This window comes from Drosophila elegans, unplaced genomic scaffold (assembly GCF_018152505.1).
Source record: "Drosophila elegans isolate 14027-0461.03 unplaced genomic scaffold, ASM1815250v1 contig_538, whole genome shotgun sequence".
Lineage (NCBI taxonomy): Eukaryota > Metazoa > Arthropoda > Insecta > Diptera > Drosophilidae > Drosophila > Drosophila elegans.
The window spans coordinates 382,750-454,838 of NW_024545921.1; the positions used below are offsets into that span (position 1 = coordinate 382,750).

The 72,089-nt window shown below is 39.7% G+C and overlaps 4 protein-coding genes and 2 pseudogenes across 4 annotated transcripts; 5 read left to right on the forward strand and 1 right to left on the reverse strand.

The window, feature by feature from the left end:
• Window positions 1-34,740: 34,740 nt before the first annotated feature.
• LOC121467729 lies at window positions 34,741-36,187 on the forward strand. The gene is made up of 2 exons (XM_041709990.1): window positions 34,741-35,352; window positions 36,104-36,187. The coding sequence occupies exons 1-2, from the start codon at window positions 34,741-34,743 to the stop codon at window positions 36,185-36,187; spliced, it is 696 nt and encodes a 231-aa protein (XP_041565924.1).
• A 6,253-nt stretch (window positions 36,188-42,440) lies between these two features.
• LOC121467730 lies at window positions 42,441-43,079 on the forward strand. The gene has a single exon (XM_041709991.1). It carries the CDS (start codon window positions 42,441-42,443, stop codon window positions 43,077-43,079), a length of 639 nt encoding a protein of 212 aa, XP_041565925.1.
• A 7,056-nt stretch (window positions 43,080-50,135) lies between these two features.
• Window positions 50,136-51,584, forward strand: LOC121467731. Its single transcript, XM_041709992.1, has 2 exons — window positions 50,136-50,747; window positions 51,501-51,584. The coding sequence occupies exons 1-2, from the start codon at window positions 50,136-50,138 to the stop codon at window positions 51,582-51,584; spliced, it is 696 nt and encodes a 231-aa protein (XP_041565926.1).
• Window positions 51,585-56,205: 4,621 nt separating this feature from the next.
• On the reverse strand, window positions 56,206-56,898 carry LOC121467734. Its single transcript, XM_041709993.1, has 2 exons — window positions 56,657-56,898; window positions 56,206-56,590 (listed from the first exon to the last, which is right to left on the reverse strand). The coding sequence occupies exons 1-2, from the start codon at window positions 56,887-56,889 to the stop codon at window positions 56,515-56,517; spliced, it is 309 nt and encodes a 102-aa protein (XP_041565927.1). The 5' UTR covers window positions 56,890-56,898; the 3' UTR covers window positions 56,206-56,514.
• An 8,256-nt stretch (window positions 56,899-65,154) lies between these two features.
• Window positions 65,155-68,956, forward strand: LOC121467732 (annotated as a pseudogene).
• Window positions 68,957-69,106: 150 nt separating this feature from the next.
• Window positions 69,107-72,089, forward strand: part of LOC121467733 — a 5,143-nt pseudogene continuing 2,160 nt past the window's right edge.

A 72,089-nucleotide genomic window follows, 5' to 3' on the forward strand; every position in this document is an offset into this window, starting at 1 on the left:
GGTTCTTGAATATAGAAACCCGCCCAGACACCTGTCTAATGGATATCAGAGGTCAAATCAATACAAGGATGGATAACAAGTTATCGGGTGATGAACGTGGTGTAGGAGGGTTCAGGTTGTAGGTAAATATTGATGGTGTATCAACCTTGTCCTTAGGTTAGGGTCAACACTTGCTTAAGATGTTGCATTGCAACCATGGACATTTCCCAAAGCCTTAAGCTGAAAGGAGCTGGAATATACAGGAGCGGGTTTTTAACGGTTTTATAATCAGTTGAATTTTTTCCAAATGCATTCACATACAAATTTCATAATCAGTGTACATGATATCCGATGGAACTCACTCGTTTTATTTGGTTTCTAAATATTCTCGCCAAATGTTCGGACCGATCCTTATCGTTTGAGAAAATGTACGAGCAAGTAAACACGCATACCCACGAACCCTAATATCAACCCCAACCCTCTTGTGCGTCCTGATGACTGCTTGTGCGCGAAGGTGTGAAAGTAAGAAAGGGTACGAGAAAGTGAACCATGTTCCCCATGCAGATATCAGGGTCGTCAGTAAAATCTCAGCCGCAGGAAGTGGCGTCCGGCCTTTTGATTTGGTGTGAAAACACCACCTTTCAAAGGCTTCCGAGAGACTCGTGGCTAAATTAGCTCCAAATTTCATGGACCATATAAAGTCGTGGCCTTCATCTCTCTCAATATAGTTCGGATACGCATCCCCGGAAAGGGGCGGTTAGCCAATATTGCAGATTTAAAAGCGTTCCATTCTACATCCTCTACAGTGAGTCCGAGGACGATGACCGCGAAGACGCAGAAACCCATGGCTTCCCGTTTTAGCCGAAGGAGACAGCATGACGACGCAAAGTATCAACGAGGGGTGATTATAAGAATAAACTATTGTTAGCTTTTAAGACTTGATTCACCGTTAGAAGATTTGTTAGCTGTTTTCCAACTTAAAGAACGTTTTGCATATACATTTATATAATTAAATTTCCGAACCATAAGTTTAATTAAAAACAAGAAAGAAAGCCAACTTCGGCAAGCCGAAGTTCATATACCCTTGCAGCTATTGCAAGAATTCAATACGTTTGAGAACAATAAAATTATGATTTACTTGCGTATATGTTGAAGATCATTGAAGCTATGATGATTTGCAGCTCAATTATTAGATGGTTATATTATATATTTTTGTTATTTCTATGAGATCTATGTGATATAGTCGTCCGATTTTGATGAAATTTAAACCGTAAATCGGAAGTATTTAACCATTATTAAATGTCGAAGAACTAAACAAAAAATTAAAAAACAGCATAGTTATAATTTTTTTCTTCATTTTTTTCCGATTGTTTCTACTGGAGCTATATGATATAGTCGTCCGATTTTGATGAAATTTGAAACGTAATTCTAAAATAATTAACCAATACTATTTGTCGAAGAACTAAGAAAAAAATTAAAAAACAGCAAAGTTATAATTTTGTTCTTCATTTTTTTCCGATTGTTTCTATTGGAGCTATATGCTATAGTCGTCCGATTTTGATGAAATTTAAACCGTAACACTGAAATATTTAACCACTGCTATATGTCGAAGAACTAAAAAAAAAAAATAAGAAACAGCAAAGTTATAATTTTTTTAAACTTATTTTTCCGATTGTTTCTATGGGAGCTATATGCTATAGTCGTCCGATCCGGCTCGTTCCGACTTATAAACTACCTGCAATAGACAACTTTTGGGAAAGTTTCATGCAGATAGCTTTAAAACTGAGAGACTAGTTTGCATAGAAACGGACGGACAGACGGACGGACAGACGGACGGACAGACGGGCATGGCTAGATCGACTCGTCTAGTGATGCTGATCAAGAATATATATACTTTATAGGGTCGGAAATGTCTCCTTCACTGCTTTGCAAACTTCTGACTGAAATTATAATACCCTCTGCAAGGGTATAAAAAAATCACTAAATTGTACAGTCGACAACCAGCTATTATCTCGTCGATAGAGACTTTTGCTTCGATTCCTTTGATAACAGCTTGTCATCCTTGGCTACTTTGAACTTGAGAGATGAAGTAATTTTTTTTTGATGTCGTCATTTTTTTTTTTAACTTATCGATTCCTTTATCTGTGCATCTATCTATGCATCTTCATGCAAAAAAGTTAACATTTTTCAGATTGTAACTTTAGGTTATATTTCCTACATTTTTTAAAAACATCAGTTACGTTTTTGAGCATATGTTTTTCGGAACAACCAATGACTATGAAGTCATCCATATCAAGGAATGCTTGCGAAGGCTTAAGTCCAGAGAAAGCGTTAGTCATCATTCTCTGAAAGGAATGGTAATCGCGTGAAGCGATATGAACCATGTTTTAAGGAAATACAGAAATCGACCATGCCATTGAATCCCTTATGTGATAGTAAAGACTCAAATGAAGATTTTGAACCAGACCGCAGAAGATTGAGAACATCAGACTCATAACAGGGGAATCTAATTCAATAGATATTGACAATTAGCTTATTTTTATTTCGATTTCATACATACACAAAAACAATGAACTCATCATTCCATTTCATTTCATATTTCGTTTAATTTTAACTTTTCTTGTTTCATTCAAATTAAAGAAAACCAAAAACCACATATTTGTGCTTGTGTGGTGGAATTTTTAATTTGTAATTTGAAATTTATTAGCAAAGCGCGGCAAGTTAAAAAACCTATAATTATAGCGCTAGTCACAACAGGTCATTCATAAAATATTAATATTAATCTAATCCCTAATAACTAATTCATCATTTCATTAAGAAACTACAAGTTAAAACTGTGAATTTAGTTATTTAATGCATTATTAATTAATGAAAATGAATCAGAACAACTATTGAAAATTATTATTATTATTGTTATTATTAATATAAATTCTAATATTTTTTCTGCCTATATATGTCTTTTTAATTTTTGGTAGATTGTTCCACAGCAAACAAGCGGTTATAAAAATTGTCTGTCTGAATTTAAACCTTGGAGGCAAAAAATTATTTGTCCTTTGGGAAATGGCATAAGTAAACTTCTTGAATTAATATGGAGTTCCATAGTAGCACTAACCATACAACATATATACTGGTCATTTCACACGACGCATTTGGACACAAAAAAACGGACCGCGGAAGGTCCACCGTTCTCACAGCAGCAGGTCCATGCACTTCGTGTGCGTTCGGGTTTTTTACTCTCTCATTCTTATTCTCATTTTTATGCTCGCGCACTCATTGCACGAGTTCAGTCGTTCAGTCGCATAGAGGCGCTTTTTGAAGAAGGCTGTCCTGCGCTTGAATTCGTCTTTGTGTGTATGCGTGATCATGCATTCTTTTTTAATTGTCTTTAAACAAGTAATAAATAATAAAATACTTTTTATATTTTTGAAAATGTAAATGGAACAATTATAAAAATCCACATTTTTTTAATGATAATAATTTATTTTAATGATTATAATTTTAGATTTTAATTGTACCAATATCTTGAATTTTAACGAATTGTTTAAAGACAATTAAAATAACACTGCGAATCATTAAAAAATAAATCAACCAAAGATCACTAAACATAACATTTAAAACAAGTGTCCTAAAAGCCCGCTCCCCTTAAAAGCAATCGTCGGTAGGGTATGCAGGCACCAACCGCTCGCAAAACATCGACAAGAATTGATTTAGTTTGAAGTTTTCTCAACCACTGAAGAGCAGTCGGTGTTTCAAGTGACACGACTGCGATATGCCCTGCTCCCATCTCTGTGGACTGATTTCTATAAATTCGAATACATATATATATGTAAAACATTTTACTGCTACCACTGATTTGAATTTGTAAACAAAAATAAAATGTATGCTGAAATATTAAAAAATATATTATAACATATAATATTAATATTTATATCATAACCCAATAGTAAATACGCCCATATTCTTAGGGTACCAAGTTTGAAAAGTGGCAAAAGACAAAATATTCTTGATGCGCCGAAATGAAATTAACGCACACATGCTCCCGTGTATGAGAATGCATGATCACGCATACATACAAAGACGAATTCAAGCGCAGGACAGCCTTCTTCAAAAAGCGCCTCTCTGCGACTGAACGACTGAACTCGTGCAATGAGTGCGCGAGCATAAAAATGAGAATAAGAATGAGAGAGTAAAAAACCCGAACGCACACGAAGTGCATGGACCTGCTGCTGTGAGAACGGTGGACCTTCCGCGGTCCGTTTTTTTGTGTCCAAATGCGTCGTATGAAATGACCAGTCTATATGTTGTATGGTTAGTGATAGTAGTTATAATAGTAGTTATAATTTTGTGCATGTATACACGAGTACTGAGATCAATCCATTGACTTAAATTTATGCCGAGAATCTAATTACACAAATGTGATACATGGTCCAAGCGACTAAGGCTAAACTCATATCTGACGATATCATTACAACAACCACTATTTTTCGCATATCTTGTGAATCACAATGCCCAAACACTTCCACTCACATTGTCGGAACAAGGATAGTCTTATACTTTCAGGTAAAAATGATTCATGTTGACAGTTGGCGTAATAGACCATAAGTTCGACCTGTTGCCTTGAAGACATTTTTACTCAGACAGAGTTTTATTAAAAGGTAAAACCAAGATTCACTGCGTGTTCTTCATAACTTAGGGCAGTGTTATTTGAAACTAGACACTGCAACTGGTTTGCCTTAAAAGGCTTTTTTGCGATCACTATGTACTTTCAGACCATTGCCAGTGACCCAGATATTAATAACAGAAAGAACACTATTATTAACAGAGGTACAATCGTTCACTTGGGACAACGGTTTTCTAATATAAAATTGGACGTCATCAGCGTATACATCGACGGCACAGTTAGACAAAACACTTGGTAAATCGTTCACATACATGGAGAACAAAACTGGAAATATTAACCCCCAATACTACCGCTTGCTGTCTTTTAGAAATATAAGATTGAGGTAGTTTTACTGCAGAGCCTGTGAAATTAAAGATGTTTTTTAATTTTGTGGTCAAGATTTCATGGTTGAAACAAGTTCAAACAAGAAAGGAAGCAAACTTCGGAAATCCGAAAACTATAGATGGGTGACCAGTAGCACGTTCTAGTTCTAGTTCATCATATTTTATATTCTTAAAATCTCTAAGCGTATAGGACTCAACATTAAACACAATGGAAATATCATACGTCAGAAATATAAGGTCATGTTTAGAAAAGGCTGGTACAGGTAGTTGGTCGTATATCAAAGAGTTATTAAAGTCATTTACAAAAAAACATCAATATCACAGTTTCTACTAAAGTGTGTCGGTAAAGAATCGTATACTGGCATAAGCTCCAAGGCCTCCATTCTATCACTCAAATGCTTTTCTTTAATTAAATTGATGTTTAAATCCTCGGGAGGAATAATGTCCGTGTAGTTCCCAGTTACGTCAGATATGGCCACTAATAAGGATTCGTAGTCGGTTTCTGTTGACTGCAGCCCCAGTTTCAGTTTCGCTTGCAGGTTTCGGGAAGAGTGAAGTGAGAGTGGAAGAGTGAGGTGTCCGGCTTAAAGTTATTGAGGGAGCGCCAACAGTTTATCCATTCGCTCAAATTGAAAATAACTCCAACGGACGTGAGCCAAGATTCCGCGAGTAAAGACATCGTTCTATTACGAGCTTCTCATTCACTACGCCGCTGCAGTTGTGTCGGAGCCCAACATGCGAAAGTTTAGTTGCTGTTTTGTCTCGGCAGGTTTTCTCGGACATTATCAAACCTGAGAAAAATAATCGGCTCAACCGTAGATTTCTAAGTTTTCCGTGCTCGGTATATATCGCGGATTCTGGACGGCGGAGAAAGTTTATGTGAAAATCACATTTGATTGAACCGCGCTCGAAATACCAGAAAAATTTGCAGCTCAATTATTAGATAGTTATTTTATATATTTTTATTATTTCTATGGGAGCTATGTGATATAGTCGTCCGATTTTGATGACCATAACCATTACAAAATGTCGAAGAACTAAACAAAAAATTTAAAAACAGCAAAGTTATAATTTTTTTCTTCATTTTTTCCGATTGTTTCTATTGGAGCTATACGATATTGTCGTCCGATTTTGATGAAATTTAAACCAGAATTCAGAAATATTTAACCATTACTAAATGTCGAAGAACTAAACAAAAAATTATAAAACAGCAAAGTTATAATTTTTTTTCATTTATTTTTCCGATTGTTCCTATGGGAGCTATATGCTGTAGTCGTCCGATCCTGCGGGACAAAATTAACCAAAAACATTCCATCTTGTGCAACAATATCGCAAAAATTACCCCTTGCAGAGGATATTATAATTTCAGTTAGAAATTTGCAACGCAGTGAAGGATACATTTCCGACCCTATAAAGTATATATATTCTTGATCAGCATCACTAGGAGAGTCGATCTAGCCATGCCCGTCTGTCCGTCCGTCTGTCCGTCCGTTTCTACGCAAATTAGTCTCTCAGTTTTAAAGCTATCTGCATGAAACTTTCCCAAAAATTGTCTTCCTGTTGCACTCGATTCTAGCCGGATCGGACGACAATAGCATAGGAACAATCGAGAAAAAAAATGAAAAACATTTATAACTTTGATGTTTTTAAAATTATTTTTAGTGCATCAAAATGTATAAACGATTATATACTTCCCTGAAGGCTAAATTTCATGAAAATCGGACGACTATATCATATGGCTTCCATAATCGGAATACTAAAATAAATAAATTTAAAAAAATGTTAATTATGTATTATTTGAATTTTTAAAAAAAAATCTGTGGAAATAGGTATAATTTACGAGCTCATTGAAGCGCAGCTGAAGTGAGCGGACGTGTTTCGCGCGAGCTCCGGTAAAAGTTGAAAAAGGTGAATGTTTTTAAAGACAAATGGAAAAATGTACGACCAAAAAAAATATATATATATATATATATATATATATATAAAATAAGCGAAAAGACGCTAAAACAGAACTGAATAATTATTCAAATAAAAAATCTATTATTTGATTAAAACAAGTGCATAATTATTTTATAATAGTCCCCCTTTAAAAAAAACTTAATGAGCGACGAATCAAATAAAGAGCGTCGAAGCTCAACGATAGGAAGAGACGGGTATTTCGCGATATCGAAGTGCAAAAAGCATCTAACAAGAGCACGGTCTTGCTCCCCTTCTCTACTTACCTTTACACCTTCTTCTACGCCGTGGATTTCTCAGTGTTAAACCCCCACCATGGGCCTCGACCACTTGAGCACTAACAATATGCTGCAGTAAAACGTCTGCAATTGCACCAAAAGAAATTGCAGCAATTACAGCTACGGCAGCAAATTTAACAACAGAAACGTCTTGTACGAATTCAAATGAATTCAGAATGCTGAAATATATTTTTTGCGTGCCGCAAGTACAATACCAGTGGCAATAGTCGCCGCAATAAGTACAATACCATTTGGGCTGCGGAGAAGTAAATACGTTAAGAGATCTTTTCGTACTGATTTTATTGAGCATAACTTGGGGTTTGTATACATGTTCTTGGGTCAAAAAGGGTGTTTACATAGGTCTATTCTAGATTACAATTGTCAGTTACATGGTTTATCCTAATCAAACAATATAATTTATATAACGATATCGTAGGTAAAATAGTCTCAAATATTCTGCATGCAGATGGTGTAAAAACGTGACCGATCGTGGGTTATCTTTTATGATGGATCAGAATTGACACACATGTGGACACAGGCATACGTTGTCCGGTGTTGATTTAGGTAGGCCGATATCACTAATGACCCTTGTCTATTTAACCCATAAATATTAATCCAGCTGCGAAAAATTTTCTTCTTGGCGAAAATCGTACATTCTCCCGGCCGTTGAACGGATTGTTCAACAGTCATTAATGTTGATGGTAAACGGCTGAGTTGTAAATGTGGTCGCACTCGTAGGTATACTAGGTCCTTGTTGAAGTGGTAGAGGAGACGTAGATTTACGCCAGCTTTTGACCAGACCATCTTTTGACAGATCATTAAAAAAAATTAATCCAATATAAATGGCGATTTGATGATGCTCAATATTAGTTAAATTGTGTGGTAGCTTAAAGCTATTTTGTGGAAACAGTTCCATTTTTCTTTGAAGAAGCTTATTGAAATGTAGTTTTTGAGTGTCAATTACAACCGTCATATTTGAAGTTGACGGCAAACTTTCAGTTAAATCGCTATCTCCGAATCGAGCATATGATGCCAATAGTGTAGTTTCTGTTGACTCTTGAGTCGTTATCGTCATCAATGTATTTCGAATTGTGCACCCAGGACTTGCAGTCAAATAGCCGGAGCCTTGTAGTTCTATGTTAGATGTCCCATCTAAGCAAACAGCAGAAAGCTTTAAAGATTCGTTTGTTGCAAATATCCATTGATTCTTAGCATACATTCAAGACCAAAGAAATGATTTTCTAGTACTTACTATTTTACAGGATGAATCCGTTTTATTTTGAAATAATTTCATCTCACAACTAATTTCTGATGAAAACATTGTTTGCTTGTTGAAACAAATAAAATCGCTTTTAGTCTGCTTCAGACCTTTCAACAAATTCATCACGATGACTGTTGATTGCAAGAAACGGTGATTTTATTTCAATCGAATGAATTTCATGTTTACTCAGAAATGGAATTGGAGTCAATTTGTAGATGTCCAGAACTTGCGAGGATATTAAAGGAAAATTTACTTTAATAATGACATGATCCTTCACAATAGTTCCTTCACCCTTCATTAGCTGGTATGCCATAAGAATGTTACCCATTCACCCAGAAACTGGGAGCATTTGTCCAGGTCTCAAGTGACTATGTATTTGTTCCATTTGCTCCTTTAGTTGTCGTGGTGATATTAGCATTGGGCTAATTGTATTATGACGAATATCTGTTATTGAAGATCTGATGCCAGAATAGAAAGTTGACTTGACAGTGTTATATACCATGAAAGTTTATTAAATACACTCTTGGTACTTTCTGTGTCGGAGATATACAATAGTTTTCAATCAATTTTAATCGTTTTGAGTTGGAAATCTCATCTCTTTTTATGACATTAATTGTTGAATCAATCAATGATGTCTGATTTTTTAATAAATTCAATAGGTGTTTTTCGTTGCCTTTAACCTTTGTTATTGTCTTGCCCATTTCGTTAGCATATGTTAAGTCTAAAACGCCAAACAGACTACTTGCTATATTTCCAACGATATCCAGTGGTGCTCTTTGTCTACGCGATTTTGCTAGTAGGATATTTTCAGCCTGTAGATCTTCCTCTAAATGTTTGAAGTGATGATACAGACTTGTACATGCTTCTTTTTGTGAAAATTGTGTACATAAATGACCAATTTTGCTAACTCCCATTGATAATGTATTCATATCATTCCAATACGGCCTTAAATTGTAATAAACAATTATAGTCCAATCCGTTGTGGCAAATTGACCATTTTCAACCTTTTCAAAAAAAGATTCCTGGCCTTGAAACAAATTTTGTTACATTGATTGATTGTGCAATAGTTAATGGTAACAAAAGAAGCATTACTATCAATGTCATTGCCATTGACGACAGTCCTGAAGATTTTTTCCTTTTTGGTGTGTTTTCTTCAACAATTCTGTCCCCAGGGTTCTCTTATAGTGGATGCTTACATACCGGTTCTTCCTCTGCGAATAATGGAGCTATGTGCTGAATGTCCCTCTTGAAGAATCCTTTTGCTGTTTTGACTTCCACTACTCTGACGAAATTGTCTTTTCCGTGGAATACCTTGACAATTCTTCCCATTGGCCATTGCAGTACTGGTGTGTTATCTTCTTTTATTAACACCAGCACTCCTTCCTTAATGTTTGCTGATGATCGTCTCCACTTTTGCTTTTGCTGTAGTTGTTGTAGATAATCAGTTGACCATTGCTTCCAAAAGGCGTGCTTAAGTTTTGATACAGCTTGTCATCGTTGTCCCAATGTCTGTGGTTGCTGAGATGGTTCGCTGTCAGCCTGGGCGGTGAGTGGTTCTCCAATAAGAAAATGATCTGGAGTAATTGATCATTTGGATCAGTTGACATTGGAACCAAAGGTCGAGAGTTTAAAATTGCTTGAATCTCGACTATAACAGTTTCTAACTCCTCATAAGTTAGATTAGCTGTGATGACATTTTTTAACAGAAAATGCTTAGCTGATTTTACAGCAGCTTCCCACAATCCTCCAAAATGCGGTGTTCTTGGTAAAATAAACTTAAAATTTACTCCTTTATATTGGAAATACAATTGGCACGGTATCGCATACCGAACTATCGATAGTAAAGTCTAATGTAACTTCTCTAACGATCGTACTGTTCTTCCTTCTTCTGTCCACCGCTATCGCCAACGAATGTGTAAAGCTTAATCTGTATCAATTATCTCTGTAATAAAACTATTATACTCAAGCTAAATTACAACAGGTTATGGGCCCAGCACGCTTCCACTGCGTCAGAAAATAGTTAGCAGAAGATATTGAACAACGAGTGAGATTAACTGGCAAATTTTAATTTGTGGTGAAATTGCCAACGCGCACATACGCACACATACACATGTGCAAAAATTTGAGACTTCTGGGATTGAGACTGAAGGCGTCAAATTGGTGATAGAGAGAAGAAAAGTGTTCGTTGCTTGTGTAGCTTCGTGAACTAGTTGCTTGTGTAGCAAAAACCAAAAAGGAAGAGTATTCGTTGCTTGTGTAGCTTCGTGAACCAATTGCTTGTGTAGCAAAACTAAAAGGAAGAGTATTCGTTGCTTGTGTAGCTTCGTGAACCAGTTGCTTGTGTAGCTCCATGAACCAGTTGCTTGTGTTGCTTCGTGAACCAGTTGCTTGTGTAGCAAAACTAAACGGAAATTATAAAGAAAAATGAGTATTGCTAGTATACGCATAGAGCCCTTGGGCAAGGATAATTTCGACACATGGAAAATACAAATGCAGGCCCTGTTAGTCAAGAACGACTCGTGGAAATATGTGAACGGGACTCTTTTAAAACCCGAAACAAATTTCACGCAGTGGATAAACGAAGATGCAAAGGCTAAGTCCGATCTCATTTTGGCCATGTCAACATCGGAACTAAGGCATACAAGAAACTGTGAAACTTCAAACGATGTATGGAAGAAGCTGCATAGCACTTACCAGTCAACGGGACCAGCCCGTAAAGCCGCACTGTTGAAATCACTGATCCTATTAAAAATGAATGCAGGCGGAGACATGAGAAGCCACATAGATATGTTTTCCGATTTAGTAGACAAAATAAACGAAGTTGATCTCATGAATATTGACGATCTGTTAACAATTTTGCTACTGAACAGTATCCCTGAGGAATATGAACAGTTTCGAATCGCGATTGAAACGCAGGAAAACTTAATCTCAACGGAGGCACTTAAAATAAAGTTATTAGACGAATACGAGGCGAGAAACAGAAATCAAAGCGAGTCGACGCCCGGAGCATTATTGGCACACAAGAAGTATAATAACAGCAGTCCGCAAGAATCAGGCACTAATAAAAAGTTTAAGTTTAGATGTTACAACTGCGGAAAAGTCGGTCACCGTGCAGCTGAGTGCAGGTCGAAGCCAATAAAGAACCAGAATGATAACATGTACGTCAACGCAGCTCATCATACAAGCAGTGATTGCAGTAGCTGGTGTCTAGACTCTGGAGCAACGTCACACATGTGCTCACAACAAAATATGTTCGTAAATCTTGAGCCTGCAGAAGGCCCGAAACTCAAACTGGCAAATGATGAGGCTACAGACATAAAAGGATATGGATCCGTGCAGTTCTCGCCAAACAAAAAGTTCACCGCCAGCCTGAAGAACACGCTCTATGTGCCGGACTTAAGGACCAATCTCTTGTCGGTCTCGAAAATATGTGATCACGGCTTCAATATTATTTTCAAGAAGGAGAAAGCTGAAATAATTAGAGCTACAGGAGGAGAAATAGTGTTCACCGTTCCTCGCAAATTGGACTTATACCAGTTAGAAGAAAAACTCGAATGCAGCCAGATCACTGCAGGTAAGCAAAACAGCATCCAAGAATGGCATGAACGTTTCGGCCATCTTAATGAGCCGGACCTAAAAGAACTAATAAGAAAAGGTAAAGTACAAGGAGCCAAAGTCGACCTCAAGGAGACTCTTCCAATTTGCGAAGTATGTATCAAGGGGAAGCAGTCCCAAAAGCCGTTCCCAGTATCAGATTCAAGAGCAGGAGACGTACTAGAACTAATCCACAGCGACGTATGCGGTCCCATGCGTACCAATAGCCACGGCGGCAGCCGCTACTTTTTGACATTCATCGATGATTTCTCAAAATGGTGCGAGCTCTACACGATCAAAAGAAAGTCTGAGGTGTTCCAGAAATTTAAGGAATTCCAAAACTATGTCGAACGGCGAACTGGAAAGAAGATAAAAACTATCAGGTCAGATAACGGTACAGAATACACTAATAATGAGTTCAAAAGTTATCTTGCAGCCCAGGGAATAAAGCACGAGTATTCCGTAGAATATACTCCTCAACAAAATGGTACAGCCGAACGTAAGAACAGGACCCTTGTTGAAATGGCTCGCTGCCTGATGTTGCAGGCCGCACTTCCTCCGAGCTACTGGGCTGAAGCAGTAAACACGGTAAATTACATAAGAAACAGATGTCCTTCAAGGAGCCTATGTGGAGAAACGCCTTTTAAGCTGTGGAACAATCGCGTCCCAATTGTAAGGCATATGCAAAAATTTGGTCAAATTGCATATACACTGGACAAACGATCGAAAAGCAAGTTCAGCCCAAAATCCAAAAAATGCGTATTCGTTGGATACTGCACCGATGCCAAAGCTTATAGGCTGTACGATGTGAAAAATCAAATGTTAATCAAAAGCCGAAACGTCGTTTTCACAAATCTGTTTGGGCACGAGTACAAGTTCGAAGAGTTCATTGAACCTCAGATCGATGTCAACATTGAGCCGGTAGCAGAAAATCAACCAGAAAATGACCAAGATGACAACGAAAGCATCCAACCAGAAGATCCTGAGTCAGAGGAAAATGAGCCAGACGATAGACAGCCAGTAAAACGTGGTCGTGGAAGGCCAAGGAAGCAGTTAACAGGTAAACCAGGAAGACCCAGATTAATTTACAATCAAATACTTGCAGACCTGATCGACACACCTAATCAGCAGTTTGAGTCCGACCAGGAAGATGTTTTCTACGAAGTTACCTCACTTGCAACGAACCCAAAGGAACTAACTGCAAGCGCAGCACTCAAAGGTACAAACGCCATCGAATGGAAGGAGGCATTTATAAACGAGTACAAGTCATTAAAAATGAACAATACCTGGGAAGTTGTTGATCGCCAGGAAAACCAAAGGGTTTTCGAAACGAAATGGGTGCTTCGAACAAAATATTTACCTGACGGAAGGGTAAATTGCCGTAAAGCTCGCCTGGTTGCTAAAGGATTCACCCAACGCGAAGGCATTGACTACGATGAGACCTACTCCCCAGTGTCCAGAATGAGCTCGATTCGAATTGTAATAGCTCTAGCTGCAGAACTCGGACTGGATCTTCATCAATTTGACTTCAACAGCGCCTATTTGAATGGAGAAATTGAGGAAGAACTTTACATCAGCGTTCCACCTGAATTCCAAGAAATCTTGACTGCTAAAGAGAAAGAAATGTATGGACCTAAAAAGGTGTGCAAGCTGAAAAAGGCTCTATATGGCCTAAAGCAAAGTGGACGTCAGTGGTACAAAAAGCTAGATAGTAAGCTCAAAGAACTGAACCTTAAGCCACTCGCCGCCGACAAATGCGTGTACCTGAAGAACGAACAAAACGGAATCCTGATCGTATCGCTTTACGTAGATGACCTCATAATTGCGACCAATAACACCCAAATGCTTTTAAAGTTGAAGCGCGAATTATCCAGCAAGTTCCAGATGAAAGATTTGGGTAAACTAGCGTATTGCTTGGGCATCGAGTTTAAACAAAACAAAGACAAAACAGAGTTTACCATGGGTCAGCCAAAATATGTTGCAGATATTCTCAAACGGTTCAATATGGAGAATTGTAAGCCCGTAAATACACCGATCAACACGAATGAAAAATTGTCAACTGAAATGTGTCCAAAAACCGAAATCGAGAAAGAAGAAGTTTCCAGCGTGCCGTATCAGAGTTTAATAGGAGCCCTAATGTGGTTGGCAGTATCAACACGTCCTGATATTGCATTTGCAGTGAGTGCCTTGAGTCAATACAATACAAACTTTGGAAAACAACATTGGATTGCTGCGAAACGGGTATTACGTTACCTAAAAGGTACTCAGGACTATTGCCTGGTTTACAAACGAAGTGGCAAAGACCTTGTAGGCTACGCCGATGCTGACTGGGCCGCCAACATTGACGATCGCAGATCTTTTTCAGGTTTTGCTTTTAAGTTTGCAGATGCAGCAATATCCTTTATACTCAAGCTAAATTACAACACTTTATAAATACAGGTTTCCACAATGCATTGTTTTGCCTTTTCGGAAAATATTGCATCTTCCAGTTCTTGAAGCTTATTTCTTGCTCCAACAAAATTAGTCGCATTGTCGCTGTTCAGGCCACGAAGGAGCACCCGGTATTCTCCGCTCTCACGCAGCTTCCCTTTTCCCCACAACGAAATCTCCATGAAGTCTCCACTGCGCTCTGAAGAGCATTAGAATAAGTTAGAATAGTCAGTTCGATTTACATAGTGAATAAAAGTGTTTGCGCTCACCCCCTACCATCGAAACACCTACGACTCGTCCTGTGCACCTTTCAGGACCACCCCTCTACGTTCATTTTTTGATCCTTCAGCCGGATATTTTTCCTTTGGACCCCGCTTCGGTGGCTCGATCCTCTTCAACATACAACAGCAAGATAAGTACGAAACAAATTATTAATTGCCGGTCTCCAGTAAGTGTTTCGAATATACAATTTCGTCTTACTGTCTGGAGTAAATTCCGATTTCAATCCGACATTACGGCAATCAATAACTTCAAATTTTCACTTTTCCACTTGCAATTTGTGTGCGGCCATCTTAATCGTTCTCCCCTTTGTGCATATTAATGTACAAAAATTCTAAGTCCAGTTGGCCGTACATCATTCATACATCAACCTGCAATTTTTCGAAAAATTCCTACGAATAATTTTACAAACTCCTAAATTACAAAAAATGTTAATTTTTTGCGCGTGCCATAGTGAAAAACAATTTTCAATTAAAGTGTTCCGGCAATATTGGCCCCATTCGTTTTTGTTCTTTTTCACTGTGTAGAGCCTCCGCTGCACAAAGTTACATTTTACATTCACATTTACATACATTCTACAGTCCACTACAAATCACAATTACAAACAATACACATACCCGTCGGCAAGAAATATTAACTATTTTTCACCTCTCCTGGTAAAAAATTACATGCAACCATACATTTACATTTTTCCCGTCGGCGCTGCAAATAAAATACAAAATTGTCCAATCGCATTTTTTACTTACATATTACACTCTGATCTACTTACATTTTATTCTCTGAACGAAAATACATATTTACAGAGGCTTTATACTTACATACACACACATACTTACAGAAGCTTCATACTTACATATTTTTCTCTGAGCGAGTGTATATATTTACAGAGGCTTCATACTTACATATTTTACTCTGAGCGAAAATACACATTTACAGTGCAGCCTCTTACATATGGTTATTTGACCAAAATGCATATATGAACATTTGATTTCAGTTATTCTTGGGCGGAGGTGCAGAAAGAAAAAGGGGCTATGCACAAAATCAATATTTGTTTTTTTTTCTCGTCTTGTTAATTGAAAAATTCCAATTCCAACATTCCGAAAAAGCCCGAGTCCAAAAAAAAACTCCGAAATACTATTTTTCATGGGCGGAGGTGCAACAAGAAACAGGAGGCTTATGCACAAAATCAATATTTGTTTTTTTCTCGTCTTGTTAATTGAAAAATTCCAATTCCAACATTCCGGAAAAGCCCGAGTCCATAACAAACTCCGAAATACTATTTTTCATGGGCGGAGGTGCAAAAAGAAACAGGAGGCTTATGCACAAAAATCAATATTTGTTTTTCTTCTCGTCTGGGTAATTGAAATTCCAATTCCAACATTCCGGAAAAGTCCGGTCCACAAAATACTCAAAAACGCTATTTTCAAAAAAAGTGGAAAGTTGGAAAATTCCAATTCCAACATTCCGAAAAGGCCCTAATACATACACCATACACATACATATACAATTCCGCATATTTGTTTTTTTCTCGCCTGGTTAATTGAAAAATTCCAATTTCAACATTCCGAAAAAGTCCGAGTCCATAAAACTCAAAAATACCATTTTCAAGTAGTGTTTCCAATTCCAATCGTTCCACACACTTACAATTCCGCACATTTGTTTTTTTTCTCGCCGGGTTAATTGATAATGGATCATAATTGACACACATGTGGACACAGGCATACGTTGTCCGGTGTTGATTTAGGTAGGCCGATATCTCTAATGACCCTTGTCTATTTAACCCATAAATATTAATCCAGCTGCGAACAATTTTCTTCTTGGCGAAAATCGCACATTCTCCCGGCCGTTGAACGGATTGTTCAACAGTCATTAATGTTGATGGTAAACGTCTGAGTTGTAAATGTGGTCGCACTCGTAGGTTACTAGGTCCTTGTTGAAGTGGTAGAGGAGACGTAGATTTACGCCATCTTTTGACCAGACCATCTTTTGACAGATCATTAAAAAAAATTAATCCAATATAAATGGCGATTTGATGATGCTCAATATTAGTTAAATTGTGTGGTAGCTTAAAGCTATTTTGTGGAAACAGTTCCATTTTTCTTTGAAGAAGCTTATTGAAATGTAGTTTTTGAGTGTCAATTACAACCGTCATATTTGAAGTTGACGGCAAACTTTCAGTTAAATCGCTATCTCCGAATCGAGCATATGATGCCAATAGTGTAGTTTCTGTTGACTCTTGAGTCGTTATCGTCATCAATGTACTTCGAACTGTGCACCCAGGACTTGCAGTCAAATAGCCGGAGCCTTGTAGTTCTATGTTAGATGTCCCATCTAAGCAAACAGCAGAAAGCTTTAAAGATTCGTTTGTTGCAAATATCCATTGATTCTTGGCATACATTCAAGACCAAAGAAAGGATTTTCTAGTACTTACTATTTTACAGGATGAATCCGTTTTATTTTGAAATAATTTCATCTCACAACTAATTTCTGATGAAAACATTGTTTGCTTGTTGAAACAAATAAAATCGCTTTTAGTCTGCTTCAGACATTTCAACAAATTCATCACGATGACTGTTGATTGCTAGAAACGGTGATTTTATTTCAATCGAATGAATTTCATGTTTACTCAGAAATGGAATTGGAGTCAATTTGTAGATGTCCAGAACTTGCGAGGATATTAAAGGAAAATTTACTTTAATAATGACATGATCCTTCACAATAGTTCCTTCACCCTTCATTAGCTGGTATGCCATAAGAATGTTACCCATTCACCCAGAAACTGGGAGCATTTGTCCAGGTCTCAAGTGACTATGTATTTGTTCCATTTGCTCCTTTAGTTGTCGTGGTGATATTAGCATTGGGCTAATTGTATTATGACGAATATCTGTTATTGAAGATCTGATGCCAGAATAGAAAGTTGACTTGACAGTGTTATATACCATGAAAGTTTATTAAATACACTCTTGGTACTTTCTGTGTCGGAGATATACAATAGTTTTCAATCAATTTTAATCGTTTTGAGTTGGAAATCTCATCTCTTTTTATGACATTAATTGTTGAATCAATCAATGATGTCTGATTTTTTAATAAATTCAATAGGTGTTTTTCGTTGCCTTTAACCTTTGTTATTGTCTTGCCCATTTCGTTAGCATATGTTAAGTCTAAAACGCCAAACAGACTACTTGCTATATTTCCAACGATATCCAGTGGTGCTCTTTGTCTACGCGATTTTGCTAGTAGGATATTTTCAGCCTGTAGATCTTCCTCTAAATGTTTGAAGTGATGATACAGACTTGTACATGCTTCTTTTTGTGAAAATTGTGTACATAAATGACCAATTTTGCTAACTCCAGTTGAAAATGTATTCATATCATTCCAATACGGCCTTAAATTGTAATAAACAATTATAGACCAATCCGTTGTGGCAAATTGACCATTTTCAACCTTTTCAAAAAAAGATTCCTGGCCTTGAAACAAATTTTGTTACATTGATTGATTGTGCAATAGTTAATGGTAACAAAAGAAGCATTACTATCAATGTCATTGCCATTGACGACAGTCCTGAAGATTTTTTCCTTTTTGGTGTGTTTTCTTCAACAATTCTGTCCCCAGGGTTCTCTTATAGTGGATGCTTACATACCGGTTCTTCCTCTGCGAATAATGGAGCTATGTGCTGAATGTCCCTCTTGAAGAATCCATTTGCTGTTTTGACTTCCACTACTCTGACGAAATTGTCTTTTCCGTGGAATACCTTGAGAATTCTTCCCATTGGCCATTGCAGTACTGGTGTGTTATCTTCTTTTATTAACACCAGCACTCCTTCCTTAATGTTTGCTGATGATCGTCTCCACTTTTGCTTTTGCTGTAGTTGTTGTAGATAATCAGTTGACCATTGCTTCCAAAAGGCGTGCTTAAGTTTTGATACAGCTTGTCATCGTTGTCCCAATGTCTGTGGTTGCTGAGATGATTCGCTGTCAGCCTGGGCGGTGAGTGGTTCTCCAATAAGAAAATGATCTGGAGTAATTGATCATTTGGATCAGTTGACATTGGAACCAAAGGTCGAGAGTTTAAAATTGCTTGAATCTCGACTATAACAGTTTCTAACTCCTCATAAGTTAGATTAGCTGTGATGACATTTTTTAACAGAAAATGCTTAGCTGATTTTACAGCAGCTTCCCACAATCCTCCAAAATGCGGTGTTCTTGGTGGAATAAACTTAAAATTTACTCCTTTATATTGGAAATACAATTGGCACGGTATCGCATACCGAACTATCGATAGTAAAGTCTAATGTAACTTCTCTAACGATCGTACTGTTCTTCTTCTTCTTCGAGAACCAATTGCTTGTGTAGCAAAACTAAAAGGAAGAGTATTCGTTGCTTGTGTAGCTTCGTGAACCAGTTGCTTGTGTAGCTCCGTGAACCAGTTGCTTGTGTTGCTTCGTGAACCAGTTGCTTGTGTAGCAAAACTAAACGGAAATTATAAAGAAAAATGAGTATTGCTAGTATACGCATAGAGCCCTTGGGCAAGGATAATTTCGACACATGGAAAATACAAATTCAGGCCCTGTTAGTCAAGAACGACTCGTGGAAATATGTGAACGGGATTCTTTTAAAACCCGAAACAAATTTCACGCAGTGGATAAACGAAGATGCAAAGGCTAAGTCCGATCTCATTTTGGCCATGTCAACATCGGAACTAAGGCATACAAGAAACTGTGAAACTTCAAACGATGTATGGAAGAAGCTGCATAGCACTTACCAGTCAACGGGACCAGCCCGTAAAGCCGCACTGTTGAAATCACTGATCCTATTAAAAATGAATGCAGGCGGAGACATGAGAAGCCACATAGATATGTTTTCCGATTTAGTAGACAAAATAAACGAAGTTGATTTCATGAATATTGACGATCTGTTAACAATTTTGCTACTGTACGGTATCCCTGAGGAATATGAACAGTTTCGAATCGCGATTGAAACGCAGGAAAACTTAATCTCAACGGAGGCACTTAAAATAAAGTTATTAGACGAATACGAGGCGAGAAACAGAAATCAAAGCGAGTCGACGCCCGGAGCATTATTGGCACACAAGAAGTATAATAACAGCAATCCGCAAGAATCAGGCACTAATAAAAAGTTTAAGTTTAGATGTTACAACTGCGGAAAAGTCGGTCACCGTGCAGCTGAGTGCAGGTCGAAGCCAATAAAGAACCAGAATGATAACATGTACGTCAACGCAGCTCATCATACAAGCAGTGATTGCAGTAGCTGGTGTCTAGACTCTGGAGCAACATCACACATGTGCTCACAACAAAATATGTTCGTAAATCTTGAGCCTGCAGAAGGCCCGAAACTCAAACTGGCAAATGATGAGGCTACAGACATAAAAGGATATGGATCCGTGCAGTTCTCGCCAAACAAAAAAGTTCACCGCCAGCCTGAAGAACACGCTCTATGTGCCGGACTTAAGGACCAATCTCTTGTCGGTCTCGAAAATATGTGATCACGGCTTCAATATTATTTTCAAGAAGGAGAAAGCTGAAATAATTAGAGCTACAGGAGGAGAAATAGTGTTCACCGTTCCTCGCAAATTGGACTTATACCAGTTAGAAGAAAAACTCGAATGCAGCCAGATCACTGCAGGTAAGCAAAACAGCATCCAAGAATGGCATGAACGTTTCGGCCATCTTAATGAGCCGGACCTAAAAGAACTAATAAGAAAAGGTAAAGTACAAGGAGCCAAAGTCGACCTCAAGGAGACTCTTCCAATTTGCGAAGTATGTATCAAGGGGAAGCAGTCCCAAAAGCCGTTCCCAGTATCAGATTCAAGAGCAGGAGACGTACTAGAACTAATCCACAGCGACGTATGCGGTCCCATGCGTACCAATAGCCACGGCGGCAGCCGCTACTTTTTGACATTCATCGATGATTTCTCAAAATGGTGCGAGCTCTACACGATCAAAAGAAAGTCTGAGGTGTTCCAGAAATTTAAGGAATTCCAAAACTATGTCGAACGGCGAACTGGAAAGAAGATAAAAACTATCAGGTCAGATAACGGTACAGAATACACTAATAATGAGTTCAAAAGTTATCTTGCAGCCCAGGGAATAAAGCACGAGTATTCCGTAGAATATACTCCTCAACAAAATGGTACAGCCGAACGTAAGAACAGGACCCTTGTTGAAATGGCTCGCTGCCTGATGTTGCAGGCCGCACTTCCTCCGAGCTACTGGGCTGAAGCAGTAAACACGGTAAATTACATAAGAAACAGATGTCCTTCAAGGAGCCTATGTGGAGAAACGCCTTTTAAGCTGTGGAACAATCGCGTCCCAATTGTAAGGCATATGCAAAAATTTGGTCAAATTGCATATACACTGGACAAACGATCGAAAAGCAAGTTCAGCCCAAAATCCAAAAAATGCGTATTCGTTGGATACTGCACCGATGCCAAAGCTTATAGGCTGTACGATGTGAAAAATCAAATGTTAATCAAAAGCCGAAACGTCGTTTTCACAAATCTGTTTGGGCACGAGTACAAGTTCGAAGAGTTCATTGAACCTCAGATCGATGTCAACATTGAGCCGGTAGCAGAAAATCAACCAGAAATAGACCAAGATGACAACGAAAGCATCCAACCAGAAGATCCTGAGTCAGAGGAAAATGAGCCAGACGATAGACAGCCAGTAAAACGTGGTCGTGGAAGGCCAAGGAAGCAGTTAACAGGTAAACCAGGAAGACCCAGATTAATTTACAATCAAATACTTGCAGACCAGATCGACACACCTAATCAGCAGTTTGAGTCCGACCAGGAAGATGTTTTCTACGAAGTTACCTCACTTGCAACGAACCCAAAGGAACTAACTGCAAGCGCAGCACTCAAAGGTACAAACGCCATCGAATGGAAGGAGGCATTTATAAACGAGTACAAGTCATTAAAAATGAACAATACCTGGGAAGTTGTTGATCGCCAGGAAAACCAAAGGGTTTTCGAAACGAAATGGGTGCTTCGAACAAAATATTTACCTGACGGAAGGGTAAATTGCCGTAAAGCTCGCCTGGTTGCTAAAGGATTCACCCAACGCGAAGGCATTGACTACGATGAGACCTACTCCCCAGTGTCCAGAATGAGCTCGATTCGAATTGTAATAGCTCTAGCTGCAGAACTCGGACTGGATCTTCATCAATTTGACTTCAACAGCGCCTATTTGAATGGAGAAATTGAGGAAGAACTTTACATCAGCGTTCCACCTGAATTCCAAGAAATCTTGACTGCTAAAGAGAAAGAAATGTATGGACCTAAAAAGGTGTGCAAGCTGAAAAAGGCTCTATATGGCCTAAAGCAAAGTGGACGTCAGTGGTACAAAAAGCTAGATAGTAAGCTCAAAGAACTGAACCTTAAGCCACTCGCCGCCGACAAATGCGTGTACCTGAAGAACGAACAAAACGGAATCCTGATCGTATCGCTTTACGTAGATGACCTCATAATTGCGACCAATAACACCCAAATGCTTTTAAAGTTGAAGCGCGAATTATCCAGCAAGTTCCAGATGAAAGATTTGGGTAAACTAGCGTATTGCTTGGGCATCGAGTTTAAACAAAACAAAGACAAAACAGAGTTTACCATGGGTCAGCCAAAATATGTTGCAGATATTCTCAAACGGTTCAATATGGAGAATTGTAAGCCCGTAAATACACCGATCAACACGAATGAAAAATTGTCAACTGAAATGTGTCCAAAAACCGAAAACGAGAAAGAAGAAGTTTCCAGCGTGCCGTATCAGAGTTTAATAGGAGCCCTAATGTGGTTGGCAGTATCAACACGTCCTGATATTGCATTTGCAGTGAGTGCCTTGAGTCAATACAATACAAACTTTGGAAAACAACATTGGATTGCTGCGAAACGGGTATTACGTTACCTAAAAGGTACTCAGGACTATTGCCTGGTTTACAAACGAAGTGGCAAAGACCTTGTAGGCTACGCCGATGCTGACTGGGCCGCCAACATTGACGATCGCAGATCTTTTTCAGGTTTTGCTTTTAAGTTTGCAGATGCAGCAATATCCTTTATACTCAAGCTAAATTACAACACTTTATAAATACAGGTTTCCACAATGCATTGTTTTGCCTTTTCGGAAAATATTGCATCTTCCAGTTCTTGAAGCTTATTTCTTGCTCCAACAAAATTAGTCGCATTGTCGCTGTTCAGGCCACGAAGGAGCACCCGGTATTCTCCGCTCTCACGCAGCTTCCCTTTTCCCCACAACGAAATCTCCATGAAGTCTCCACTGCGCTCTGAAGAGCATTAGAATAAGTTAGAATAGTCAGTTCGATTTACATAGTGAATAAAAGTGTTTGCGCTCACCCCCTACCATCGAAACACCTACGACTCGTCCTGTGCACCTTTCAGGACCACCCCTCTACGTTCATTTTTTGATCCTTCAGCCGGATATTTTTCCTTTGGACCCCGCTTCGGTGGCTCGATCCTCTTCAACATACAACAGCAAGATAAGTACGAAACAAATTATTAATTGCCGGTCTCCAGTAAGTGTTTCGAATATACAATTTCGTCTTACTGTCTGGAGTAAATTCCGATTTCAATCCGACATTACGGCAATCAATAACTTCAAATTTTCACTTTTCCACTTGCAATTTGTGTGCGGCCATCTTAATCGTTCTCCCCTTTGTGCATATTAATGTACAAAAATTCTAAGTCCAGTTGGCCGTACATCATTCATACATCAACCTGCAATTTTTCGAAAAATTCCTACGAATAATTTTACAAACTCCTAAATTACAAAAAATGTTAATTTTTTGCGCGTGCCATAGTGAAAAACAATTTTCAATTAAAGTGTTCCGGCAATATTGGCCCCCATTCGTTTTTGTTCTTTTTCACTGTGTAGAGCCTCCGCTGCACAAAGTTACATTTTACATTCACATTTACATACATTCTATAGTCCACTACAAATCACAATTACAAACAATACACATACCCGTCGGCAAGAAATATTAACTATTTTTCACCTCTCCTGGTAAAAAATTACATGCAACCATACATTTACATTTTTCCCGTCGGCGCTGCAAATAAAATACAAAATTGTCCAATCGCATTTTTTACTTACATATTACACTCTGATCTACTTACATTTTATTCTCTGAACGAAAATACATATTTACAGAAGCTTTATACTTACATACACACACATACTTACAGAAGCTTCATACTTACATATTTTTCTCTGAGCGAGTGTATATATTTACAGAGGCTTCATACTTACATATTTTACTCTGAGCGAAAATACACATTTACAGTGCAGCCTCTTACATATGGTTATTTGACCAAAATGCATATATGAACATTTGATTTCAGCTATTCTTGGGCGGAGGTGCAGAAAGAAAAAGGGGCTATGCAGAAAATCAATATTTGTTTTTTTTTCTCGTCTTGTTAATTGAAAAATTCCAATTCCAACATTCCGAAAAAGCCCGAGTCAAAAAAAAAACACCGAAATACTATTTTTCATGGGCGGAGGTGCAACAAGAAACAGGAGGCTTATGCACAAAATCAATATTTGTTTTTTTCTCGTCTTGTTAATTGAAAAATTCCAATTCCAACATTCCGGAAAAGCCCGAGTCCATAACAAACTCCGAAATACTATTTTTCATGGGCGGAGGTGCAAAAAGAAACAGGAGGCTTATGCACAAAAATCAATATTTGTTTTTCTTCTCGTCTGGGTAATTGAAAAATTCCAATTCCAACATTCCGGAAAAGTCCGGTCCACAAAATACTCAAAAACACTATTTTCAAAAAATTGTCCCATTCCAATCGTGCCACATACCTACAATTCCGCATATTTGTTTTTTTCTCGCCTGGTTAATTGGAAAATTCCAATTCCAACATTCCGAAAAGGACCTAATACATACACCATACACATACATATACAATTCCGCATATTTGTTTTTTTCTCGCCTGGTTAATTGAAAAATTCCAATTTCAACATTCCGAAAAAGTCCGAGTCCATAAAACTCAAAAATACCATTTTCAAGTAGTGTGTCCAATTCCAATCGTTCCACACACTTACAATTCCGCACATTTGTTTTTTTCTCGCCGGGTTAATTGATAATGGATCAGAATTGACACACATGTGGACACAGGCATACGTTGTCCGGTGTTGATTTAGGTAGGCCGATATCTCCTAATGACCCTTGTCTATTTAACCCATAAATATTAATCCAGCTGCGAACAATTTTCTTCTTGGCGAAAATCGTACATTCTCCCGGCCGTTGAACGGATTGTTCAACAGTCATTAATGTTGATGGTAAACGGCTGAGTTGTAAATGTGGTCGCACTCGTAGGTTACTAGGTCCTTGTTGAAGTGGTAGAGGAGACGTAGATTTACGCCATCTTTTGACAGATCATTAAAAAAAATTAATCCAATATAAATAGCGATTTGATGATGCTCAATATTAAATAAATTGTGTGGTAGCTTAAAGCTATTTTGTGGAAACAGTTCCATTTTTCTTTGAAGAAGCTTATTGAAATGTAGTTTTTGAGTGTCAATTACAACCGTCATATTTGAAGTTGACGGCAAACTTTCAGTTAAATCGCTATCTCCGAATCGAGCATATGATGCCTATAGTGTAGTTTCTGTTGACTCTTGAGTCGTTATCGTCATCAATGTATTTCGAATTGTGCACCCAGGACTTGCAGTCAAATAGCCGTAGCCTTGTAGTTCTATGTTAGATGTCCCATCTAAGCAAACAGCAGAAAGCTTTAAAGATTCGTTTGTTGTAAATATCCATTGATTCTTGGCATACATTCAAGACCAAAGAAAGGATTTTCTAGTACTTACTATTTTACAGGATGAATCCGTTTTATTTTGAAATAATTTCATCTCACAACTAATTTCTGATGAAAACATTGTTTGCTTGTTGAAACAAATAAAATCGCTTTTAGTCTGCTTCAGACATTTCAACAAATTCATCACGATGACTGTTCATTGCAAGAAACGGTGATTTTATTTCAATCGAATGAATTTCATGTTTACTCAGAAATGGAATTGGAGTCAATTTGTAGATGTCCAGAACTTGCGAGGATATTAAAGGAAAATTTACTTTAATAATGACATGATCCTTCACAATAGTTCCTTCACCCTTCATTAGCTGGTATGCCATAAGAATGTTACCCATTCACCCAGAAACTGGGAGCATTTGTCCAGGTCTCAAGTGACTATGTATTTGTTCCATTTGCTCCTTTAGTTGTCGTGGTGATATTAGCATTGGGCTAATTGTATTATGACGAATATCTGTTAATACATTTATAATTTCTGCTTGTACCCATTGAAGATCTGATGCCAGAATAGAAAGTTGAGTTGACAGTGTTATATACCATGAAAGTTTATTAAATACACTCTTGGTACTTTCTGTTGAATTGTTGAATCAATCAATGATGTCTGATTTTTTAATAAATTCAATAGGTGTTTTTCGTTGCCTTTAACCTTTGTTATTGTCTTGCCCATTTCGTTAGCATATGTTGAGTCTAAAACGCCAAACAGACTACTTGCTATATTTCCAACGATATCCAGTGGTGCTCTTTGTCTACGCGATTTTGCTAGTAGGATATTTTCAGCCTGTAGATCTTCCTCTAAATGTTTGAAGTGATGATACAGACTTGTACATGCTTCTTTTTGTGAAAATTGTGTACATAAATGACCAATTTTGCTAACTCCCATTGAAAATGTATTCATATCATTCCAATACGGCCTTAAATTGTAATAAACAATTATAGACCAATCCGTTGTGGCAAATTGACCATTTTCAACCTTTTTCAAAAAAAGATTCCTGGCCTTGAAACAAATTTTGTTACATTGATTGATTGTGCAATAGTTAATGGTAACATAAGAAGCATTACTATCAATGTCATTGCCATTGACGACAGTCCTGAAGATTTTTTCCTTTTTGGTGTGTTTTCTTCAACAATTCTGTCCCCAGGGTTCTCTTATAGTGGATGCTTACATACCGGTTCTTCCTCTGCGAATAATGGAGCTATGTGCTGAATGTCCCTCTTGAAGAATCCTTTTGCTGTTTTGACTTCCACTACTCTGACGAAATTGTCTTTTCCGTGGAATACCTTGAGAATTCTTCCCATTGGCCATTGCAGTACTGGTGTGTTATCTTCTTTTATTAACACCAGCACTCCTTCCTTAATGTTTGCTGATGATCGTCTCCACTTTTGCTTTTGCTGTAGTTGTTGTAGATAATCAGTTGACCATTGCTTCCAAAAGGCGTGCTTAAGTTTTGATACAGCTTGCCATCGTTGTCCCAATGTCTGTGGTTGCTGAGATGGTTCGCTATCAGCCTGGGCGGTGAGTGGTTCTCCAATAAGAAAATGATCTGGAGTAATTGATCATTTGGATCAGTTGACATTGGAACCAAAGGTCGAGAGTTTAAAATTGCTTCAATCTCGACTATAACAGTTTCTAACTCCTCATAAGTTAGATTAGCTGTGATGACATTTTTTAACAGAAAAGGCTTAGCTGATTTTACAGCAGCTTCCCACAATCCTCCAAAATGCGGTGTTCTTGGTAGAATAAACTTAAAATTTACTCCTTTATAAATACAGGTTTCCACAATGCATTGTTTTGCCTTTTCGGAAAATATTGCATCTTCCAGTTCTTGAAGCTTATTTCTTGCTCCAACAAAATTAGTCGCATTGTCGCTGTTCAGGCCACGAAGGAGCACCCGGTATTCTCCGCTCTCATGCAGCTTCCCTTTTCCCCACCACGAAGTCTCCATGAAGTCTCCACTGCGCTCTGAAGAGCATTAGAATAAGTTAGAATAGTCAGTTCGATTTACATAGTGAATAAAAGTGTTTGCGCCCACCCCCTACCATCGAAACACCTACGACTCGTCATTTCAACTATAGGACCTGTGCACCTTTCAGGACCACCCCTCTACGTTCATTTTTTGATCCTTCAGCCGGATATTTTTCCTTTGGACCCCGCTTCGGTGGCTCGATCCTCTTCAACATACAACAGCAAGATAAGTACGAAATAAATTATTAATTGCCGGTCTCCAGTAAGTGTTTCGAATATACAATTTCGTCTTACTGTCTGGAGTAAATTCCGATTTCAATCCGACATTACGGCAATCAATAACTTCAAATTTTCACTTTTCCACTTGCAATTTGTGTGCGGCCATCTTAATCGTTCTCCCCTTTGTGCATATTAATGTACAAAAATTCTAAGTCCAGTTGGCCGTACATCATTCATACATCAACCTGCAATTTTTCGAAAAATTCCTACGAATAATTTTACAAACTCCTAAATTACAAAAAATGTTAATTTTATGCGCGTGCCACAGTGAAAAACAATTTTCAATTAAAGTGTTCCGGCAATATTGGCCCCCATTCGTTTTTGTTCTTTTTCACTGTGTAGAGCCTCCGCTGCACAAAGTTACATTTTACATTCACATTTACATACATTCTACAGTCCACTTATCTCCAAAACAAAAAAAATCACAATTACAAACAATACACATACCCGTCGGCAAGAAATATTAACTATTTTTCACCTCTCCTGGTAAAAAATTACATGCAACCATACATTTACATTTTTCCCGTCGGCGCTGCAAATAAAATACAAAATTGTCCAATCGCATTTTTTACTTACATATTACACTCTGATCTACTTACATTTTATTCTCTGAACGAAAATACATATTTACAGAAGCTTTATACTTACATACACACACATACTTACAGAAGCTTCATACTTACATATTTTTCTCTGAGCGAGTGTATATATTTACAGAGGCTTCATACTTACATATTTTACTCTGAGCGAAAATACACATTTACAGTGCAGCCTCTTACATATGGTTATTTGACCAAAATGCATATATGAACATTTGATTTCAGCTATTCTTGGGCGGAGATGCAGAAAGAAAAAGGGGCTATGCAGAAAATCAATATTTGTTTTTTTTTTTTTTCGTCTTGTTAATTGAAAAATTCCAAATTCCAACATTCCGAAAAAGCCCGAGTCCAAAAAAAACACCGAAGTACTATTTTTCATGGGCGGAGGTGCAACAAGAAACAGGAGGCTTATGCACAAAATCAATATTTGTTTTTTTTCTCGTCTTGTTAATTGAAAAATTCCAATTCCAACATTCCGGAAAAGCCCGAGTCCATAACAAACTCCGAAATACTATTTTTCATGGGCGGAGGTGCAAAAAGAAACAGGAGGCGTATGCACAAAAATCAATATTTGTTTTTCTTCTCGTCTGGGTAATTGAAAAATTCCAATTCCAACATTCCGGAAAAGTCCGGTCCACAAAATACTCAAAAACACTATTTTCAAAAAAAAAGTGTCCCATTCCAATCGTGCCACATACCTACAATTCCGCATATTTGTTTTTTTCTCGCCTGGTTAATTGGAAAATTCCAATTCCAACATTCCGAAAAGGCCCTAATACATACACCATACACATACATATACAATTCCGCATATTTGTTTTTTCTCGCCTGGTTAATTGAAAAATTCCAATTTCAACATTCCGAAAAAGTCCGAGTCCATAAAACTCAAAAATACCATTTTCAAGTAGTGTGTCCAATTCCAATCGTTCCACACATTTACAATTCCGCACATTTGTTTTTTTCTCGCCGGGTTAATTGATAATGGATCAGAATTGACACACATGTGGACACAGGCATACGTTGTCCGGTGTTGATTTAGGTAGGCCGATATCTCTAATGACCCTTGTCTATTTAACCCATAAATATTAATCCAGCTGCGAACAATTTTCTTCTTGGCGAAAATCGTACATTCTCCCGGCCGTTGAACGGATTGTTCAACAGTCATTAATGTTGATGGTAAACGGCTGAGTTGTAAATGTGGTCGCACTCGTAGGTTACTAGGTCCTTGTTGAAGTGGTAGAGGAGACGTAGATTTACGCCATCTTTTGACAGATCATTAAAAAAAATTAATCCAATATAAATAGCGATTTGATGATGCTCAATATTAAATAAATTGTGTGGTAGCTTAAAGCTATTTTGTGGAAACAGTTCCATTTTTCTTTGAAGAAGCTTATTGAAATGTAGTTTTTGAGTGTCAATTACAACCGTCATATTTGAAGTTGACGGCAAACTTTCAGTTAAATCGCTATCTCCGAATCGAGCATATGATGCCTATAGTGTAGTTTCTGTTGACTCTTGAGTCGTTATCGTCATCAATGTATTTCGAATTGTGCACCCAGGACTTGCAGTCAAATAGCCGTAGCCTTGTAGTTCTATGTTAGATGTCCCATCTAAGCAAACAGCAGAAAGCTTTAAAGATTCGTTTGTTGTAAATATCCATTGATTCTTGGCATACATTCAAGACCAAAGAAAGGATTTTCTAGTACTTACTATTTTACAGGATGAATCCGTTTTATTTTGAAATAATTTCATCTCACAACTAATTTCTGATGAAAACATTGTTTGCTTGTTGAAACAAATAAAATCGCTTTTAGTCTGCTTCAGACATTTCAACAAATTCATCACGATGACTGTTCATTGCAAGAAACGTTGATTTTATTTCAATCGAATGAATTTCATGTTTACTCAGAAATGGAATTGGAGTCAATTTGTAGATGTCCAGAACTTGCGAGGATATTAAAGGAAAAGTTACTTTAATAATGACATGATCCTTCACAATAGTTCCTTCACCCTTCATTAGCTGGTATGCCATAAGAATGTTAGCCATTCACCCAGAAACTGGGAGCATTTGTCCAGGTCTCAAGTGACTATGTATTTGTTCCATTTGCTCCTTTAGTTGTCGTGGTGATATTAGCAATGGGCTAATTGTATTATGACGAATATCTGTTAATACATTTATAATTTCTGCTTGTACCCATTGAAGATCTGATGCCAGAATAGAAAGTTGAGTTGACAGTGTTATATACCATGAAAGTTTATTAAATACACTCTTGGTACTTTCTGTGTCGGAGATATACAATAGTTTTCAATCAATTTTAATCGTTTTGAGTTGGAAATCTCATCTCTTTTTATGCCATTAATTGTTGAATCAATCAATGATGTCTGATTTTTTAATAAATTCAATAGGTGTTTTTCGTTGCCTTTAACCTTTGTTATTGTCTTGCCCATTTCGTTAGCATATGTTGAGTCTAAAACGCCAAACAGACTACTTGCTATATTTCCAACGATATCCAGTGGTGCTCTTTGTCTACGCGATTTTGCTAGTAGGATATTTTCAGCCTGTAGATCTTCCTCTAAATGTTTGAAGTGATGATACAGACTTGTACATGCTTCTTTTTGTGAAAATTGTGTACATAAATGACCAATTTTGCTAACTCCATTGAAAATGTATTCATATCATTCCAATACGGCCTTAAATTGTAATAAACAATTATAGACCAATCCGTTGTGGCAAATTGACCATTTTCAACTTTTTCAAAAAAGATTCCTGGCCTTGAAACAAATTTTGTTACATTGATTGATTGTGCAATAGTTAATGGTAACATAAGAAGCATTACTATCAATGTCATTGCCATTGACGACAGTCCTGAAGATTTTTTCCTTTTTGGTGTGTTTTCTTCAACAATTCTGTCCCCAGGGTTCTCTTATAGTGGATGCTTACATACCGGTTCTTCCTCTGCGAATAATGGAGCTATGTGCTGAATGTCCCTCTTGAAGAATCCTTTTGCTGTTTTGACTTCCACTACTCTGACGAAATTGTCTTTTCCGTGGAATACCTTGAGAATTCTTCCCATTGGCCATTGCAGTACTGGTGTGTTATCTTCTTTTATTAACACCAGCACTCCTTCCTTAATGTTTGCTGATGATCGTCTCCACTTTTGCTTTTGCTGTAGTTGTTGTAGATAATCAGTTGACCATTGCTTCCAAAAGGCGTGCTTAAGTTTTGATACAGCTTGCCATCGTTGTCCCAATGTCTGTGGTTGCTGAGATGGTTCGCTATCAGCCTGGGCGGTGAGTGGTTCTCCAATAAGAAAATGATCTGGAGTAATTGATCATTTGGATCAGTTGACATTGGAACCAAAGGTCGAGAGTTTAAAATTGCTTCAATCTCGACTATAACAGTTTCTAACTCCTCATAAGTTAGATTAGCTGTGATGACATTTTTTAACAGAAAAGGCTTAGCTGATTTTACAGCAGCTTCCCACAATCCTCCAAAATGCGGTGTTCTTGGTAGAATAAACTTAAAATTTACTCCTTTATAAATACAGGTTTCCACAATGCATTGTTTTGCCTTTTCGGAAAATAATGCATCTTCCAGTTCTTGAAGCTTATTTCTTGCTCCAACAAAATTAGTCGCATTGTCGCTGTTCAGGCCACGAAGGAGCACCCGGTATTCTCCGCTCTCACGCAGCTTCCCTTTTCCCCACCACGAAGTCTCCATGAAGTCTCCACTGCGCTCTGAAGAGCATTAGAATAAGTTAGAATAGTCAGTTCGATTTACATAGTGAATAAAAGTGTTTGCGCCCACCCCCTACCATCGAAACACCTACGACTCGTCATTTCAACTATAGGACCTGTGCACCTTTCAGGACCACCCCTCTACGTTCATTTTTTGATCCTTCAGCCGGATATTTTTCCTTTGGACCCCGCTTCGGTGGCTCGATCCTCTTCAACATACAACAGCAAGATAAGTACGAAATAAATTATTAATTGCCGGTCTCCAGTAAGTGTTTCGAATATACAATTTCGTCTTACTGTCTGGAGTAAATTCCGATTTCAATCCGACATTACGGCAATCAATAACTTCAAATTTTCACTTTTCCACTTGCAATTTGTGTGCGGCCATCTTAATCGTTCTCCCCTTTGTGCATATTAATGTACAAAAATTCTAAGTCCAGTTGGCCGTACATCATTCATACATCAACCTGCAATTTTTCGAAAAATTCCTACGAATAATTTTACAAACTCCTAAATTACAAAAAATGTTAATTTTTTGCGCGTGCCACAGTGAAAAACAATTTTCAATTAAAGTGTTCCGGCAATATTGGCCCCCATTCGTTTTTGTTCTTTTTCACTGTGTAGAGCCTCCGCTGCACAAAGTTACATTTTACATTCATATTTACATACATTCTACAGTCCACTTATCTCCAAAACAAAAAAAATCACAATTACAAACAATACACATACCCGTCGGCAAGAAATATTAACTATTTTTCACCTCTCCTGGTAAAAAATTACATGCAACCATACATTTACATTTTTCCCGTCGGCGCTGCAAATAAAATACAAAATTGTCCAATCGCATTTTTTACTTACATATTACACTCTGATCTACTTACATTTTATTCTCTGAACGAAAATACATATTTACAGAGGCTTTATACTTACATACACACACATACTTACAGAAGCTTCATACTTACATATTTTCTCTGAGCGAGTGTATATATTTACAGAGGCTTCATACTTACATATTTTACTCTGAGCGAAAATACACATTTACAGTGCAGCCTCTTACATATGGTTATTTGACCAAAATGCATATATGAACATTTGATTTCAGCTATTCTTGGGCGGAGATGCAGAAAGAAAAAGGGGCTATGCAGAAAATCAATATTTGTTTTTTTTTCTCGTCTTGTTAATTGAAAAATTCCAAATTCCAACATTCCGAAAAAGCCCGAGTCCAAAAAAAAACACCGAAATACTATTTTTCATGGGCGGAGGTGCAACAAGAAACAGGAGGCTTATGCACAAAATCAATATTTGTTTTTTTCTCGTCTTGTTAATTGAAAAATTCCAATTCCAACATTCCGGAAAAGCCCGAGTCCATAACAAACTCCGAAATACTATTTTTCATGGGCGGAGGTGCAAAAAGAAACAGGAGGCGTATGCACAAAAATCAATATTTGTTTTTCTTCTCGTCTGGGTAATTGAAAAATTCCAATTCCAACATTCCGGAAAAGTCCGGTCCACAAAATACTCAAAAACACTATTTTCAAAAAAAAAGTGTCCCATTCCAATCGTGCCACATACCTACAATTCCGCATATTTGTTTTTTTCTCGCCTGGTTAATTGGAAAATTCCAATTCCAACATTCCGAAAAGGCCCTAATACATACACCATACACATACATATACAATTCCGCATATTTGTTTTTTTCTCGCCTGGTTAATTGAAAAATTCCAATTTCAACATTCCGAAAAAGTCCGAGTCCATAAAACTCAAAAATACCATTTTCAAGTAGTGTGTCCAATTCCAATCGTTCCACACACTTACAATTCCGCACATTTGTTTTTTTTCTCGCCGGGTTAATTGATAATGGATCAGAATTGACACACATGTGGACACAGGCATACGTTGTCCGGTGTTGATTTAGGTAGGCCGATATCTCTAATGACCCTTGTCTATTTAACCCATAAATATTAATCCAGCTGCGAACAATTTTCTTCTTGGCGAAAATCGTACATTCTCCCGGCCGTTGAGCGGATTGTTCAACAGTCATTAATGTTGATGGTAAACGACTGAGTTGTAAATGTGGTCGCACTCGTAGGTTACTAGGTCCTTGTTGAAGTGGTAGAGGAGACGTAGATTTACGCCATCTTTTGACAGATCATTAAAAAAAATTAATCCAATATAAATAGCGATTTGATGATGCTCAATATTAAATAAATTGTGTGGTAGCTTAAAGCTATTTTGTGGAAACAGTTCCATTTTTCTTTGAAGAAGCTTATTGAAATGTAGTTTTTGAGTGTCAATTATGTTACGGACCTGGTTCTTCGATGGGGCAAGGCCGGCTAGCCAGTCCATCTCGTGGTGGGGTTCTTCCCAGCCCTCAGTCCGCACAATAGCCCAGCTGATCGGCCATCTCAGTCCGACGACATCAATAAAATCAAATGTAAACAAAACGAAATGCAAACAAAATAGGATAAATAATGATAAACATTGGACGTTACTGGAAACTTTACTTGCACCGAACAATTTGGAGTTTAGGTGATGTACTCCGACAATGGGAAACAGTTCGTGTCGAAAATATTCCAAGACATGATCACTGCATTCGGCATTCAACACATGCGTACCGCTGTATATTCACCACAGAGCAACGCAGCCGAGAGGGTAAATCGGACCATTCTAGCTGCAATTAGAACGTATTTAGAAAATGATCATCGAGACTGGGACCTATACTTACCGGAAATTGAAGTGTCGATTCGTGATTCCGTGCATGAGGCCACGGGTGTAACACCGTTCTTTGCAGTATTTGGACAACAGATGTTCCTAAATGGAAACTGCTACAAACTGGCAAGAAAACTACAGTCTTTGACAGAACATCAAATAACGACGCTGGATCCAGTAGATAAGCGCCAACTTATCCGCGATCACATTCGGGAGAATCTCCATCAGGCATATGAACGCAGCAGTCAGCGCTATAACAAACGGGCGCGAGTTTTCCATGCCAAGCCTGGCCAAGAAATCTACAGACGCAATTTCACTCAGAGCAATTTTGGAAAGATGTACAATGCCAAGTTTGCTCGAAAATATGTGAAATGCCGAGTCATACGCCCTATAGGGAACAATGCCTACGAATTGGAGGATCTGGGGGGGAAGCCTGTTGGGATTTTCCACGCAAAAGACCTAAAAATGTAAATATAAATAGTGGATGTAGCTGTACCCGTACACACGCATACTTACATATGTATATACCTGGGTAGCAAAACAAGAGTCTAGTGGGTGTAGGCCTACGTTGGGCACAAAAGGCGAATCGGGGGCAAGGCAGGATAGCAAAGTTGTTGTTTTGATTATTAAAAACACTATAAACACAATTTCACGGCAAGTCAATCTTTCAATGTTTACAAATAATTCGCTTCGGCCAGCATTCTCGCGAATTTTTGTGTGGTGTTGCAATTGAAAGCTATCGACAGGGGAATATCGCCCTAAGAGATGGTAGTGTGACCAGTTTTTCAAAGGTTAGCAGGGCCAAGAAAGAGAGGGGAAGTGTGGAGAGTAAGAGGCGCTCTGGTTGACGGTCAGAAAAGAGAACCTTAATCCGCTCTTAGATTCCACCACCTCCCCTGGCCCAGAAGTATCTCCACCCACACCAAACCATGAGGAACTGCACCCACACCGATAGCTGAATGAGAGCCGAGCGGCTACGTGATGCAAATGGAAGAGGTCTCTGCCGTTGGCGAAAAACCGAGAAAGGGATCAGGCCACCACGAGTTCCAAAAAATTCTTACAGCAGCAAGTGGTTCGGAAAATTGAAGTGAAAATAATATATATAATATTAAAAGTGAGTTAGATGATGGGGTAGTGGCCATCATTCTAAAGTGTAGTATCATGATAATATAACGAACATCTTCAGAAAAGGAAACGGGACGAGTTTGGCCGAGGAAATAGGACAGGCAACCGGGACCGGGAAAAGAAGGCACCGTCAACGAAGAAGTAAGTCCGTTCCAAAGAAACAATTTAATATAAAAAGAAAAAAAAAGGGAAAGTAAATTTAAAATTTTCCGGTTAAGGTCACCGTTGGCGAAGTAAACAAATAAATAAATAAAATAAATTATACGATATCTGGACCACGTGCAACCGGCTCCGGGCCAGACCACGACAGGAAGAATTATTCCTTTAACCATATACATACCCAAAACCTTTTGATTTAGCCGCACCACACTGGCACGGGATTTGTTTTCGTTGAAATTTTTCTTGTCGACTATTAAACAATATTGCTCTACAAAAGTTAAAATATGAACTCAGCATTGATAAAAGACTTAAAATAGTTTTTAAGTAAATTAAATAAAACATTCCCCCTTAATATTAGTTAAAATTTCGTCCCAATAATTTAAATGAAAGTCGTTCGTCCACCTTAATCTAAGTTTATATGTTAATTTATTGAATTATTTATGCACCACTAAACTTATATATATATCCCACATACATACATCATATATTGTTTATTAACATATGTCCTTAATAATTTAAATAGTATTTGTAAGTAAAAAGAATTTGATATAATCAGAATTTCGTGAAACAAGGAAAAGAATATACATTTGCATAAAATTACATATGTAAATTTGCGGAGGTCTCGCAGCAGTTGGGATGTAAATTAGCAAGTAAAGTAAATAACCTACACAACTATATGCGAATGTAGAAAGAGGAAAAGTCTCACATTAATAAGTTTAGAAACCCCGAGATAAAAATGATCTCAATATTAAACCCCTGGTTGGAGCTCCAAATAGGTAGGGTAATTTAAATGAATAATCATGAATTGATCAATATTTATATATTCGTATATGGGTCCACAAAGGTGTAATTAAAAATTTAAATCAATTTCAAAGGAAGTGTTGCCGTATGAATTTGACATCGCAGCTGTAGCAAGGGGATGCAAATATATGCGTTAGGTTAACAGGAGATATAAAGCAAAAATTTAAGATGAATGTTTATGGTTAATAATAAAATTGTAACGTGAGGATGTTGTGCTAAGTGTTCGTCTATGGGGAGGGGGAAATGAGACTGACCCTGGAGTAGGCTGATGATAGCCATCGGAAGGGAGATTTGGCGAAGGATGCATGCCGGATCTCAGGCAGGGTGGGGGTGTCGGAGTACATCACCTAAACTCCAAATTGTTCGGTGCAAGTAAAGTTTCCAGTAACGTCCAATGTTTATCATTATTTATCCTATTTTGTTTGCATTTCGTTTTGTTTACATTTGATTTTATTGATGTCGTCGGACTGAGATGGCCGATCAGCTGGGCTATTGTGCGGACTGAGGGCTGGGAAGAACCCCACCACGAGATGGACTGGCTAGCCGGCCTTGCCCCATCGAAGAACCAGGTCCGTAACAATTACAACCGTCATATTTGAAGTTGACGGCAAACTTTCAGTTAAATCGCTATCTCCGAATCGAGCATATGATGCCTATAGTGTAGTTTCTGTTGACTCTTGAGTCGTTATCGTCATCAATGTATTTCGAATTGTGCACCCAGGACTTGCAGTCAAATAGCCGTAGCCTTGTAGTTCTATGTTAGATGTCCCATCTAAGCAAACAGCAGAAAGCTTTAAAGATTCGTTTGTTGTAAATATCCATTGATTCTTGGCATACATTCAAGACCAAAGAAAGGATTTTCTAGTACTTACTATTTTACAGGATGAATCCGTTTTATTTTGAAATAATTTCATCTCACAACTAATTTCTGATGAAAACATTGTTTGCTTGTTGAAACAAATAAAATCGCTTTTAGTCTGCTTCAGACATTTCAACAAATTCATCACGATGACTGTTCATTGCAAGAAACGGTGATTTTATTTCAATCGAATGAATTTCATGTTTACTCAGAAATGGAATTGGAGTCAATTTGTAGATGTCCAGAACTTGCGAGGATATTAAAGGAAAAGTTACTTTAATAATGACATGATCCTTCACAATAGTTCCTTCACCCTTCATTAGCTGGTATGCCATAAGAATGTTAGCCATTCACCCAGAAACTGGGAGCATTTGTCCAGGTCTCAAGTGACTATGTATTTGTTCCATTTGCTCCTTTAGTTGTCGTGGTGATATTAGCAATGGGCTAATTGTATTATGACGAATATCTGTTAATACATTTATAATTTCTGCTTGTACCCATTGAAGATCTGATGCCAGAATAGAAAGTTGAGTTGACAGTGTTATATACCATGAAAGTTTATTAAATACACTCTTGGTACTTTCTGTGTCGGAGATATACAATAGTTTTCAATCAATTTTAATCGTTTTGAGTTGGAAATCTCATCTCTTTTTATGCCATTAATTGTTGAATCAATCAATGATGTCTGATTTTTTAATAAATTCAATAGGTGTTTTTCGTTGCCTTTAACCTTTGTTATTGTCTTGCCCATTTCGTTAGCATATGTTGAGTCTAAAACGCCAAACAGACTACTTGCTATATTTCCAACGATATCCAGTGGTGCTCTTTGTCTACGCGATTTTGCTAGTAGGATATTTTCAGCCTGTAGATCTTCCTCTAAATGTTTGAAGTGATGATACAGACTTGTACATGCTTCTTTTTGTGAAAATTGTGTACATAAATGACCAATTTTGCTAACTCCCATTGAAAATGTATTCATATCATTCCAATACGGCCTTAAATTGTAATAAACAATTATAGACCAATCCGTTGTGGCAAATTGACCATTTTCAACTTTTTCAAAAAAAGATTCCTGGCCTTGAAACAAATTTTGTTACATTGATTGATTGTGCAATAGTTAATGGTAACATAAGAAGCATTACTATCAATGTCATTGCCATTGACGACAGTCCTGAAGATTTTTCCTTTTTGGTGTGTTTTCTTCAACAATTCTGTCCCCAGGGTTCTCTTATAGTGGATGCTTACATACCGGTTCTTCCTCTGCGAATAATGGAGCTATGTGCTGAATGTCCCTCTTGAAGAATCCTTTTGCTGTTTTGACTTCCACTACTCTGACGAAATTGTCTTTTCCGTGGAATACCTTGAGAATTCTTCCCATTGGCCATTGCAGTACTGGTGTGTTATCTTCTTTTATTAACACCAGCACTCCTTCCTTAATGTTTGCTGATGATCGTCTCCACTTTTGCTTTTGCTGTAGTTGTTGTAGATAATCAGTTGACCATTGCTTCCAAAAGGCGTGCTTAAGTTTTGATACAGCTTGCCATCGTTGTCCCAATGTCTGTGGTTGCTGAGATGGTTCGCTATCAGCCTGGGCGGTGAGTGGTTCTCCAATAAGAAAATGATCTGGAGGAATTGATCATTTGGATCAGTTGACATTGGAACCAAAGGTCGAGAGTTTAAAATTGCTTCAATCTCGACTATAACAGTTTCTAACTCCTCATAAGTTAGATTAGCTGTGATGACATTTTTTAACAGAAAAGGCTTAGCTGATTTTACAGCAGCTTCCCACAATCCTCCAAAATGCGGTGTTCTTGGTAGAATAAACTTAAAATTTACTCCTTTATAAATACAGGTTTCCACAATGCATTGTTTTGCCTTTTCGGAAAATATTGCATCTTCCAGTTCTTGAAGCTTATTTCTTGCTCCAACAAAATTAGTCGCATTGTCGCTGTTCAGGCCACGAAGGAGCACCCGGTATTCTCCGCTCTCACGCAGCTTCCCTTTTCCCCACCACGAAGTCTCCATGAAGTCTCCACTGCGCTCTGAAGAGCATTAGAATAAGTTAGAATAGTCAGTTCGATTTACATAGTGAATAAAAGTGTTTGCGCCCACCCCCTACCATCGAAACACCTACGACTCGTCATTTCAACTATAGGACCTGTGCACCTTTCAGGACCACCCCCTCTACGTTCATTTTTTGATCCTTCAGCCGGATATTTTTCCTTTGGACCCCGCTTCGGTGGCTCGATCCTCTTCAACATACAACAGCAAGATAAGTACGAAATAAATTATTAATTGCCGGTCTCCAGTAAGTGTTTCGAATATACAATTTCGTCTTACTGTCTGGAGTAAATTCCGATTTCAATCCGACATTACGGCAATCAATAACTTCAAATTTTCACTTTTCCACTTGCAATTTGTGTGCGGCCATCTTAATCGTTCTCCCCTTTGTGCATATTAATGTACAAAAATTCTAAGTCCAGTTGGCCGTACATCATTCATACATCAACCTGCAATTTTTCGAAAAATTCCTACGAATAATTTTACAAACTCCTAAATTACAAAAAATGTTAATTTTTTGCGCGTGCCACAGTGAAAAACAATTTTCAATTAAAGTGTTCCGGCAATATTGGCCCCCATTCGTTTTTGTTCTTTTTCACTGTGTAGAGCCTCCGCTGCACAAAGTTACATTTTACATTCATATTTACATACATTCTACAGTCCACTTATCTCCAAAACAAAAAAAAATCACAATTACAAACAATACACATACCCGTCGGCAAGAAATATTAACTATTTTTCACCGCTCCTGGTAAAAAATTACATGCAACCATACATTTACATTTTTCCCGTCGGCGCTGCAAATAAAATACAAAATTGTCCAATCGCATTTTTTACTTACATATTACACTCTGATCTACTTACATTTTATTCTCTGAACGAAAATACATATTTACAGAAGCTTTATACTTACATACACACACATACTTACAGAAGCTTCATACTTACATATTTTTCTCTGAGCGAGTGTATATATTTACAGAGGCTTCATACTTACATATTTTACTCTGAGCGAAAATACACATTTACAGTGCAGCCTCTTACATATGGTTATTTGACCAAAATGCATATATGAACATTTGATTTCAGCTATTCTTGGGCGGAGGTGCAGAAAGAAAAAGGGGCTATGCAGAAAATCAATATTTGTTTTTTTTTCTCGTCTTGTTAATTGAAAAATTCCAAATTCCAACATTCCGAAAAAGCCCGAGTCCAAAAAAAAACACCGAAATACTATTTTTCATGGGCGGAGGTGCAACAAGAAACAGGAGGCTTATGCACAAAATCAATATTTGTTTTTTTCTCGTCTTGTTAATTGAAAAATTCCAATTCCAACATTCCGGAAAAGCCCGAGCCCATAACAAACTCCGAAATACTATTTTTCATGGGCGGAGGTGCAAAAAGAAACAGGAGGCGTATGCACAAAAATCAATATTTGTTTTTCTTCTCGTCTGGGTAATTGAAAAATTCCAATTCCAACATTCCGGAAAAGTCCGGTCCACAAAATACTCAAAAACACTATTTTCAAAAAAAAAGTGTCCCATTCCAATCGTGCCACATACCTACAATTCCGCATATTTGTTTTTTCTCGCCTGGTTAATTGGAAAATTCCAATTCCAACATTCCGAAAAGGCCCTAATACATACACCATACACATACATATACAATTCCGCATATTTGTTTTTTTTTCTCGCCTGGTTAATTGAAAAATTCCAATTTCAACATTCCGAAAAAGTCCGAGTCCATAAAACTCAAAAATACCATTTTCAAGTAGTGTGTCCAATTCCAATCGTTCCACACACTTACAATTCCGCACATTTGTTTTTTTCTCGCCGGGTTAATTGATAATGGATCAGAATTGACACACATGTGGACACAGGCATACGTTGTCCGGTGTTGATTTAGGTAGGCCGATATCTCTAATGACCCTTGTCTATTTAACCCATAAATATTAATTCAGCTGCGAACAATTTTCTTCTTGGCGAAAATCGTACATTCTCCCGGCCGTTGAACGGATTGTTCAACAGTCATTAATGTTGATGGTAAACGACTGAGTTGTAAATGTGGTCGCACTCGTAGGTTACTAGGTCCTTGTTGAAGTGGTAGAGGAGACGTAGATTTACGCCATCTTTTGACAGATCATTAAAAAAATTAATCCAATATAAATAGCGATTTGATGATGCTCAATATTAAATAAATTGTGTGGTAGCTTAAAGCTATTTTGTGGAAACAGTTCCATTTTTCTTTGAAGAAGCTTATTGAAATGTAGTTTTTGAGTGTCAATTATGTTACGGACCTGGTTCTTCGATGGGGCAAGGCCGGCTAGCCAGTCCATCTCGTGGTGGGGTTCTTCCCAGCCCTCAGTCCGCACAATAGCCCAGCTGATCGGCCATCTCAGTCCGACGACATCAATAAAATCAAATGTAAACAAAACGAAATGCAAACAAAATAGGATAAATAATGATAAACATTGGACGTTACTGGAAACTTTACTTGCACCGAACAATTTGGAGTTTAGGTGATGTACTCCGACAATGGGAAACAGTTCGTGTCGAAAATATTCCAAGACATGATCACTGCATTCGGCATTCAACACATGCGTACCGCTGTATATTCACCACAGAGCAACGCAGCCGAGAGGGTAAATCGGACCATTCTAGCTGCAATTAGAACGTATTTAGAAAATGATCATCGAGACTGGGACCTATACTTACCGGAAATTGAAGTGTCGATTCGTGATTCCGTGCATGAGGCCACGGGTGTAACACCGTTCTTTGCAGTATTTGGACAACAGATGTTCCTAAATGGAAACTGCTACAAACTGGCAAGAAAACTACAGTCTTTGACAGAACATCAAATAACGACGCTGAATCCAGTAGATAAGCGCCAACTTATCCGCGATCACATTCGGGAGAATCTCCATCAGGCATATGAACGCAGCAGTCAGCGCTATAACAAACGGGCGCGAGTTTTCCATGCCAAGCCTGGCCAAGAAATCTACAGACGCAATTTCACTCAGAGCAATTTTGGAAAGATGTACAATGCCAAGTTTGCTCGAAAATATGTGAAATGCCGAGTCATACGCCCTATAGGGAACAATGCCTACGAATTGGAGGATCTGGGGGGAAGCCTGTTGGGATTTTCCACGCAAAAGACCTAAAAATGTAAATATAAATAGTGGATGTAGCTGTACCCGTACACACGCATACTTACATATGTATATACCTGGGTAGCAAAACAAGAGTCTAGTGGGTGTAGGCCTACGTTGGGCACAAAAGGCGAATCGGGGGGCAAGGCAGGATAGCAAAGTTGTTGTTTTGATTATTAAAAACACTATAAACACAATTTCACGGCAAGTCAATCTTTCAATGTTTACAAATAATTCGCTTCGGCCAGCATTCTCGCGAATTTTTGTGTGGTGTTGCAATTGAAAGCTATCGACAGGGGAATATCGCCCTAAGAGATGGTAGTGTGACCAGTTTTTCAAAGGTTAGCAGGGCCAAGAAAGAGAGGGAAGTGTGGAGAGTAAGAGGCGCTCTGGTTGACGGTCAGAAAAGAGAACCTTAATCCGCTCTTAGATTCCACCACCTCCCCTGGCCCAGAAGTATCTCCACCCACACCAAACCATGAGGAACTGCACCCACACCGATAGCTGAATGAGAGCCGAGCGGCTACGTGATGCAAATGGAAGAGGTCTCTGCCGTTGGCGAAAAACCGAGAAAGGGATCAGGCCACCACGAGTTCCAAAAAATTCTTACAGCAGCAAGTGGTTCGGAAAATTGAAGTGAAAATAATATATATAATATTAAAAGTGAGTTAGATGATGGGGTAGTGGCCATCATTCTAAAGTGTAGTATCATGATAATATAACGAACATCTTCAGAAAAGGAAACGGGACGAGTTTGGCCGAGGAAATAGGACAGGCAACCGGGACCGGGAAAAGAAGGCACCGTCAACGAAGAAGTAAGTCCGTTCCAAAGAAACAATTTAATATAAAAAGAAAAAAAAAGGGAAAGTAAATTTAAAATTTTCCGGTTAAGGTCACCGTTGGCGAAGTAAACAAATAAATAAATAAAATAAATTATACGATATCTGGACCACGTGCAACCGGCTCCGGGCCAGACCACGACAGGAAGAATTATTCCTTTAACCATATACATACCCAAAACCTTTTGATTTAGCCGCACCACACTGGCACGGGATTTGTTTTCGTTGAAATTTTTCTTGTCGACTATTAAACAATATTGCTCTACAAAAGTTAAAATATGAACTCAGCATTGATAAAAGACTTAAAATAGTTTTTAAGTAAATTAAATAAAACATTCCCCCTTAATATTAGTTAAAATTTCGTCCCAATAATTTAAATGAAAGTCGTTCGTCCACCTTAATCTAAGTTTATATGTTAATTTATTGAATTATTTATGCACCACTAAACTTATATATATATCCCACATACATACATCATATATTGTTTATTAACATATGTCCTTAATAATTTAAATAGTATTTGTAAGTAAAAAAGAATTTGATATAATCAGAATTTCGTGAAACAAGGAAAAGAATATACATTTGCATAAAATTACATATGTAAATTTGCGGAGGTCTCGCAGCAGTTGGGATGTAAATTAGCAAGTAAAGTAAATAACCTACACAACTATATGCGAATGTAGAAAGAGGAAAAGTCTCACATTAATAAGTTTAGAAACCCCGAGATAAAAATGATCTCAATATTAAACCCCTGGTTGGAGCTCCAAATAGGTAGGGTAATTTAAATGAATAATCATGAATTGATCAATATTTATATATTCGTATATGGGTCCACAAAGGTGTAATTAAAAATTTAAATCAATTTCAAAGGAAGTGTTGCCGTATGAATTTGACATCGCAGCTGTAGCAAGGGGATGCAAATATATGCGTTAGGTTAACAGGAGATATAAAGCAAAAATTTAAGATGAATGTTTATGGTTAATAATAAAATTTTAACGTGAGGATGTTGTGCTAAGTGTTCGTCTATGGGGAGGGGGAATGAGACTGACCCTGGAGTAGGCTGATGATAGCCATCGGAAGGGAGATTTGGCGAAGGATGCATGCCGGATCTCAGGCAGGGTGGGGGTGTCGGAGTACATCACCTAAACTCCAAATTGTTCGGTGCAAGTAAAGTTTCCAGTAACTTCCAATGTTTATCATTATTTATCCTATTTTGTTTGCATTTCGTTTTGTTTACATTTGATTTTATTGATGTCGTCGGACTGAGATGGCCGATCAGCTGGGCTATTGTGCGGACTGAGGGCTGGGAAGAACCCCACCACGAGATGGACTGGCTAGCCGGCCTTGCCCCATCGAAGAACCAGGTCCGTAACAATTACAACCGTCATATTTGAAGTTGACGGCAAACTTTCAGTTAAATCGCTATCTCCGAATCGAGGCATATGATGCCTATAGTGTAGTTTCTGTTGACTCTTGAGTCGTTATCGTCATCAATGTATTTCGAATTGTGCACCCAGGACTTGCAGTCAAATAGCCGTAGCCTTGTAGTTCTATGTTAGATGTCCCATCTAAGCAAACAGCAGAAAGCTTTAAAGATTCGTTTGTTGTAAATATCCATTGATTCTTGGCATACATTCAAGACCAAAGAAAGGATTTTCTAGTACTTACTATTTTACAGGATGAATCCGTTTTATTTTGAAATAATTTCATCTCACAACTAATTTCTGATGAAAACATTGTTTGCTTGTTGAAACAAATAAAATCGCTTTTAGTCTGCTTCAGACATTTCAACAAATTCATCACGATGACTGTTCATTGCAAGAAACGGTGATTTTATTTCAATCGAATGAATTTCATGTTTACTCAGAAATGGAATTGGAGTCAATTTGTAGATGTCCAGAACTTGCGAGGATATTAAAGGAAAAGTTACTTTAATAATGACATGATCCTTCACAATAGTTCCTTCACCCTTCATTAGCTGGTATGCCATAAGAATGTTAGCCATTCACCCAGAAACTGGGAGCATTTGTCCAGGTCTCAAGTGACTATGTATTTGTTCCATTTGCTCCTTTAGTTGTCGTGGTGATATTAGCAATGGGCTAATTGTATTATGACGAATATCTGTTAATACATTTATAATTTCTGCTTGTACCCATTGAAGATCTGATGCCAGAATAGAAAGTTGAGTTGACAGTGTTATATACCATGAAAGTTTATTAAATACACTCTTGGTACTTTCTGTGTCGGAGATATACAATAGTTTTCAATCAATTTTAATCGTTTTGAGTTGGAAATCTCATCTCTTTTATGCCATTAATTGTTGAATCAATCAATGATGTCTGATTTTTAATAAATTCAATAGGTGTTTTTTCGTTGCCTTTAACCTTTGTTATTGTCTTGCCCATTTCGTTAGCATATGTTGAGTCTAAAACGCCAAACAGACTACTTGCTATATTTCCAACGATATCCAGTGGTGCTCTTTGTCTACGCGATTTTGCTAGTAGGATATTTTCAGCCTGTAGATCTTCCTCTAAATGTTTGAAGTGATGATACAGACTTGTACATGCTTCTTTTTGTGAAAATTGTGTACATAAATGACCAATTTTGCTAACTCCCATTGAAAATGTATTCATATCATTCCAATACGGCCTTAAATTGTAATAAACAATTATAGACCAATCCGTTGTGGCAAATTGACCATTTTCAACTTTTTCAAAAAAAGATTCCTGGCCTTGAAACAAATTTTGTTACATTGATTGATTGTGCAATAGTTAATGGTAACATAAGAAGCATTACTATCAATGTCATTGCCATTGACGACAGTCCTGAAGATTTTTCCTTTTTGGTGTGTTTTCTTCAACAATTCTGTCCCCAGGGTTCTCTTATAGTGGATGCTTACATACCGGTTCTTCCTCTGCGAATAATGGAGCTATGTGCTGAATGTCCCTCTTGAAGAATCCTTTTGCTGTTTTGACTTCCACTACTCTGACGAAATTGTCTTTTCCGTGGAATACCTTGAGAATTCTTCCCATTGGCCATTGCAGTACTGGTGTGTTATCTTCTTTTATTAACACCAGCACTCCTTCCTTAATGTTTGCTGATGATCGTCTCCACTTTTGCTTTTGCTGTAGTTGTTGTAGATAATCAGTTGACCATTGCTTCCAAAAGGCGTGCTTAAGTTTTGATACAGCTTGCCATCGTTGTCCCAATGTCTGTGGTTGCTGAGATGGTTCGCTATCAGCCTGGGCGGTGAGTGGTTCTCCAATAAGAAAATGATCTGGAGGAATTGATCATTTGGATCAGTTGACATTGGAACCAAAGGTCGAGAGTTTAAAATTGCTTCAATCTCGACTATAACAGTTTCTAACTCCTCATAAGTTAGATTAGCTGTGATGACATTTTTTTAACAGAAAAGGCTTAGCTGATTTTACAGCGGCTTCCCACAATCCTCCAAAATGCGGTGTTCTTGGTAGAATAAACTTAAAATTTACTCCTTTATAAATACAGGTTTCCACAATGCATTGTTTTGCCTTTTCGGAAAATATTGCATCTTCCAGTTCTTGAAGCTTATTTCTTGCTCCAACAAAATTAGTCGCATTGTCGCTGTTCAGGCCACGAAGGAGCACCCGGTATTCTCCGCTCTCACGCAGCTTCCCTTTTCCCCACCACGAAGTCTCCATGAAGTCTCCACTGCGCTCTGAAGAGCATTAGAATAAGTTAGAATAGTCAGTTCGATTTACATAGTGAATAAAAGTGTTTGCGCCCACCCCCTACCATCGAAACACCTACGACTCGTCATCTCAACTACAGGACCTGTGCACCTTTCAGGACCACCCCTCTACGTTCATTTTTGATCCTTCAGCCGGATATTTTTCCTTTGGACCCCGCTGCGGTGGCTCGATCCTCTTCAACATACAACAGCAAGTTATGTACGAAATAAGTTATTAATTGCCGGTCTCCAGTAAGTGTTTCGAATATACAATTTCGTCTTACTGTCTGGAGTAAATTCCGATTTCAATCCGACATTACGGCAATCAATAACTTCAAATTTTCACTTTTCCACTTGCAATTTGTGTGCGGCCATCTTAATCGTTCTCCCCTTTGTGCATATTAATGTACAAAATTCTAAGTCCAGTTGGCCGTACATCATTCATACATCAACCTGCAATTTTTCGAAAAATTCCTACGAATAATTTTACAAACTCCTAAATTACAAAAATGTTAATTTTTTGCGCGTGCCACAGTGAAAAACAATTTTCAATTAAAGTGTTCCGGCAATATTGGCCCCCATTCGTTTTTGTTCTTTTTCACTGTGTAGAGCCTCCGCTGCACAAAGTTACATTTTACATTCATATTTACATACATTCTACAGTCCACTTATCTCCAAAACAAAAAAAAATCACAATTACAAACAATACACATACCCGTCGGCAAGAAATATTAACTATTTTTCACCGCTCCTGGTAAAAATTACATGCAACCATACATTTACATTTTTCCCGTCGGCGCTGCAAATAAAATACAAAATTGTCCAATCGCATTTTTTACTTACATATTACACTCTGATCTACTTACATTTTATTCTCTGAACGAAAATACATATTTACAGAAGCTTTATACTTACATACACACACATACTTACAGAAGCTTCATACTTACATATTTTTCTCTGAGCGAGTGTATATATTTACAGAGGCTTCATACTTACATATTTTACTCTGAGCGAAAATACACATTTACAGTGCAGCCTCTTACATATGGTTATTTGACCAAAATGCATATATGAACATTTGATTTCAGCTATTCTTGGGCGGAGGTGCAGAAAGAAAAAGGGGCTATGCAGAAAATCAATATTTGTTTTTTTTTTCTCGTCTTGTTAATTGAAAAATTCCAAATTCCAACATTCCGAAAAAGCCCGAGTCAAAAAAAAACACCGAAATACTATTTTCATGGGCGGAGGTGCAACAAGAAACAGGAGGCTTATGCACAAAATCAATATTTGTTTTTTCTCGTCTTGTTAATTGAAAAATTCCAATTCCAACATTCCGGAAAAGCCCGAGCCCATAACAAACTCCGAAATACTATTTTTCATGGGCGGAGGTGCAAAAAGAAACAGGAGGCGTATGCACAAAAATCAATATTTGTTTTTCTTCTCGTCTGGGTAATTGAAAAATTCCAATTCCAACATTCCGGAAAAAGTCCGGTCCACAAAATACTCAAAAACACTATTTTCAAAAAAAAAGTGTCCCATTCCAATCGTGCCACATACCTACAATTCCGCATATTTGTTTTTTCTCGCCTGGTTAATTGGAAAATTCCAATTCCAACATTCCGAAAAGGCCCTAATACATACACCATACACATACATATACAATTCCGCATATTTGTTTTTTTCTCGCCTGGTTAATTGAAAAATTCCAATTTCAACATTCCGAAAAAGTCCGAGTCCATAAAACTCAAAAATACCATTTTCAAGTAGTGTGTCCAATTCCAATCGTTCCACACACTTACAATTCCGCACATTTGTTTTTTTCTCGCCGGGTTAATTGATAATGGATCAGAATTGACACACATGTGGACACAGGCATACGTTGTCCGGTGTTGATTTAGGTAGGCCGATATCTCTAATGACCCTTGTCTATTTAACCCATAAATATTAATTCAGCTGCGAACAATTTTCTTCTTGGCGAAAATCGTACATTCTCCCGGCCGTTGAACGGATTGTTCAACAGTCATTAATGTTGATGGTAAACGACTGAGTTGTAAATGTGGTCGCACTCGTAGGTTACTAGGTCCTTGTTGAAGTGGTAGAGGAGACGTAGATTTACGCCATCTTTTGACAGATCATTAAAAAAAAATTAATCCAATATAAATAGCGATTTGATGATGCTCAATATTAAATAAATTGTGTGGTAGCTTAAAGCTATTTTGTGGAAACAGTTCCATTTTTCTTTGAAGAAGCTTATTGAAATGTAGTTTTTGAGTGTCAATTATGTTACGGACCTGGTTCTTCGATGGGGCAAGGCCGGCTAGCCAGTCCATCTCGTGGTGGGGTTCTTCCCAGCCCCTCAGTCCGCACAATAGCCCAGCTGATCGGCCATCTCAGTCCGACGACATCAATAAAATCAAATGTAAACAAAACGAAATGCAAACAAAATAGGATAAATAATGATAAACATTGGACGTTACTGGAAACTTTACTTGCACCGAACAATTTGGAGTTTAGGTGATGTACTCCGACAATGGGAAACAGTTCGTGTCGAAAATATTCCAAGACATGATCACTGCATTCGGCATTCAACACATGCGTACCGCTGTATATTCACCACAGAGCAACGCAGCCGAGAGGGTAAATCGGACCATTCTAGCTGCAATTAGAACGTATTTAGAAAATGATCATCGAGACTGGGACCTATACTTACCGGAAATTGAAGTGTCGATTCGTGATTCCGTGCATGAGGCCACGGGTGTAACACCGTTCTTTGCAGTATTTGGACAACAGATGTTCCTAAATGGAAACTGCTACAAACTGGCAAGAAAACTACAGTCTTTGACAGAACATCAAATAACGACGCTGAATCCAGTAGATAAGCGCCAACTTATCCGCGATCACATTCGGGAGAATCTCCATCAGGCATATGAACGCAGCAGTCAGCGCTATAACAAACGGGCGCGAGTTTTCCATGCCAAGCCTGGCCAAGAAATCTACAGACGCAATTTCACTCAGAGCAATTTTGGAAAGATGTACAATGCCAAGTTTGCTCGAAAATATGTGAAATGCCGAGTCATACGCCCTATAGGGAACAATGCCTACGAATTGGAGGATCTGGGGGGGAAGCCTGTTGGGATTTTCCACGCAAAAGACCTAAAAATGTAAATATAAATAGTGGATGTAGCTGTACCCGTACACACGCATACTTACATATGTATATACCTGGGTAGCAAAACAAGAGTCTAGTGGGTGTAGGCCTACGTTGGGCACAAAAGGCGAATCGGGGGGCAAGGCAGGATAGCAAAGTTGTTGTTTTGATTATTAAAAACACTATAAACACAATTTCACGGCAAGTCAATCTTTCAATGTTTACAAATAATTCGCTTCGGCCAGCATTCTCGCGAATTTTTGTGTGGTGTTGCAATTGAAAGCTATCGACAGGGGAATATCGCCCTAAGAGATGGTAGTGTGACCAGTTTTTCAAAGGTTAGCAGGGCCAAGAAAGAGAGGGGAAGTGTGGAGAGTAAGAGGCGCTCTGGTTGACGGTCAGAAAAGAGAACCTTAATCCGCTCTTAGATTCCACCACCTCCCCTGGCCCAGAAGTATCTCCACCCACACCAAACCATGAGGAACTGCACCCACACCGATAGCTGAATGAGAGCCGAGCGGCTACGTGATGCAAATGGAAGAGGTCTCTGCCGTTGGCGAAAAACCGAGAAAGGGATCAGGCCACCACGAGTTCCAAAAAAATTCTTACAGCAGCAAGTGGTTCGGAAAATTGAAGTGAAAATAATATATATAATATTAAAAGTGAGTTAGATGATGGGGTAGTGGCCATCATTCTAAAGTGTAGTATCATGATAATATAACGAACATCTTCAGAAAAGGAAACGGGACGAGTTTGGCCGAGGAAATAGGACAGGCAACCGGGACCGGGAAAAGAAGGCACCGTCAACGAAGAAGTAAGTCCGTTCCAAAGAAACAATTTAATATAAAAAGAAAAAAAAGGGAAAGTAAATTTAAAATTTTCCGGTTAAGGTCACCGTTGGCGAAGTAAACAAATAAATAAATAAAATAAATTATACGATATCTGGACCACGTGCAACCGGCTCCGGGCCAGACCACGACAGGAAGAATTATTCCTTTAACCATATACATACCCAAAACCTTTTGATTTAGCCGCACCACACTGGCACGGGATTTGTTTTCGTTGAAATTTTTCTTGTCGACTATTAAACAATATTGCTCTACAAAAGTTAAAATATGAACTCAGCATTGATAAAAGACTTAAAATAGTTTTTAAGTAAATTAAATAAAACATTCCCCCTTAATATTAGTTAAAATTTCGTCCCAATAATTTAAATGAAAGTCGTTCGTCCACCTTAATCTAAGTTTATATGTTAATTTATTGAATTATTTATGCACCACTAAACTTATATATATATCCCACATACATACATCATATATTGTTTATTAACATATGTCCTTAATAATTTAAATAGTATTTGTAAGTAAAAAGAATTTGATATAATCAGAATTTCGTGAAACAAGGAAAAGAATATACATTTGCATAAAATTACATATGTAAATTTGCGGAGGTCTCGCAGCAGTTGGGATGTAAATTAGCAAGTAAAGTAAATAACCTACACAACTATATGCGAATGTAGAAAGAGGAAAAGTCTCACATTAATAAGTTTAGAAACCCCGAGATAAAAATGATCTCAATATTAAACCCCTGGTTGGAGCTCCAAATAGGTAGGGTAATTTAAATGAATAATCATGAATTGATCAATATTTATATATTCGTATATGGGTCCACAAAGGTGTAATTAAAAATTTAAATCAATTTCAAAGGAAGTGTTGCCGTATGAATTTGACATCGCAGCTGTAGCAAGGGGATGCAAATATATGCGTTAGGTTAACAGGAGATATAAAGCAAAAATTTAAGATGAATGTTTATGGTTAATAATAAAATTGTAACGTGAGGATGTTGTGCTAAGTGTTCGTCTATGGGGAGGGGGGAAATGAGACTGACCCTGGAGTAGGCTGATGATAGCCATCGGAAGGGAGATTTGGCGAAGGATGCATGCCGGATCTCAGGCAGGGTGGGGGTGTCGGAGTACATCACCTAAACTCCAAATTGTTCGGTGCAAGTAAAGTTTCCAGTAACGTCCAATGTTTATCATTATTTATCCTATTTTGTTTGCATTTCGTTTTGTTTACATTTGATTTTATTGATGTCGTCGGACTGAGATGGCCGATCAGCTGGGCTATTGTGCGGACTGAGGGCTGGGAAGAACCCCACCACGAGATGGACTGGCTAGCCGGCCTTGCCCCATCGAAGAACCAGGTCCGTAACAATAGATGGCGCCCAACGTGGGGCAGGAGTGGATTCGCTGATCCTGTCATCCGAAAGGTTGGAAAGGATGCGAATTGCACATCGGTAGGAATTATAAATAACCAGCCGAGAGGTAGGATCTCGGAAGGGACTTGGTGATTCGGGTACCTCGGTGACCGATGGCCTATGAAGGACCTGATGGTCGGTTCAGAGTAGCGCGGTGCCGGGGGATCTGGAAGCAAAGATACCCCAAAGTAAATGTAATTTTTTTTTGTTGAAAGAGATTGGTACGTATCTGACGAACGGAAGAGGGTGCTCGGTAAGGGTGGTTCGGCACTAGCAGGAAATAATTCTTCGGCTAGTTAGCGACTATCCCTATGCCTGGTGTGCTACTCGAGCGCCTGGAAAATAAAGCAGAATAATAACCGGAATCAGAAATAGTCCAAATAGGGAAAACTTCCCTTACTTACCCGTGATGAGGTCAGGATGTGGAATATCGACTGTGAGTGGCCCGTGGGGACCAGAGAGGTCGGCCACGCGTTGCATTCATGGCGGCTCTTCACTCCTAGAACAATCATTTAGTGATGTAAGTAAGGAGAAGTTTAGATAATAGAATGGCGAGCGCCCTTGACACCTAGTCTTCTGGGGAAGATGGGATGGTCAACAGCGCTCACCGAGAAACTTGTGCTGGAAATTGAGGACACTGAAATCCGGGGTGAAGTTGGCTCCGGTGAATGTTGAGTTTTTCCCTCCTTGTGGTAGTTGTGAAATTTTGTTTGAGTTGTCATTGTGTGTTGTGGCGCAGCCGGTTCAAAACTATAAAAAAAAAAAAAAAAAAGTAAAAGATAAATATTAGTAAAACATCTAAGTAAAGATAGATTAGGAAAGTTGATGAGCAAGTATTTTTTAAGGTCAAAGGGGAAAATGGTAGACAGGACTCCTCCGCCAGGGAATCCTCGGAAGGGGCATCAAGAAGGAGACGATGACAGCTGGAATTTGCCAATAGCATCGAAGGTCCTGCCATCGGAAATCACATCGGCTGTCAATGTGGCCTTAGCCCAGGCTCAGGAGACGCAACGAGGAGGAATGATGGAGTCCATAAGCCGATCTTTGCAAGAGGAGATCCGGCGCGGGTTTATGGAAATGATGATTGCCGTTACCGAGGCAATGGGACCATTGAAGCAGCAAGTAGAGTTGCTACAGATGCAAGAAGTAGCGAAGGACGGAAGTGATAGCAGGCATAGCAGCAGGCAGGACGAGAAGGACAGGAAGAGCACGGGAACTAAGCCAAAATATTCCACAGGCGTACCTCCAGCTTCGCCGCATACACAACGTCCGCAATCCCTAGATGCAAAACAGTATTCCGCGCAGAACGAACCCATCCAGAGATCTCCTAGGTTCGAGGATGGACGAGCCTTGCGTCAGCAAGCGGAAAGGGAGGTCGAGGGTAGATTTACAAGGTGGGGACGAGTTGAAAAGTGGGAGATATACTTCGATGGAGACCCAAACAAAATGATGGTGGAAGATTTTGTTTTCCGGGTCGAGTTTCTTCGAAGGCAAAGTCGGTGTTCCTGGGATGAGGTCCTCGACAGTTTTCATCACCTGGTCAGGGGCAAAGCGGCCGAGTGGTATTGGCAATTTGTTCGTGAGCGACCGCCCGAGGTTTGTGAAGATCTAAAGGACGAAATTGTGGCCAGGTTTCGAGGCGTCGGTGGTGAGTTTGAGCGGCTACGCGCTCTCCATGAACGGCGACAAAGACCTGGGGAATCAGTCGAGGATTATTTCGGAGCCATGCGACGATTATCGACCAGACTTACCCAACCCATGTCGGAGTCCGAAATGATCCGGGTGATTAAGAAAGGACTCGCTGAGGATATCGCTCGGTATGTTTACGCAGTCAGGGTACGAAGCGTGGAGCAGCTTCGCGAGGAATGCTTGGAAGTGGAAGACACTTTTGTCAGACGAGAGCCCAGGCCAGCATACCGCCCGTCGCAGAAGTTTTCGTCCTCTGGAAAGAGAGTCGATGAAATCATACCGGAACCGGAATCACAGGACAAGGAAGAAGAGGTGATTATAGAGGTGAGCTGTTGACCAAGCAGAGGATATGTTGTTGGAACTGCGGACAGTTTGATCACGGGTTCCGCGATTGTGTGGCCAAGGAACGCAGAATCTTTTGCTACCGCTGCGGGAAACCGGAACATTTTACTCCGACATGTCCGAATTGTTCGGGAAACGGCCGACCAAGCGTGACGAAAGCAGGCGAGCAACGCTTGGGCCAGAAACCTGCGTGGAAGTAGATGATAAGGAAGAAGAAAATTATCAGTATATTATTAATAAACAAAATAGATTAGGGATTAATAAATTAAGATTTCTACCAGCAGAAGAAAGAATAAAAAGATATATTGAAGTACGAAACAGGATTTTTGACGCCAGACAGCTTGAAGGTATGCGGGGAGTCAGCCGCAGGCTTCTAAAGACCCGTTCCCGCTTTAAGAAGAGGCGACAAACGCGCCAGGAGGTGGCTGAAGCAATCCAACGTGGAACGAGAACGGATCCAAGGGTTTTCGCTGAGGTGACCATACACGGCCGGAAGATTGCGGGACTGCTGGATACAGGAGCCTCCGTAAGTCTACTGGGCAAAGACAGTAGAGAGCTGCTGGCCAAACTCGGGGTAGAGATGGACAGATATGTGTCCGTCGTTAAAACAGCTGCCGGTGAAGACAGATCCATAATCGGAAAAATAAAGCTTCCTGTTGGATATAAGGGGATTGTAAAGGACATTCTCTTCTACATATGCCCGTACCTGGAACAATCGATGTACTTGGGGATCGATTTCTGGAGATCTTTTGAGTTGGCTCCAGCAGTTCTAGGCGATGAAAACAGCGAATCCAGTCAAGCTCAAGTAGCTGAAGTCAAGATGTCCCAGATCAGCCACTATGCGGAAGATAGAAGACAAGAAACGGAGGTAGAAGCTTGGGACCTGGGAATGAATGAAGCTGAGGAGTTGGAGAACGTGAAGAAGGAATTTTTGACTTACGAAGAAGCCGGGCTAGGAACGACTGCAGCAGAACAGCACCAGATCCAGCTGGTGGAGGGCGCAGTACCGTTTAAGGATCGTTGTTACCCGCTATCACCAGCGATGCAGGAAGTGGTCTGGAAAGAAGTAGACAAAATGCTAGAGCTAGGGGTTATTGAGGTTAGTGATAGTCCGTGGAGCAATAGAACAACGGTCGTGCGAAAGCCAGATAAAAACAGATTCTGCTTAGACGCGCGGAAACTTAACCAGCTCACCGTAAAGGACGCCTACCCTCTCCCGAGTATCGAAGGCATATTGTCTAGGATCGACCAGACATATTATATATCTAGCGTCGATCTTAAATTTGCGTTCTGGCAAATAAAATTGGAACCGGAAAGCCGGAAGTATACCGCTTTCACAGTAGCCGGACGACCACTTTACCAATTCGTGATGATGCCTTTCGGCCTCTGCAATGCGGCCCAAAGATTATGTCGATTGATGGACCAAGTCATTCCGACACAACTACGATCAAACGTATTTGTCTATCTGGACGATCTTCTGGTGGTAGCTCCTGACTTCCAGACGCATCTGCGATATCTTCGTTTGGTAGCACAATGCCTAAAACGGGCAAATTTGACGATAGGGTTAAAGAAGTCTAAATTTTGTTTCAAATCTTTAAAATACCTTGGGTTTATCATTGGGGGTGGAAAGCTGCAAATGGATCCAGAAAGAGTCTTGGCTATACAGAAGATTCCTGATCCGAAGAACGTAAAGGAGTTACGAAGCTTCCTAGGTACAGCAGGGTGGTACAGACGATTCATAAAAAACTTTGCATCCATTGCAGCACCGCTAACTGACGCCCTCAAGAAACATCCAAGGGGCAAGTTTTCCTTGACTCCGGAGGCTGTCGAGGCCATAAAGCACTTAAAGATGGCGCTAGCTACAGCCCCAGTATTAGTCCATGCTGATTTTAAACGTCCATTCTTTATCCAATGCGACGCCTCTAACTATGGAGTGGGAGCAGTATTGTTCCGGTTGGACGACGAAAATTCAGAACGTCCCGTAGCTTTCTTCTCTTCCAAACTGAATAAACATCAGATTTTGTATTCCGTCACTGAAAAAGAATGTCTGGGAGCGGTATTAGCAATTGAAAAGTTTAGGCCTTACGTGGAGCTGATGCCGTTTACTGTGATCACGGACCACGCAAGCCTAAAGTGGCTAATGTCCCTCAAGGATCTAAACGGGCGTTTGGCAAGGTGGTCTTTAAGGCTTCAGAGTTTCAACTTTAAAATTGAGCATCGCAAGGGAACTGAAAACGTGGTTGCTGACACCCTGTCACGCTGCATAGCAGAGCTGAGTTTCGATTTATCTGATGTCATTGGGTTTCAGACGACAGAATTCGAGTCCGCGGAATACCAAGAATTAAGAGAAGAAATTAGTCGAAATATAGCAACATTGCCTGATTTACGCGTAGATGGAGGATTAGTCTTCAAAAGAACGACATTCGAACAACTTGACGACCAAGTAGAAGGCTCAATTTGGAAGCTGTGGATCCCGGCAGGAATAACATCTACACTAATAGCGAACGCGCACGAGGATCACAAAGCTGCACACGGGGGGATGAAAAAGACACTTCATACTGGCCGGCTATGACGACACAAGTGCGGGAGTATGTCCGGAATTGCACCAAATGCAAGGAATCAAAACCACCAAATTATCGTTGTCAAGTCGGAATTGGTCAAGAAGTAGTCACGGAACGGCCGTTTCAGAAGATCTATATAGATTTTCTTGGAAAGTATCCCAGGTCCAAAAAGGGACAAGCATATATATTTGTTGTTGTAGATCATTTTTCGAAATTTACCTTTTTAAAAGCGATGAAGGAGGCGAGTGTTGGGAAAGTGGTCGAATTCCTGGTGCACGAGGTGTTTTACAAATTTGTCGTACCTGAGGTAATTCACTCCGACAATGGGAAACAGTTCGTGTCGAAAATATTCCAAGACATGATCACTGCATTCGGCATTCAACACATGCGTACCGCTGTATATTCACCACAGAGCAACGCAGCCGAGAGGGTAAATCGGACCATTCTAGCAGCAATTAGAACGTATTTAGAAAATGATCATCGAGACTGGGACCTATACTTACCGGAAATTGAAGTGTCGATTCGTGATTCCGTGCATGAGGCCACGGGTGTAACACCGTTCTTTGCAGTATTTGGACAACAGATGTTCCTAAATGGAAACTGCTACAAACTGGCAAGAAAACTACAGTCTTTGACAGAACATCAAATAACGACGCTGGATCCAGTAGATAAGCGCCAACTTATCCGCGATCACATTCGGGAGAATCTCCATCAGGCATATGAACGCAGCAGTCAGCGCTATAACAAACGGGCGCGAGTTTTCCATGCCAAGCCTGGCCAAGAAATCTACAGACGCAATTTCACTCAGAGCAATTTTGGAAAGATGTACAATGCCAAGTTTGCTCGAAAATATGTGAAATGCCGAGTCATACGCCCTATAGGGAACAATGCCTACGAATTGGAGGATCTGGGGGGGAAGCCTGTTGGGATTTTCCACGCAAAAGACCTAAAAATGTAAATATAAATAGTGGATGTAGCTGTACCCGTACACACGCATACTTACATATGTATATACCTGGGTAGCAAAACAAGAGTCTAGTGGGTGTAGGCCTACGTTGGGCACAAAAGGCGAATCGGGGGGCAAGGCAGGATAGCAAAGTTGTTGTTTTGATTATTAAAAACACTATAAACACAATTTCACGGCAAGTCAATCTTTCAATGTTTACAAATAATTCGCTTCGGCCAGCATTCTCGCGAATTTTTGTGTGGTGTTGCAATTGAAAGCTATCGACAGGGGAATATCGCCCTAAGAGATGGTAGTGTGACCAGTTTTTCAAAGGTTAGCAGGGCCAAGAAAGAGAGGGGAAGTGTGGAGAGTAAGAGGCGCTCTGGTTGACGGTCAGAAAAGAGAACCTTAATCCGCTCTTAGATTCCACCACCTCCCCTGGCCCAGAAGTATCTCCACCCACACCAAACCATGAGGAACTGCACCCACACCGATAGCTGAATGAGAGCCGAGCGGCTACGTGATGCAAATGGAAGAGGTCTCTGCCGTTGGCGAAAAACCGAGAAAGGGATCAGGCCACCACGAGTTCCAAAAAAATTCTTACAGCAGCAAGTGGTTCGGAAAATTGAAGTGAAAATAATATATATAATATTAAAAGTGAGTTAGATGATGGGGTAGTGGCCATCATTCTAAAGTGTAGTATCATGATAATATAACGAACATCTTCAGAAAAGGAAACGGGACGAGTTTGGCCGAGGAAATAGGACAGGCAACCGGGACCGGGAAAAGAAGGCACCGTCAACGAAGAAGTAAGTCCGTTCCAAAGAAACAATTTAATATAAAAAGAAAAAAAAGGGAAAGTAAATTTAAAATTTTCCGGTTAAGGTCACCGTTGGCGAAGTAAACAAATAAATAAATAAAATAAATTATACGATATCTGGACCACGTGCAACCGGCTCCGGGCCAGACCACGACAGGAAGAATTATTCCTTTAACCATATACATACCCAAAACCTTTTGATTTAGCCGCACCACACTGGCACGGGATTTGTTTTCGTTGAAATTTTTCTTGTCGACTATTAAACAATATTGCTCTACAAAAGTTAAAATATGAACTCAGCATTGATAAAAGACTTAAAATAGTTTTTAAGTAAATTAAATAAAACATTCCCCCTTAATATTAGTTAAAATTTCGTCCCAATAATTTAAATGAAAGTCGTTCGTCCACCTTAATCTAAGTTTATATGTTAATTTATTGAATTATTTATGCACCACTAAACTTATATATATATCCCACATACATACATCATATATTGTTTATGTCCTTAATAATTTAAATAGTATTTGTAAGTAAAAAGAATTTGATATAATCAGAATTTCGTGAAACAAGGAAAAGAATATACATTTGCATAAAATTACATATGTAAATTTGCGGAGGTCTCGCAGCAGTTGGGATGTAAATTAGCAAGTAAAGTAAATAACCTACACAACTATATGCGAATGTAGAAAGAGGAAAAGTCTCACATTAATAAGTTTAGAAACCCCGAGATAAAAATGATCTCAATATTAAACCCCTGGTTGGAGCTCCAAATAGGTAGGGTAATTTAAATGAATAATCATGAATTGATCAATATTTATATATTCGTATATGGGTCCACAAAGGTGTAATTAAAAATTTAAATCAATTTCAAAGGAAGTGTTGCCGTATGAATTTGACATCGCAGCTGTAGCAAGGGGATGCAAATATATGCGTTAGGTTAACAGGAGATATAAAGCAAAAATTTAAGATGAATGTTTATGGTTAATAATAAAATTGTAACGTGAGGATGTTGTGCTAAGTGTTCGTCTATGGGGAGGGGGAAATGAGACTGACCCTGGAGTAGGCTGATGATAGCCATCGGAAGGGAGATTTGGCGAAGGATGCATGCCGGATCTCAGGCAGGGTGGGGGTGTCGGAGTACATCACCTAAACTCCAAATTGTTCGGTGCAAGTAAAGTTTCCAGTAACGTCCAATGTTTATCATTATTTATCCTATTTTGTTTGCATTTCGTTTTGTTTACATTTGATTTTATTGATGTCGTCGGACTGAGATGGCCGATCAGCTGGGCTATTGTGCGGACTGAGGGCTGGGAAGAACCCCACCACGAGATGGACTGGCTAGCCGGCCTTGCCCCATCGAAGAACCAGGTCCGTAACAATTACAACCGTCATATTTGAAGTTGACGGCAAACTTTCAGTTAAATCGCTATCTCCGAATCGAGCATATGATGCCTATAGTGTAGTTTCTGTTGACTCTTGAGTCGTTATCGTCATCAATGTATTTCGAATTGTGCACCCAGGACTTGCAGTCAAATAGCCGTAGCCTTGTAGTTCTATGTTAGATGTCCCATCTAAGCAAACAGCAGAAAGCTTTAAAGATTCGTTTGTTGTAAATATCCATTGATTCTTGGCATACATTCAAGACCAAAGAAAGGATTTTCTAGTACTTACTATTTTACAGGATGAATCCGTTTTATTTTGAAATAATTTCATCTCACAACTAATTTCTGATGAAAACATTGTTTGCTTGTTGAAACAAATAAAATCGCTTTTAGTCTGCTTCAGACATTTCAACAAATTCATCACGATGACTGTTCATTGCAAGAAACGGTGATTTTATTTCAATCGAATGAATTTCATGTTTACTCAGAAATGGAATTGGAGTCAATTTGTAGATGTCCAGAACTTGCGAGGATATTAAAGGAAAAGTTACTTTAATAATGACATGATCCTTCACAATAGTTCCTTCACCCTTCATTAGCTGGTATGCCATAAGAATGTTAGCCATTCACCCAGAAACTGGGAGCATTTGTCCAGGTCTCAAGTGACTATGTATTTGTTCCATTTGCTCCTTTAGTTGTCGTGGTGATATTAGCAATGGGCTAATTGTATTATGACGAATATCTGTTAATACATTTATAATTTCTGCTTGTACCCATTGAAGATCTGATGCCAGAATAGAAAGTTGAGTTGACAGTGTTATATACCATGAAAGTTTATTAAATACACTCTTGGTACTTTCTGTGTCGGAGATATACAATAGTTTTCAATCAATTTTAATCGTTTTGAGTTGGAAATCTCATCTCTTTTTATGCCATTAATTGTTGAATCAATCAATGATGTCTGATTTTTTAATAAATTCAATAGGTGTTTTTCGTTGCCTTTAACCTTTGTTATTGTCTTGCCCATTTCGTTAGCATATGTTGAGTCTAAAACGCCAAACAGACTACTTGCTATATTTCCAACGATATCCAGTGGTGCTCTTTGTCTACGCGATTTTGCTAGTAGGATATTTTCAGCCTGTAGATCTTCCTCTAAATGTTTGAAGTGATGATACAGACTTGTACATGCTTCTTTTTGTGAAAATTGTGTACATAAATGACCAATTTTGCTAACTCCCATTGAAAATGTATTCATATCATTCCAATACGGCCTTAAATTGTAATAAACAATTATAGACCAATCCGTTGTGGCAAATTGACCATTTTCAACTTTTTCAAAAAAAGATTCCTGGCCTTGAAACAAATTTTGTTACATTGATTGATTGTGCAATAGTTAATGGTAACATAAGAAGCATTACTATCAATGTCATTGCCATTGACGACAGTCCTGAAGATTTTTTCCTTTTTGGTGTGTTTTCTTCAACAATTCTGTCCCCAGGGTTCTCTTATAGTGGATGCTTACATACCGGTTCTTCCTCTGCGAATAATGGAGCTATGTGCTGAATGTCCCTCTTGAAGAATCCTTTTGCTGTTTTGACTTCCACTACTCTGACGAAATTGTCTTTTCCGTGGAATACCTTGAGAATTCTTCCCATTGGCCATTGCAGTACTGGTGTGTTATCTTCTTTTATTAACACCAGCACTCCTTCCTTAATGTTTGCTGATGATCGTCTCCACTTTTGCTTTTGCTGTAGTTGTTGTAGATAATCAGTTGACCATTGCTTCCAAAAGGCGTGCTTAAGTTTTGATACAGCTTGCCATCGTTGTCCCAATGTCTGTGGTTGCTGAGATGGTTCGCTATCAGCCTGGGCGGTGAGTGGTTCTCCAATAAGAAAATGATCTGGAGTAATTGATCATTTGGATCAGTTGACATTGGAACCAAAGGTCGAGAGTTTAAAATTGCTTCAATCTCGACTATAACAGTTTCTAACTCCTCATAAGTTAGATTAGCTGTGATGACATTTTTTAACAGAAAAGGCTTAGCTGATTTTACAGCAGCTTCCCACAATCCTCCAAAATGCGGTGTTCTTGGTAGAATAAACTTAAAATTTACTCCTTTATAAATACAGGTTTCCACAATGCATTGTTTTGCCTTTTCGGAAAATATTGCATCTTCCAGTTCTTGAAGCTTATTTCTTGCTCCAACAAAATTAGTCGCATTGTCGCTGTTCAGGCCACGAAGGAGCACCCGGTATTCTCCGCTCTCACGCAGCTTCCCTTTTCCCCACCACGAAGTCTCCATGAAGTCTCCACTGCGCTCTGAAGAGCATTAGAATAAGTTAGAATAGTCAGTTCGATTTACATAGTGAATAAAAGTGTTTGCGCCCACCCCCTACCATCGAAACACCTACGACTCGTCATTTCAACTATAGGACCTGTGCACCTTTCAGGACCACCCCTCTACGTTCATTTTTTGATCCTTCAGCCGGATATTTTTCCTTTGGACCCCGCTTCGGTGGCTCGATCCTCTTCAACATACAACAGCAAGATAAGTACGAAATAAATTATTAATTGCCGGTCTCCAGTAAGTGTTTCGAATATACAATTTCGTTTTACTGTCTGGAGTAAATTCCGATTTCAATCCGACATTACGGCAATCAATAACTTCAAATTTTCACTTTTCCACTTGCAATTTGTGTGCGGCCATCTTAATCGTTCTCCCCTTTGTGCATATTAATGTACAAAAATTCTAAGTCCAGTTGGCCGTACATCATTCATACATCAACCTACAATTTTTCGAAAAATTCCTACGAATAATTTTACAAACTCCTAAATTACAAAAAATGTTAATTTTTTGCGCGTGCCACAGTGAAAAACAATTTTCAATTAAAGTGTTCCGGCAATATTGGCCCCCATTCGTTTTTGTTCTTTTTCACTGTGTAGAGCCTCCGCTGCACAAAGTTACATTTTACATTCATATTTACATACATTCTACAGTCCACTTATCTCCAAAACAAAAAAAATCACAATTAGAAACAATACACATACCCGCCGGCAAGAAATATTAACTATTTTTCACCTCTCCTGGTAAAAAATTACATGCAATCATACATTTACATTTTTCCCGTCGGCGCTGCAAATAAAATACAAAATTGTCCAATCGCATTTTTTACTTACATATTACACTCTGATCTACTTACATTTTATTCTCTGAACGAAAATACATATTTACAGAGGCTTTATACTTACATACACACACATACTTACAGAAGCTTCATACTTACATATTTTTCTCTGAGCGAGTGTATATATTTACAGAGGCTTCATACATACATATTTAACTCTGAGCGAAAATACACATTTACAGTGCAGCCTCTTACATATGGTTATTTGACCAAAATACAGATATGAACATTTGATTTCAGCTATTCTTGGGCGGAGGTGCAGAAAGAAAAAGGGGCTATGCAGAAAATCAATATTTGTTTTTTTTTCTCGTCTTGTTAATTGAAAAATTCCAATTCCAACATTCCGAAAAAGCCCGAGTCCAAAAAAAACTCCGAAATACTATTTTTCATGGGCGGAGGTGCAACAAGAAACAGGAGGCATACGCACAAAATCAATATTTGTTTTTTTTCTCGTCTTGTTAATTGAAAAATTCCAATTCCAACATTCCGAAAAAGCCCGAGTCCAAAAAAAACTCCGAAATACTATTTTTTCATGGGCGGAGGTGCAACAAGAAACAGGAGGCTTATGCACAAAATCAATATTTGTTTTTTTTTTTTCTCGTCTGGGTAATTGAAAAATTCCAATTCCAACATTCCGGAAATGCCCGAGTCCATAACAAACTCCGAAATACTATTTTTCATGGGCGGAGGTGCAACAAGAAACAGGAGGCGGAGGTGCAACAAGAAACAGGAGGCTTATGCACAAAATCAATATTTGTTTTTTTTTCTCGTCTGGGTAATTGAAAAATTCCAATTCCAACATTCCGGAAAAGTCCGGTCCACAAAATACTCAAAAATACCATTTTTCAATTTAAGTGTCCCATTCCAATCGTGCCACACACCTACAATTCCGCATATTTGTTTTTTTCTCGCCTGGGTAATTGGAAAATTCCAATTCCAATATTCCGAAAAGGCCCTAATACATACACCATACACATACAATTCCGCACATTTGTTTTTTCTCGCCAGGTTAATTGAAAAAATCCAATTCCAACATTCCGGAAAGGCCGAGTTCATAAAAACTCAAAATTATCATTTTTCAAGTAGTGTGTTCCATTCCAATCGTTCACACACACCACACCTACAATTCCGCATTTTTTCATCAAAACTGACACTAACATAGTGTGGCGAGATCCACAGCTATTCGCGAGCGTTTTTTGGTCTTAGTATGCCCGGTGGAGACGATAAGAAAAAGGTATCTGCTCCCCCCTTGAGCAAAACCAAGTCCACGCTCTCGCCGCTGGCAGCCAAAAGCTCCAAGAGCCAACCAAGCAACGTGGTGAAGCCGGCTACGCCAAAAACTCCAAATTCATTAAATCCAAACGCCAAACCCGCTACTTCCAGTTCAAGGGTGACTCGATCCATACAAAAAATGGCTTCAACTGCTTACGAGTTAGCGTTAAATAAGTTCATTGCGGTCTCAGATCGTCTAAGCGATCTCGAAAGCAGAACCAACACTCCTGGGAACGAAACTCCAAGCGTTTCCATGCTCCAAATCCTTGGGGAGCAAGTCCGAGTGTTATGGGACAAGGTGGAGAAGGAGTTCGACGTATGCTCAGAGTGCATTACGGCAGCAGGCGAGGATGCAGCGTCCACATTGACCATTCTCAAGTCAAAGTATAACTACTGTTATACAGTGTATGAGAGATACGCCGCTCAGCTCACAGATATAATCCAACAGGGCACGGCTCCGCCAGCTCAAGCTCAAGCCCCTGCCCAGAACTAAATCTCCTCGGCTGCCTCCGTGCGACACAGAGGTTTTCTCAGGCGATTACCTACGCTGGCCCACTTTCCGGGACCTTTTTACAGCGATATATATAAATAATCCAAGGCTGTGGAAAAGCCAGCTTAAAATCCTCTTCAACCTCCAGTCGATTTCGCAAGAATCTGGGGCAGCTCTAAAGGAACTGCAAACTACGATTCAAGGCTGTCTGAACGCCTTGGAACTGTCCGGAATCCTGATTACAGATTGGGACTGCATTCTTGTCTATATGGGTTCGTCAAAGCTCCCCAAGCTTACACTTTCCTTTTGGGAGCAGTCCTTGCACGATAAAGCCGCAATTCCAAAATGGGTTGACCTGAACACCTTTCTCACTGAGCGCCATCGAACCCTCGAGGCCATAGATGACGTGCGACCTTCTGGGTCAAGTCATTCGCAGTCCAAAGCAACGAACGCTAGCGGGTCTTTAAGCAGAATATATTCTTATGAGACTAAGATAGTTCCGAGACCGAGACGTTGCGATCTGTGCTCAAGGGAAAGCCACCCTATACGCACTAGTCCACGTTTCCTCCAAATGACAGTAGACGAGCGGGCCGCCTATATCCGAAACAAGCAATTGTGCTTGAACTGCTTTGCCCGAGGGCACCAGCTTCGGGACTGCACAAGCACCCACAGCTGCTTCACCTGCCGCAGTCGCCACCATACGCTGCTGCACCGAAGCAACCCTTTTGCCAGCCCTCCAAGTCGGCCTGATGTTCCCATGTCACGACCAGCAAATTCGACAGAAGGCTCAGCCGCTTCCGATAACCAGTCGGGAGTGAAAGTCTGTTTTGCGTCAGGTGCAAGATCGGTTCGGAGCCATCATAAATATTTGCCACCTGGGTTCGAATTTCCAAGCTCGTGCCCTTATCGACTCAGGATCCGAAGCAACATTTGTGACAGGGCGTCTGTTCAATCTTTTCAAATTACCCTTCCAAGTCGTCCAAGCCCAAGTCTCAGGCTTAAATCAGACAGTGTCCGCTCAGTCTGTCAATTTACAATCAGATTTCCAAGTAGGCCCTCTGCAGTTAGAGACGTCAGCCTATGTCCTTCCTCAACTGGCAGGGAATCTGCCTTCCTACGCAATTCCGCAAGACTTTCTTCGAAATCTTCCCGATTTACCATTGGCGGATCCGAAGTTTTATGAGAGCTCACAGATAGATGTTCTGATAGGAGCCGACATTCTGCCTTCGGTTCTCCGAAATGGGGCAAAAACAAACAACATCTGTGGTTCCCGCCTTGGACAAGAAACAATTTTCGGGTGGGTGCTCACTGGGCCAGTATCCGCTTCCACTCAGAGTCAGATTGCCACCTTCTCTACGCAAATTTCCCAAGCGTACGACAATGGCTTAGATAAAATCCTCACCAAATTCTGGGAGGTGGAGAATCTACCAATAAAGTTGGTAAAGGAATCCGATTCCGTCTGCGAAGAGAATTTTCTCCGAACGACCACGAGAGATGCGAACGGCAGATACGTCGTAACCCTACCTTTTCGCGACCCGGAACATCCAGGGTCAGGGTTAGGGTACCCCAGGTCTTTTGCGTTATCTCAATTTTTGAAAAACGAGCAACGCTTAAAAAGAGACATTCCACTAAAGATACGATACAACTCAGTGATTCAAGAATATCTGGATCTGAACCATATGAGAGAGGTCTTTCCTACCCACGATTTCGCCAGCTACTACCTTCCACATCAAGCCGTACTTAAGCCTGAGAGCACTACTACAAAGCTGCGCGTAGTATTCAACGTATCCAGTCCTTCTGCGAATGGGGCCAGTTTAAATGATATCCTTCATGCTGGCCCAGTATTACAGTCCGACCTTACCATTCAAATCCTAAAGTGGCGGTATTTTCAATACGTGTTTAGCGCCGATATTGAAAAGATGTATCGATAGATCTGGGTAGATCCGAAGCACACGCCTTTCCAGCGGATATTGTTCCGTAATCCTGATGGGGACATCCGAGAGTTCGAGTTGAAAACGGTCACCTTTGGAGTCAATTGCGCTCCGTACCTGGCCATTCGCGTGCTTCAACAACTGGCAACTGACGTACAACACAGCCATCCTAAAGCGAGTGATGTCATTCGTCATTTTATGTATGTAGATGATATCCTAACTGGCGCTGACTCTAAAGAAGACGCTCGATTCAAGAGCTACAAAATGCCCTCAACTCCGCTGGGTTTCCATTGAGAAAATGGACGTCCAATCATAAGGATATTTTGGCTCACATTCCGAGTGACCATCTCCTGCGCTCCAATTTTCTGGAGATCGATGCCGAAAGCACGGCAAAAACGCTCGGTGTCCGTTGGAAAACCACATCTGATGAATATTTCTTTGTTCCGCCCGAATTATCCGATGAATCGTCCCTTACAAAACGCCAGGTTCGGTCACAAATTGCCAAATTGTTTGACCCCGCAGGGTGGCTCACGCCCTTCGTAGTGCGTGCGAAAATCTTCATGCAGGAGATTTGGCTGCAGGACCTGGGGTGGGACGACGAACTTCCAAGTGATCTGTGTCTGAGATGGCAGAGCTTCTTACAAAGCTATTCTGCCTTAAATCGAGTCCGCATTCCAAGGTGGGTCTCCTTCCGACCAGAATTCAGAGTCGAGCATCACGGTTTTTGTGACGCGTCTCAAACGGCATACGGTGCTGCGATCTATGTACGAGTGGAAGTGGGGCATACGACTATGGTGCACCTTCTCACTGCAAAGACGCGAGTTGCGCCGGTAAAAACGGTATCGCTTCCCAGATTAGAGCTTTGCGGGGCCTTGTTACTTGCTGAAATGGCAGCAAGTGTTCTTCCGAGTATGCCAATACTCACATCCGAACTCTTCTGCTGGACAGACTCCACCATTGTGCTCGCATGGTTTAACAAGCCAGCTTGCCAGTGGACTACTTTTGTTGCCAATAGGGTGACCAAGATTACCCAGTCTACAAAGGCCGAGAAGTGGTCGCATGTTCAATCCGAACACAATCCCGCAGACCTGGCCAGTAGAGGGGTAGCACTTCAGGAATTGGTCGACAATCCTCTTTGGTGGCATGGTCTCGCATGGTTGCAAAAGCCACGCAGCCAATGGCCAAGTCAGGGCGACAATTCCCCAGCGACCGAGCTAGAGAAACGTCCTCTTAAGTCCCACGTCGCAACTATTCCGTCTGAAGATTTCCTTGACCGTTTTTCCAATTCCAACATTCCGGAAAGGCCGAGTCCATAAAAACTCAAAATTATCATTTTTCAAGTAGTGTGTTCCATTCCAATCGTTCACACACACCAAACCTACAATTCCGCATTTTTTTCATCAAAACTGACACTAACATAGTGTGGCGAGATCCACAGCTATTCGCGAGCGTTTTTTGGTCTTAGTATGCCCGGTGGAGACGATAAGAAAAAGGTATCTGCTCCCCCCTTGAGCAAAACCAAGTCCACGCTCTCGCCGCTGGCAGCCAAAAGCTCCAAGAGCCAACCAAGCATCGTGGTGAAGCCGGCTACGCCAAAAACTCCAAGTTCATTAAATCCAAACGCCAAACCCGCTACTTCCAGTTCAAGGGTGACTCGATCCATACAAAAAATGGCTTCAACTGCTTACGAGTTAGCGTTAAATAAGTTCATTGCGGTCTCAGATCGTCTAAGCGATCTCGAAAGCAGAACCAACACTCCTGGGAACGAAACTCCAAGCGTTTCCATGCTCCAAATCCTTGGGGAGCAAGTCCGAGTGTTATGGGACAAGGTGGAGAAGGAGTTCGACGTATGCTCAGAGTGCATTACGGCAGCAGGCGAGGATGCAGCGTCCACATTGACCATTCTCAAGTCAAAGTATAACTACTGTTATACAGTGTATGAGAGATACGCCGCTCAGCTCACAGATATAATCCAACAGGGCACGGCTCCGCCAGCTCAAGCTCAAGCCCCTGCCCAGAACTAAATCTCCTCGGCTGCCTCCGTGCGACACAGAGGTTTTCTCAGGCGATTACCTACGCTGGCCCACTTTCCGGGACCTTTTTACAGCGATATATATAAATAATCCAAGGCTGTGGAAAAGTTGTTCCACTTAAACGCTAAAACGAGCGGTGACGCGCATGCCATAATCGCAAATTCCCCTCTCACCAACGATGGCTTTCGCTCAGCTTGGGATAACCTAACTGAGCGGTTCGACAACAAGCGATTGCTAGTAAATAGCCGGCTTAAAATCCTCTTCAACCTCCAGTCGATTTCGCAAGAATCTGGGGCAGCTCTAAAGGAACTGCAAACTACGATTCAAGGCTGTCTGAACGCCTTGGAACTGTCCGGAATCCTGATTACAGATTGGGACTGCATTCTTGTCTATATGGGTTCGTCAAAGCTCCCCAAGCTTACACTTTCCTTTTGGGAGCAGTCCTTGCACGATAAAGCCGCAATTCCAAAATGGGTTGACCTGAACACCTTTCTCACTGAGCGCCATCGAACCCTCGAGGCCATAGATGACGTGCGACCTTCTGGGTCAAGTCATTCGCAGTCCAAAGCAACGAACGCTAGCGGGTCTTTAAGCAGAATATATTCTTATGAGACTAAGATAGTTCCGAGACCGAGACGTTGCGATCTGTGCTCAAGGGAAAGCCACCCTATACGCACTAGTCCACGTTTCCTCCAAATGACAGTAGACGAGCGGGCCGCCTATATCCGAAACAAGCAATTGTGCTTGAACTGCTTTGCCCGAGGGCACCAGCTTCGGGACTGCACAAGCACCCACAGCTGCTTCACCTGCCGCAGTCGCCACCATACGCTGCTGCACCGAAGCAACCCTTTTGCCAGCCCTCCAAGTCGGCCTGATGTTCCCATGTCACGACCAGCAAATTCGACAGAAGGCTCAGCCGCTTCCGATAACCAGTCGGGAGTGAAAGTCTGTTTTGCGTCAGGTGCAAGATCGGTTCGGAGCCATCATAAATATTTGCCACCTGGGTTCGAATTTCCAAGCTCGTGCCCTTATCGACTCAGGATCCGAAGCAACATTTGTGACAGGGCGTCTGTTCAATCTTTTCAAATTACCCTTCCAAGTCGTCCAAGCCCAAGTCTCAGGCTTAAATCAGACAGTGTCCGCTCAGTCTGTCAATTTACAATCAGATTTCCAAGTAGGCCCGCTCTGCAGTTAGAGACGTCAGCCTATGTCCTTCCTCAACTGGCAGGGAATCTGCCTTCCTACGCAATTCCGCAAGACTTTCTTCGAAATCTTCCCGATTTACCATTGGCGGATCCGAAGTTTTATGAGAGCTCACAGATAGATGTTCTGATAGGAGCCGACATTCTGCCTTCGGTTCTCCGAAATGGGGCAAAAACAAACAACATCTGTGGTTCCCGCCTTGGACAAGAAACAATTTTCGGGTGGGTGCTCACTGGGCCAGTATCCGCTTCCACCCAGAGTCAGATTGCCACCTTCTCTACGCAAATTTCCCAAGCGTACGACAATGGCTTAGATAAAATCCTCACCAAATTCTGGGAGGTGGAGAATCTACCAATAAAGTTGGTAAAGGAATCCGATTCCGTCTGCGAAGAGAATTTTCTCCGAACGACCACGAGAGATGCGAACGGCAGATACGTCGTAACCCTACCTTTTCGCGACCCGGAACATCCAGGGTCAGGGTTAGGGTACCCCAGGTCTTTTGCGTTATCTCAATTTTTGAAAAACGAGCAACGCTTAAAAAGAGACATTCCACTAAAGATACGATACAACTCAGTGATTCAAGAATATCTGGATCTGAACCATATGAGAGAGGTCTTTCCTACCCACGATTTCGCCAGCTACTACCTTCCACATCAAGCCGTACTTAAGCCTGAGAGCACTACTACAAAGCTGCGCGTAGTATTCAACGCATCCAGTCCTTCTGCGAATGGGGCCAGTTTAAATGATATCCTTCATGCTGGCCCAGTCTTACAGTCCGACCTTACCATTCAAATCCTAAAGTGGCGGTATTTTCAATACGTGTTTAGCGCCGATATTGAAAAGATGTATCGATAGATCTGGGTAGATCCGAAGCACACGCCTTTCCAGCGGATATTGTTCCGTAATCCTGATGGGGACATCCGAGAGTTCGAGTTGAAAACGGTCACCTTTGGAGTCAATTGCGCTCCGTACCTGGCCATTCGCGTGCTTCAACAACTGGCAACTGACGTACAACACAGCCATCCTAAAGCGAGTGATGTCATTCTTCATTTTATGTATGTAGATGATATCCTAGCTGGCGCTGACTGATATGATATTTTGGCTCACATTCCGAGTGACCATCTCCTGCGCTCCAATTTTCTGGAGATCGATGCCGAAAGCACGGCAAAAACGCTCGGTGTCCGTTGGAAAACCACATCTGATGAATATTTCT

Coding starts and splice junctions, on each gene's coding strand:
- LOC121467730 (XM_041709991.1), top strand. CDS start 42,441: ATGTACTCCGACAATGGGAAACAGTTCGTGTCGAAAATATTCCAAGAC.
- LOC121467734 (XM_041709993.1), bottom strand. CDS start 56,889: ATGGCCTCGACAGCCTCCGGAGTCAAGGAAAACTTGCCCCTTGGATGT. Junction 56,591..56,656: donor CCCCCAATGATAAACCCAAG/GTATTTTAAAGA, acceptor TGCCCGTTTTAG/GCATTGTGCTACCAAACGAA.
- LOC121467729 (XM_041709990.1), top strand. CDS start 34,741: ATGTACTCCGACAATGGGAAACAGTTCGTGTCGAAAATATTCCAAGAC. Junction 35,353..36,103: donor AGGATCTGGGGGGGAAGCCT/GTTGGGATTTTC, acceptor GAACATCTTCAG/AAAAGGAAACGGGACGAGTT.
- LOC121467731 (XM_041709992.1), top strand. CDS start 50,136: ATGTACTCCGACAATGGGAAACAGTTCGTGTCGAAAATATTCCAAGAC. Junction 50,748..51,500: donor AGGATCTGGGGGGGAAGCCT/GTTGGGATTTTC, acceptor GAACATCTTCAG/AAAAGGAAACGGGACGAGTT.